The following is a 72,089-nucleotide window of genomic DNA, read 5'->3' on the forward strand; positions in this document are numbered from 1 at the left end:
TTTTTTCTTTATATACTTTTTTTTTATTAAATCACTTTTGTGACAAAATAAGGCCAATTGAGGTGTCCACGTGACACCCATTTAACTTTTTTTTTTAATCATTTCTTTTATTTTTTACTAGATCAATTTTGCAATAAAGTTATTGATTAATAGAGATGTTAAAATAATTCGTATTTGATGAATTTCGATTCATCCACATCCAATAGGGGTCAATTTTTTAAAAATCGGGATCCAATGGGATGGGTTGAGTTTTTACAAGAAACGAGATTGGGACGAAATTGTGTTTATATAAAAGTATATATTTGTCTTGACTCATTTTAGAAAAAATATAAAAGTATATATTTTTTATTAATTTAATTTTATATTTATATATGTATTATATTAATATAGTTATTATTTGATACATCAATTTAAGAAATTAATATTTTAAACTCAATGGGATGTTCATACACCCTCTAAGAGCTTCTTTTTTTATTTTTTATTTTTATTTTTATTTTATTTTTTTCACTTTTAGGTTTTTATTTTTTATTAAATAAATTTTGTAAGAATATGAGCCCAATTGAAGTATCCACGTGTCATTTCATTTTTTTTTTTTAACTTTTTGTCTTTTATTTCTTTAATAATTAGTTAAATTTTACAAAAAAAAGTCAGTAAATAGAATTAACAAAATTTTTCTTTAATCTACATTAACAAGTGGGTGTCCATTTAGTTTAAGATAAATTTTAATTATGTCCTTGTGAATTTGACTTTTTTTACATTACACTGTCATCAAAATTTTTTTTTCCACTTGATGAGTTGAGTAATGAAAAATGATCAAACTTATACCAAAAATAATAAAAAAAAACGTTTCTCACTCAATATCTAGTTAATTATAAAACAAATTAATGAACTCATTTTTTTATGGCTTTAAACTTAAGATAATAATAATTACTAACATTGTAACAAAAAAAAAGTACAAACACAATGTTATTTATATTAGAGGCAAATGGCCAAAAAAACTAGTTAAATTTTTATGATAATGTTTTTCTGAACACAAAATAGAGCAAAAAATAAGATTTGATTGAATGTCAAAAAAATCCTTAAAATAAATTGTTTTTATATCTTGTTTCAAAGAGGAGTCATTACAGGGGTATAGGTTTTTAGTGGCCTTTTTTTCAACATTTAGCGGTGTTTATAAATGCTATTAAAAGATTTGTTGCGTTTGTAAAAAACACCAGTTAGAATGTCGGCTATACACGCGTCATGAAAAATAATTTAGTAGCATTTTTTTGAGAAGAACGTCGCTACTTTTAATGGCATTTTATGGTATAAATGTCACTAAATTTAAAATTTAGTGACATTTTTGAACACAAAGACTGTGAAATTAAGAAATTTACTTTTTTTTTAATAAAAAATTTATGTTAATATTTATTATTTTCATTAACAAAAATGTTAAAAGAAATAAAAATGAACTTAAATTCAGAAAATAAATTTAATAAATACTTAATTCACATTTAAATATGCATATAATTAACACAAAGTTTAATAATTAGTATAATAACATTCGAATTTTTTTAATACATTAACAAAAAAAATTAAAATGTATGAAATTGATGACTGTATAAATTTAAAAGACTGTCATTTGATGAAGGAAGTTTTTCACCTTGGTCACTAGCTTGCTCAAGAACCTACTGAATAATACCATACAAGTTTTAACACTTAATAGTAAGCTGTTTTTATATTAAAAAATATAAATATTTACTAAATATAATACCGAGTTGGTGGACCACCGAGATTAGTTCTTAAAAATTATTGTTGCACAAAATTCATAAGATGATCGAATCGATCGTGCAATTGTTAAAATTTTGCATGCTCTTACTGTATTCTAGCATGTTCTTCCTCAATTTTGGTATGCTCCTATTCTCTTTCTGCTTTCATTTACTAGAAGCGTTGTTGCATAGTTTGCAACTCCTCTTTTAATATAAAAATGTCTGGTGAAGACTAACTTGCTGAGAATATAAATTGTTGAAAGTTACGTCCATAGTAGGTAGATGGTGTTGGACCCAATCCAAGGCCTTGGCCCGTCCATGCCTTTCTTTTCAAGCAACTTCTATGAAAATTTAATTTTCTAGTTCTTGCATGTTGACAGAACCATTAGATGTTATTTTAATCTCATCAATAATTTTTTCTTTCGCTTTCTCCTGTAAATTAATTATGTAAAACTATCAAGTTTAATGATTAATTGATAATATGTTAAAAAGAGTAAACATTTACTTTCTATTAAAATAGATGTTACAAATTACCATAATTTCTTGTGTTTCAATATTCAGGTAAGATCCGTCTTTTTTGTGTGTGTTAAGCAAAAAAGTTTCACACATCCAATTTTACCACCCATCTCAATCTCCTATACAAAAAATATATGTTATTGTTAAATACATATCAACCGTAACTTATTCATGCATATCAAGCCTGTCAATCAAGTTCAAAAATTTTGAATAATTTTAATATCATGTATTTAATCTATTTAAATTGTTAAAATATAAATATAACCATAAAATTATATTTTGGCCCATTAACAACACAATAGTCTTAAACATATGTAAACAATAAAAACATTTTGGCATTTCACACATATCGATCATGAAAACTAATTCAATTATTTGGACAAGTTTAATATCATGGATTGAAGCCATCCAAATTTTTAAAAGCCATAAAAAAGTTTAATTTGTATTTTTCCTTTTTAAAGGCAAAAATAGTCCCAAATAGACATAAACAATAATTTTTTCACACTTATCAACTGTAAAAACCAAGTTCAATTAATCGAACAAGTTTAATATCAAGTATTGAACCTATCCAAACTGTTAAAATAGAATAATAACAACAAATTTGTGTTTTTACCTAAATAGACGTAAATAATAACTTTTTCAAATATATCAATCGTGGCAACTAAGTTCAATACTTTTGATAAGTTTAATATCATGTATTGAAACTATCAAAATTATTAAAAAAGAATAATAATTGTTAACTTGTATTTTTACTTTTTAATGGCACAAAAAGTTTATTCATTAGAATAAATTTAAAATCATAAACTTACTATTTCTTTTTGCTTTCTTGCAAAACTTTTTGATCCACTTATATGGTGATATTTCTGTTGCTTTCTACTATCAATCCCAATATGTTCTCTTTCTTGTCATAAAAAATAATTATGTATATAGTAGAAATACAAATATTACCAACTTAAAGCATAAAACACTTTTATTATTTCATTCTACTATACAAAGTTATAAATTAGTACATCTCATTTTCTTGAGAACCAAAATCTAACTAATTGTTCATATTGTCACCTAATCACATTACGATGTAGATTTTCCATTATGGCCTTTATAGTAGTATTTCGATCGAAATACTTATTCTTTAAATTATGCTTATAGTCTTTTCATTTCTTTCCTAATGACTTAAGTGCAAATGAAGTTGGTATTTTAAGTACAAATCTTAATTGTAATAATACAATAAGAAAAGTTTGAATAAGTAAACCAAATGTAAAATAATCATATTTTTATATGTAATTAATTATACTAATACCTCAATAAAGTTTAAAGCATCGGCCTTAACTTTTGCTAAAACTTTATGCCATGTTTCATAATGAATAGGCAATTTCATTCTACTATGGGCAAGCATGTCTAGAAATCCAACTAACAGTTGAGCCTTTTCACCAATTGGTTGCCTATCAGAGTTTACAGACACTATAACTTCTCGTTCAGAGATAGTGCAAACAATTCCTTTAAAGTTGTCCAGCCTCTGATCCTTTGTTGACTATTGTTATCAACTACAAAAAATAAAAAATTAATTTTAAAATGTCAATACTTTAATCATTATAATTGAATTCTAAATATGGGGTATATGATACATGCATTCAAATTTAAAACAGAATTAATTGACGGGATACTATCTAAACTTTGTCCTCCCGTATTACCAGATTCAATAATAATTGAAAGGTTAGAAGTGACTAAGTTAGAACTGATAGTGTGTTCATTCTCCTCAAAAAGATTCAATCCATAGCCAATATCAATAGGTGTCGCAGATGGTTCTGAACTAATATATCTGATATATATTCCTTTCAATCCACTTCTCCGTATTGTAGCTTACTTGCATCATAAAAATGAATATATAAAAGATATTAGTTTAAACAAAAAATAATAACAAGACCAGTACTTATAAAAGACTAGAACTTCTTGTTGTGAAGTATTTTCTCAGCTACTTGATATAAAGCATTTAAAACTCTATTGCTAACCCAGACATTACTCTAGAGTATTTGTAGTTAGGGTTGAAATAAGGTAAAATAGGTTCAGAGGAAACCCAAAAAAAAAAAAAGAAAATGAAAGGAAAAGGGAAGTGGATGATGGATTCCAAATGGGTATTTGAAGAAGATGGGTTTTGGAAAAAAATTTTAAACAAAAAAAAATATCGTGAATTGCAAAAGCTGAAGGAATAGTAAAATGAAGTAAAAGCTAAAGTAAATAACTAATGAATAGTCAAAATAGGGTTTTAAAAGACAAAGCTTGAATACTAAAAGCTGAAAGAAAGGGAAAGTAAATTGTAGTTGATCTGGAAGGAGAAATAGTAGAATAATAAAAATCAAGCTTGAAGTTGGTGATTGAATGCACCAAGTTTGGGGATAATTTTATTGGACTGGATTATTGAAGGCGTTTACTAAAAAAAATATCTTCAATAATTTTCTCTTAAATATTTTTAGGGTATATGATATGTGCCTTCAATAATCTCATAGTAAAATTTTAAGGGGATTATTGAAGACGTTTATGTCAAAAAAATACCTTCACCAATTCTTTTTAATTTTTTGAAGGTATTTATTGAAGATATTTATTGAAGGTATTTTTTGTATAATACGTCTTCAATAATTTTTTCCACTTTTTATCAGTGAATATCAATGAAGCGGATTTTTTACTAAAAACACATTCAATAATTTACTCCAATTTTAAAAAAAAATTTATTGAAGGCATTTTTTGTATTATACGCCTTCAATAATTTTCTTTTAAAAATTATTTGGGATTATTAAAAGCATCTTTTAGTAGAAAACACATTCAATATTCTACTACTAAAATTTTAAGAGGTTTATTAAAGGCATTTATTCTAAAAAATGTCTTCATTAATTCGTTCTAATTTTTTAAAAAAATTTATTGAAGGCATTTTTTGCATAATACACCTTTAATAATTCTCTCCATTTTTATAAGTGAATACAAGTGAAGGTAGTTTTCTATTAAAAATACCTTCAATAATTCACTCAAATTTTTAAGAGAGAATTATTGAAGGCATTTTTTTGTATCATACACCTTAAATAATTTTTGTACACAATTATTGAAGGTATTTTTTGAGAAAAAATGCTTTTAATAATTTTTTTTAAAAAATTATTTGGATTATTGAAGGCATCTTTTAGTAGAAAATGCCTTTAGTATTCTAATACTAAAATTTTAGGGGTGTTATTGAATGCGTTTATTTCAGAAAAATGCATTCACTAATTTGCTCTTATTTTTTGAAAGAATTTGTTAAAGGTGTTTTTTGCATAATACACCTTCAATAATTCCTTCCATTCTTATCAGGGGAATATCAATGAAGGCAATTTTCTACTAAAAATGTCTTTAATAATTTACACCAATTTTTAAGAAAAATTTGTTGAAGGTATTTTTTGTATCGTATGCCTTCAATAATTTTTGTACAGAATTATCGAAGGTGTTTTTTTGAGAAAAAACGCTTTTAATAATTTCTTTTAAATTTTTTTTTGAGATTATTAAAGGCTTTTAGTAAAAAATACCTTTAATAATCTCTTAGTAAAATTTTAAGAGGATTATTAAATGTGTTTTTGCTAGAAAAATACCTTCACTTATAATTTTTATATTCATTCCCCTGTCTTGAATATCGGAATCACAAACTGCTAGTATAAAGAATAATTAAAAGCTGCATTAATTAACAAAATCAAATCCATAAACACTTTTAGATTGACTTTTGGTTTCTTTATCTCTATCATCGCCACCGACCTTTAACAACTCAACAGTGCGCACCTCTCTGTTTACTGGTATATCCTTATTTTTTTATTTACTGTATTATTTATATTATTCGATAAAGGTATTTTTTTCAGTTCCTTACTATTTACATATGCATATATATTTTTATTCAATAATGCATACAAAAAAAGTTGGAATAGATTCTTTAAGGCGTTTTTGGCCCAAAATGCCTTTAATAATTTACACAATAAATTTTTAGTTGGGATTATTGAAGGGGTTTTGGTCAAAATGCCTTTAATAACATTTTGTTAGGGATTATTCAAAGCATTTTCTTGCTAAAAATGCCTTCACACGAAAAATTATTGATTGGATTATTAAAAGCACTTTTGGCCAAAAATGCCTTCAACAATCCATTCCATATTTTTTCTATGGATTATTAAAGTCGTTTTTCTGTCGAAAACGCCTTCAATATTCCATCTCCAAAATTTTTTAAATCGATTGGTGAATGCATTTTTGTCTAGAAAACACCTAAAATAATTCATTACAAATAATCCCTTCAAAAATTCAAAAAAAGCTAAAGAGAAGGATCTAACTTACCATCTTATGGTTAATAACCGTATGATCTTTAAATTTCGATAGAATATTTATTGAAGGTGTTTTCGTGAAATTATTAAAGATATTTTTTTACAAAAAATGCCTTCAATAATCGCATACATTTTTTTATGAGGGGATTATTCAAGACATTGTCTACCAAAAAAGCTTTTAGTAATCCCCTATCCATTTTTTTAATTGGATTATTCAAATCATTTTTGCCCAAAAACGCCTTCAGTATTCACTCAAACTTTTAAGACAAGATTATTCAAGGCGTTTTAGTTAATAAACGCCACTAATATCAAGTCTTGAGTGACATTTATAAGTAAAAACACTGCTTTTTAAATATTTAGTGGCATTTTAATAATAAATACATTAAGTTTTATAAAAACACGAAAGCTAATGGCGTTTGTAAGTAAAACACTACTACAAAACTGTCACTAATCTTTCATTTTCTTGTAGTGAGTCAAAGACCCATAATAAGAATGAACTCAAACTCTATCTCAATTGATTTATATAATTAATTATAAGAGTTAAACATTTGGCATGTTTGAAAATTTAAATTTCAATACCTACAAATTTTTTTTTTATTTTCAAATTGTGATCTTCTTTATAATATATATATATAAAAACCATAATGAGAAAATCATTTTAAAGGTGTTTTATTTTTCACTATTATTATTCATCAAATCAAATAATGCAAATTTCAGACAAGTAGAAACTTAATATAAAGCCAATATTCAACTAGGAAAAAGCACAAAACCATCATAATTTATTTTAATAACCCAATAATTAGTTTTGCTTTTTAAAGAAACAAACATTCATTAATAATGTAATTTTTACCATGAAACTAGTTCTTAATTTTTTCTCTTCTAAGTTTCTAAGAACAATGCTGATTTACATGATTTTATTTTATAAAGAAACATAACCTTAAGCAAGAATCATATGGTTGGCCAAAAAGGAGATAACTAAAGTTACTTTAAATAATTTAACATTTAATATGTATAATTTTTATATTTGAGAATTTCAAGAATGAACCCTAATCACAAAAATTACAAAACCTCAAACCATAAACTTTAATTACTATAATTAAAAATATTTAACACTTCATAAAAAATTCACTCTTGCCTTTAGCAATTTAACATTTAATATCGTTTGCACTATGTGCAATTAAAATTGAGTTAGTTCTTTAATATTGTTTGCACTATATGGATTATATACAATATTAGTGAAATTAATTAATAACACTTTATTTATCAAAATAATAATAATAATAATAATAATAATAATAATAATAATAATAACATTTTATTAATGCAATTATACTGTTTGCACTATATTATAAAAAATTTTGTTTACACTATATGCAGTACTACATAGAATATTAAACGTTAAATTGCAATTAAAATGGAGAATAGCACCTTATAATTTTTGTTCGGTATGTAATATTTTGGTTTATAAAGCTAACACTTTATTTACAATTAAGAATTGAGTTGACTGTGACTAGAAGTGACAAACGGGTAAGTCCAATCACTTAATTTGGATTAAAAAAAGTTTAGGTTTATTTTTTTTGTTAGATCATATTCGGGTTATTTGAATTTTGATTATTTTATATTTAAATTATTTTAGATTTGAATTATTTTGAATTCGAGTCATTCGAAATTATGGTAATTTGAGTTTGACACTCAATGGGTTTATTTAATATTTCAAGTTATTGATTTTTAAAATTGAATCAAATTGGATCCAAAAAAGAATATTGTTAAATTTAGGGTTTTTTCCAATATAATTAAATTATATAAAGTTACATTTCATCAACTTATAACATATCTTCAACTCTGATTTTTGATATCATAAATTTTTTTTTTGATGTATAATTATAAGAAAAGAAAAGAAAAACTATTTATGGTGTATAGTTGTAGAAAACCAAAATAAAAAAAAACCATAAACCCAAATTCTTAGTTTTTAAATATAAAATAATTTTCAGAGCTCACTATATTTGCAATCACACAAACAATTAAAATTACAAGTTTAAATTGTCTCTTTTTTTTTTTTTTTTTTTTGCCTATGGTTCGCATTGTTTAAACTTTAAAATATATAGTTAACATTAAAATGTCAATCCAATACCAAAATTCATCTATCCACACGATTTCTAATCTGCACTCAATAATCAATTAATAATGTTAAAAAGGAAAGAAATTGGGTTGAAAGAAAACATGCAACAAGAAATAATATATTTAATTACACATAATATTGAAATAAAAAATATTAATTCAATTTAATTCTTAAATTTATTATGTTTAAAAAGAAGAGAGATTAACTTACAATACCAGTGTAAAATTAATTTAATTTTACTATTTTTTATAATTTTATATGGTTTATATTTATTTAATTTGATAATTATATTTCATACATTATTCATATAGATCATGCACATTAAATGTGGAGTTAATTTAAAAAATTCTAACCATTTGATTGCTATATGGAAAAAGATAATATTATCAATCGATATGATACAAATATCAAATTTATTTGAAACTCTACATGTATGATAGTTATGATTATATTATTGAATCTAATGATCGGTTTATTAAAATAATAATAATATATGAAGTTATAAAAGAATATAAAACTAATTATAAACGGTATGATTTGATCTTCTCATCCATTGAAAAACCATAACTAGTTGTTGGTATGATTTAATTGAATGAAAAAGCTACATTACTAAAGTGATAGAACTTGCTGATAATTAAGTCAAAATATCAAAAGAAAAAGAAAAAGAAAAGAAAAGAAAGCTCTTGGCTTTAATTGTTAGTAGTTAGCACCACATTGCAGTGTGGCAAAACCCTTTTTTTTTTTATTATTATTATTATACATTTATAAGTTTATAAATAAGTTGGAAGTTGGTTGATAAAAGTTCTAGATTTAAATCGTAAACTCATAATCTGTCAATGAATAAAAAAGAGATATGCTATCACCTATGATGGTGCTCAATATATTTGAATATTAAAGGTGATGAAATGAATCCGAACATGAAAATTCATTTAAAAAAACTTTGAATCCAAACTTGTTCAAACTCAATTGATAAAGGAGTCAACATTCGAATTTAAAATTACTTAAATCCAAACAAGATAAACTGTATTTGAAGAGTACAATTTTTACCTTAAAGTGTTTAAGCCTATAACGGTTTGAATAGAAAATAATTGAAAACTTGAATAGTTTAAACCCAAAACTATATAGATTGAAAATAATTCAAACTTGAAATGATTAAAACTTAAGATTAACCTGATCAAAACCCCTAATAATCTGTATCTAGTAATAAAATGTAACTTTTAATTATCAATTTTTTTCTAATTCGAACTTGATTTAAACTAGAGGTAATTTGATCAGAAAATAAATCAAACTCAAAACAATTTGAACTCAAAATAATTCTACTATAAAATAACTCCATCAGACTTAATATGATGAACCCATTCGTTTGACAACTGTATTGAATATGAAATCAGTTTAATGAATAAATAGTTTTTTCATTTCTATTTCGACAGGTATTTCACTAAATGAACCAATAAAATAAATTGTTCAAGATGAATGTAAAAACACATGGGGAGAATTGAAGATGGTGCTTTGATGATTGGATTCCAACGAGAAAAAAAGAAGTTGGTGGATTCTCGCCGTGGATTCCTACCTTACTAATGGCTATACTCATTGTTTGTTTTTCATGTCGACGCATCATAGAAAATGACACCCCAATGCTCAATGATGAATGATGCATGTCGTGGATGTAACCTTCTCCAAGAAAAAAATCATTCTTAATTTGCTTTCCTCTCCTGTTTGCATTTTTTTTTTTTTGGCCAATGATAGAAACTTTAACCTAATCAACCAGAAATCCTGAGATACGGTCTTTCGTTATCACGTCCTATCTGATAAAAGACTATCCATGTGAGATGCCCCCCCCCCCGAATGAATTAAACAAATATTCCGTGTCACAATGATAATTTTTTCACAATAATAATAATAATGAGGATTATACATATAGTTAAGTATAATAACAATCTTGTGATCTATTAATATAATATTAAACATTTTATTTTAATAATTAAGATTCAATATTTAATTAACAATAACGTGATTAGTTGGTAATATTTGACAATCTCTATTAACGTTTTACTTGATGGGTTGGACATATATACAATTGATTTATTCTCTCCGAAAGGAAATGATTTCAATTAACGTGTTAAACTCTTAATATTGTTAAAGATTCGCGCTGTTTTAACACACATATGATATTGATATGGATATAATGTATAATTTTTCACGTCATATTGATGTTAATTTGATTTATGATAGGGCGGCCTTTGCATTATCCAGCTTTGTAGTTTTGGTCTTCAATAAGACATTAATTAACGTATCTAAATAAGTATATTACACGTACTGATACAACCAAGATATTGACTAATTAATTAAAGTAAGGCAATTGACGACAAAAATTCTTGGAGGGATTCTTTTTATAGGAGGAGAAGTAGTGGAGAACTTGGCATGCTTTATCAAAGGAAGTTCTAACTCTCTCTATATATGCAACATGAAAAGAGAGTAGGATGGAATTTTAGTCCAATACAAACTGATCAGCCACCATTGTTAAACAGCTGCCAAATAAAGGAACTACATGCATATGTTTTATGCCTTATAAAGAATGATTGCCCCTCTAAATCCTACTAATTATAGGTTTTAGGTTTCTAGCATTAGGTAATATTGAAGTTGATTTTGACTTTGTTAATATTGCCAGCTGAGTCTTATTTACTTGGTCACTTAGTTCCAAACTCTCAAGTCAAACAATATGGAAAAAGACCGATGTTTTTGTTCTTGATTTATTGTGGTTTGTTGGTAAAATATTAGAATTTTTAAAATTTTTTTATCTGAACTTCTTATCCTTATATTTATCTGGATGAAGATGATATTGTACATAAACTTCTTTCAACATATAACTTTTAAGCGTCAGCTATTAGAGTTGGTAGAATATTAAACTCTTAATTAAAAGTAAAATATACTATACATAATTATAAAATGCCCTTGACCAGTTAAATCATAAAACTATATTTATATCCAATTTTTTCCCTATATATGGACTCAAAACATTTTGAAAACGGTAAGTTAACGTATATAGCGAAGGTCCAAGGCTGAAATAATGAAGTTTGGTGCGACTAGTTAAAGGAAAGCAGGACTATGAATTTAAATGCCCTGGAAACTGGAAATCATCTGATCTTCACCTCGAAACTTCGACTAATGAAATGGGGATTGAAAGGAACGTTATTGTTATCAATGTCTTCCAGGAAGCTGTGACATCATCCATGAGTTTTCCTTAAGCAAACACGGTCATGACATTCCACAAAAACCTGTCCCCTTACTAGAAAACCAGATTCTAACGAGGAATACATTTGCGTGTTTTCCCATTTAAACAGTATATCGTTTCCTGGAAAGCTTTAATGGATGATCTCAGAACCTTTTTTTTTTGTTAGGACTTGTAATTAATTTTTAGATAACAAGTAATTGTGAAAAATACATTCTCTAGATCATTATGTCAACTGTTTTTTCTTTCTAACAAAATGGGTAGACGTCATCAGTTTATTCTTTTGGAATCTGTAAGTTGGTTCCACATTCACCTTTGGTATATGATATTGGTGCTTTAGTAGGCAAAGTTGGTAAGTGATTTTAATATATTCACACCATTGCACAGAATTGCGCACATATATATATGTGTGTGTGTCAAGGTACACTAACAAGATTCTTAATTTACAGGAAATTATTTGTTAATTCATTCTTTGAATTGACATGTTCTTATCCTACTAAAATTTTAAATTGTAGAATTAGAAATTATTAGCCCATGGAAGGATCGGGAAAGAAAAAGGAACAAGTTAAAAGAACTTGATGCAATATTCTATTGCTTTCCCAAAAGCCTATAATATACAAGGCTACAAGCAGGATGATGGTGAAATGTAAAAGATCTGATGATGATCGAAGACAACGATAATGACAGTGATGATGATGGTGGTGGCGGCGACGGTAGTGACGCTGGTGGTGATGAGGAGATTGATCATTGGTGATCTCCAGAAATTAGTCTCCTCTTCTGCTAAGTTATTGGTTCTCTTGTTGATTAAGGCATTAATCATGAGTATAAGGATCCGGGACAAGAGCTTTAAAATATTACATCATCCATGTTTAATTTAGTTTTGTTAATTACCATAATAACATCTATGTTAACTGTTTGATGACAAAGCATTTATTGATTGGAAAAGACTTGGAAGCTATTGTTGCAGTCCATAAACTGAAAACTGAGGTACCAAGTCCATAAACTGATCACCACATGGGGATCCATCAAACACTGAATTTAACTATTTATTTTGTTATTGGTAGGAACTAGAATATTAGCAAACATCATTTACTTTCCGGAAGAGTTATATAACTTGATATTATGGCTTACAGGTTATAATCTGCTACTTTACTCTTAATATGCTCTTTCTGATCTGTGCCGAATATGCGCTGAGGAAGAGGACAGTACGTAACAACTATATGTTTCCAGGATTAGCCAAACTCGCCATGTGATCGATAAAGTGGCTGTTCGATTCTTTTCAGTCTGGTATGGGAATGGATTTACCTTTGCGGTAAAGAGTTTCATATCATGATGCAATAGGAGAAAGCACGTGCCTCCATGTTATATATTTTTACATCTACCAACAAGCTAGGAATTCCTGAAGAATCCTGAAGGGAAAGCAGACAATTTTTTTTTCATCTCTTTCTTCTGTCTTCTGCTCTGTTACTTTAAAACATTTAGCTTGAGATGGTTTGTGGCGTCTCAAACGGAAATTGAGATGGTCTAGAGACAAGTTTTGCCAGATTTGTAACGTATACTTATTTCTTCACACACGAAATCTCAGTAGAATTTTTTATAAAAATATTCCAATTATTAAAATTTAAACTTCAAACTTATTAAACAATTTGAACTATACATTAGCAAGTAGTTCTTTTAATTTGTACCCCGTACACCCCAATCAAAAGTTCAGAGTTTCATTGATAATCTCATATTACCTTGATTTTGTTATTGATAAGATGAAAGGCTTGCTGCTTGGACTGTTTAAGAAGAGAAAAAATAATTTTTTATGCAAAAAATCTAGATCGCTGATAGCGCCCGACGGCATACCTTCGAAATATAATAATAATAAAATTAGCCCTGGACAAGGATTGGTTTGTTTTCTATGTTGACTAAGGAATAGGGTAGTGATCCAAAAATTCGTGCCATTAGCTGCACAAGGAGAATACAGAAAGACAAAAGGGCGAAAAGGGTGTCAGCTAAAACAGTTTGATGCATTGCCGAAATTCATTCCCCATATATATTTTCCCGTACGTGAGCAGATATTTCTCTATTTCAATATCAGGACAGGTCCTAAGTTTCATAAAGAATTTGTATTGAATTTATAGATTATTCATTAAGAAAAATTATAGATAATGGGATTTGAATTATGATCGTACAAATGATCTATTGAAATTTTACAAATTCAATCAATTTCTTTTGACTGCATATATTTCTTTAAATTTACTGATTGTTTCAATCTTTCACAGGAGTAATTCAGTTTTCTTTTTTTAATATAAAAATAAAAATTCATCAACAAGTGAAAAAATTTATTAACCCCATGGGAAAAGGAATTGCAACCCAAAACAGAAAAAAAAAAAAAAACAATGCCCGAAGCGTAGACCAAGAATGTGAAGAGGACACCTTTCCGAAAGCAGGATCACACAACTGCCATACATCTTGATGAGGTCATATACGATTTGCTATTTCCAACTTAATCTTAATAATGGGTTTTCTTTCCCTGTAATGAAAAAGATTATTCAATGTTGGATGCTCCATTTATTTTTGGCCTGTCATTTGCAACTAAACAAAAGAAGTATAGACAAGTTGCTTTAAAGTGGTGGAGAATTTCAACAAGTTAGAACACGATGATAGTAGTAATGATAGAACATTCCAACAAGAGATCATCATAATTAAATTAGCGTATCAATGGAGTGAGTTTGGAGATCTATATCTAAGTTTTGGATTTAAAAGTCTTACGATTTTATCTTATAAAAAATATTATACAAATTTAGATATATATATATATATCATATTATATTTATATATTTTTTCAATGTGAGATTCGAAACGTCATAATTTCTTCACTTTTAAAGTTTTAACATCTTGATCAAGTCAAATTTAATCGTAAGACCAAAATCACATATGACATTAGGATATTAAAAGTGATTTCCTACATTGTAACACTTAATTACTCCGATAATATAACACAATTCTCATCGACTGATGATCGCGTTAATATTATTTGCAAAAATTAACACTCATGTGAGTTATTGTTCACTTTAATCCGAAAATTTTATAATTTTATTTTATAAAAAATATCTCATAAATTTAAATTTTTACATATATCTTATATCATATCTATATACTTTTTCAACGTGGGAAAAATGTTAAAGTGAGAAGTTTCAAAATGCTGATGTTAGTTTGCTGTTCAACACTGTTACAAGCACATGAAATTGTTGTTGTTTTTTTCTTTCTTCTTTTAAAGTAAAGACAAGTTCCCGCTATTGGGGATGACTCATCACTAACGATTCGCATAAGCGAGAAGCCGCTGATCATAGTGGGATGCAGCAGGATTTGCTTATATATAACTTTATAAGCTTCACAAACAAATCTCGCAATTATAATTAGTGGGACACCAACGAAGTGATAAGATAGCTTTAAATAATGAAAAGCATTTGATTTTGTCATCAAGAACAATCAGGCTTAATATCCAAATGAAAGAAAGGAAAAGCATACGGAAACATCCTTTTCTGGACACTGTTTGTCTGTGGAGAGGAATTTATTGTTGTAGAATTGGGATGACTGTATCCCTCACTATGAGAAATCTACGTTTCTGCATCCCAATCCCGAACAAACAAGTAGGAACAGGCGACTCTATGTAGCGGTGATGATGTCCATATCTATAATGCTGCCTCATTTAAAATTTATTTTCCCTTTACCCCATTTTTGCATCATGACACTGTTTGCTCAGCTTCTGAAAGAATGCGCCCCTCACTTCATTTGCGAGATTCCTCACATGTTTATCTTTACATCCTAAACCAAGATTAAAAAAAGGGTAAGTGTAGCAATTCGAAATTTTTATGGGCTAAGAATTGAAACAAATAATTGGAGTAACTGGTAGAGAACAATTTAGGGGCTACTGGAAAGGAAAGAACCTCACCAATTTGGAGGAGAGCCCTTTTTACTTGGAAAGAGTACTCTCTGTTTGGTCCTGAGGGGCCTTCAGCATGAATAATTCGTTTGCACAGGACGGGGAAAAAGGAGGAAATAACGAATCAGAACTGGATATTATTGCCAGAATTGACACCAATATATCTAGAGATTCGCAGTAAGAGGTGGAGCAACAAACGTGATTGAGCAGATTATCAATAATAAACCACAGCACAAAACTGGTTTTTGGGCTTTTTTCTTTTTTTTTGTTCTGTAGTTGATCTGAGGGGGAGATTTTTCTCTTCAGAAGAAGATTTAGCCACAAATTTCAGCAATGATTCTAGGATTTGATAATATAAAAAAAAAAAAATGCCATTTCTAGTTTTTTCTTGGCCAGTTCCATTTCTGGTTAATAGAGAAAAAAATAAATAGTTTTAAATTTATTTGACACTTCATAAACAACCTAACTATGAGCCTATAGCGTATTGTACCTCAGTTTTTAGTATGTGTTCACATGCTCTAAAACAGCTTTCAGAGTTCAGCTATGTCCTTTCCGTTGAAAAAAGGCAAGGATTGGGAGACGGTTCAACAGTTGAAGTACTGAAATCAGCACATCAACAAACAGCAAATAAGGACTCGACAGCATTATGTGAAACCATTACATAGTCAAATCAGTGATTTTTAGTGTGCAGAACTTCCGGCTAGGAATTTTATCCATCCTCAGAAAGGTCATCACGAAAGTGGTCCAGCTCTGTACTGTTTTCTTTTGGAAAGACAAGGTGGCAAAGGCTCAAGGCACCCAAGTAAATTGGCGGTTCGTTTGCCGCCCAAAGTCAGAGGGCGAACTTGGGTTAAGGATTTAAAATCCTGGAATCAGCCCCGCATTTTAAGGAATTTATGGGCTCTACTCTCTCAATCTGGATCCTTATGGGTAGCCTGTGTGAGAACATATGTGTTAAAGGGCAGCAGCATCTGGCACGTTTCTCCTTCACAACATAGCAGTTGGAGTTGGAACAAGCTACCGAGGCTACAAAGTGTTGCTCTAACTTTCATTCAGCATTGAAATAGGAGGATGGTATGATTGAATTTTTCTAATAAATAATACACTTCTAGTGCCTGGAATGCGAGGAGAAAGTTGATTGGCATAGGATCATTTGGTTTAATTATCATATCCCTAGACACTCTTGTTTCATGGATGGCCATTCTTGACAAACTGCCTACTAAACAAAGACTTTGTAGTTGGTGCATCAATTCTAACTTCTTGTTTTCTAATCAGGTAGTTGAATCCGGGTTCATTAAAAAAAAAAAGTCGGTTGAATCCAAGGATCACTTTTTCTTCAATTATTTGTTGATCAAACAAGTTTGCTTACAAGTGTTGAAACTCTATGGGATTAAATGGCAAGTGGACACTTGGCATCCTGAATATTTTTGGACCAAAACTAGCTTGCAAGGTAAACCTCTTTTGGCTATTATCCTTAAACTTGCTTGGAATGCTTTCACCTTGACGTCTGGATGGAAAGAAACAAAAGGGTACTTGGAAACTAGAGTAGCAGTAGTGCTAATATTTGGCAGTTTGTCAAGGATGCTGTTGGTGCAGGCTCTAAGATATTCAACATTTTATTGATAATTCTATTAATAGGTTTCTTTGTCAAAATTGGGATCTTGATGATAAAAAAAGTTTGATTAATTTGTTTGTTTTTACCCTGTCCCTTTGTTGGTTTGCTGGTTTAAACTTTGATTCTTTGCAGCAGAACTTCTTGCTCATTAATAAAATCTCATTCATTCATCCAGAAAAAAGAAACCATAAAGAGATTGAAGAAATACACTAAAAATTAAATGCATAGATAGAAATAACATACTTGGCAATCTCTTCAAGAGGAGCAGGCCTCAAATAGTTCTTATTAATTTTCTTGTCCGAAGATCCTATGTAGCTGAAAATTTTGGTGTAAATCTAGATCTAGTTATCTTCAATAATAATTTAAGAAAAAAAAAAGATCAATGACAAAAAAGCACTTGCACCACTACTCCGGAAACAGCTGGAGTTGTAGCTGTGGTATCCTGAAACAAATTTCAGTAGAAATACATGAATAACGAAGCCACATTTTACTAGCTTTTCTTAACACATGCATCAGCATTCAAAACTAACAGTGAAGAAATCAAGATAAGCTTTCTTGTTATACTGCTTCTCCTTCACTTCTAAACACTGCACCCAGTTAAGAAATAGAAGGAAGAAAAAGATGACGATCACAAACTGATGAAATATTTTAGGCCAGTAAGTAAACCACAGGCAAGCAAACAGAAACAAGAGGCAGAATTATACAGAAGGATTGATGGGCCACTGATGGATAAAATTTTGGAGAAAACAATCTATTATATCTAACACAGGATTCAGAACCATACTGTTAGTGCAGTTTCTTTATCTTCTTTCTTGGATATCTTGTAAGCAGCTCCCCACTAAGGCCTCACAAGATTGAAGAACTATTTAGTTCACATATCAGCACAGTAGAATTTTTCACATGGATAACAAAACAAAATATTGAAGTCTGCATATCCCTTCAAAATTTTCTCAAATAATTGTTAATTTGCTGCATTTGAATTAACAAAGGTCAACAAAGCCATATATTTTTTTATCAATAAATACCAATAACTTATTATTCTCATTATTGAGTGACCACTGATACAAATTGTAGTCCTCAAGTAACGGTAGCAAAAAAATCAATCAAAGCAGATGATAACTAATTGGCAAAAATAACTTACACAGAGTTGCCCATAAGCAGGCTCCAGGTGACAGTTCTCCCTGGATACTTCGGCGTCCCTCCGTGGTCAGTACTTCCTGTTTTAACCAAAACCCATTAACCATTCCTTAAGCTACTCACCAAAACATAATCTTTTTTTAAAAAGTACATACTGAAAGACGGGCTCCAAGGGAAAAGGAAGGACCTTGGTGAAGGACACGGCGAATAGTTTTTGATGTAGCCAACAAGACGATCATCATAGTTGAACCCAGCTTTCCAAATATGAGAGCCGTATCCAAATGCCCACATCTCCTTTGTTAGTGTCTCTTCCGAGAGAGCCGACAAAAAGGACTTTGCCGCGGCTAGATTACGGGAAAGAAAAAAGAAACAGTGCCGAACTGCCAACTGTTTGTTGATGTCGTTTGCACTTCGGCATGGACAGTCAATATCCATTTGGACTTGGGAGTTTGAGGCTTTTGGTTGGCTTTGGACATTTTGTTGATCAATGAAGGAAACGAGCCCAAAATTGATGTTGGGTTTTTTTAATTTTTTTGTTAATTCAAGTAGACTTGTAAGTGAAGACAAACAAATAATTTGTGTGTACGAGTGTTTTTTTTTTTTTAATCTTAAAATGATTTTCTTTTTGTTTTTGAAAGTTGTAACTTCGTTCGACTCTTCTATATAAAGGACTTTTTTTTTAAAGGTTCTATATATAGTTTCTCACATCAAATTGATTACATTTTGCCTTGAAGTTGAATATTAGAGAGTATATTTATATTTGAGTGGAACATCATTTTCATGACAAATATTAATAAATACGGCATTTATTACAGTAAAAGGATTACTGATTTCTATTGATTAGACAAGGCATAAGATTCAAGGAAATTGTGTTAAAATCCTAGAAGAACTGCTACACTTCCTTTTTTTTTTTAATTATTATTATTATTATTTTTTGTTTGGAGCGTACTGAACTTGGGAGTTAAAAATGGGAAAAAAAAAACCAATTTCTTAGATCCCACTCACTTAGGCCTCGACAGCCATTTGGGTCACAAAAAAATTTCCATGAAACCCCTTTGGCCCATTCCCAGCAAGGAGTTGGGCTACATTCTCACTATCACTATGAAAAAATGAAAACAAAATAGGGAGCGTGAGGAGCAGTTATGGACCTACCAGGGCAGAGCCCACATGATTCTAATCATGCCCTGTAACCAGTCCGGCATGCCCACTGAACGATGAGGTTACGCCAACAAAATTTTATCACAAGAAAAAGTTTATGCAAGTATCTACACGGTTGAAAACTCACCATTTGTCTTTGCGTTCCATTTTTATTTGGACATCTGCAGTAAGAAGTATTAATATAGCATCTAATTATGACTATGAACGTTGAAGACTAATCAGACATTTTAGTGATGTCTATTCTTTTGTAATTACTAAGATTCTGGCTATTTGATGTTGACAACTGATTTAGAACACATCCTATACATAAAAAGACATGCAGTAATGTAAATGTAAGTTATAGTTGTTTCAGAGACAAGCTAAATTGGAAAAATAAGATCAGCCACCGTACCATTGAGGTCAAGTTCTTGCTACATGGGGGAAACAGAGCAATAAAATCTTAAGTGGGCTTGTTCTAGGTCCCAAAAAATTTTGGATACCGATCTTTATGAATGGTTTGTAAATATTGGATATAGAAGAGAAAATATTGCATCAACTATCATTGTGTGTCAAGACTAAATATTGAGAATATGTCACACAATAGATTCAGTTTTTGTAATAATAGAAATTATGATGCTATGATTAGAATAATATTTAGGATATCTCTTCTTAGGATGAAACATTCCATAATCACTAGTATTCGATAGTTCTAGCGATTTAATTGAGAGAAGAGAAGAAGATCAAATCTATTCTTACACGAGTGGATTTGATGAGGACAGTCTTGTTAGGCAAGCAAGTCGGTCGAGTTTGGTGCCAATCCGAAATGTGGGCTCGTCCATTAATCGATGGATCTTAATGGAGGAGGTTTAATTAGAAAGAAATAAAGAATAAAGGTTGGTAGTGGCCCATAGCATGTATTCTGTATAATGACGAGCGCATTTTAACATTTGATTTTGAGGGAATAATTAAAATTATATATATTTTCATTCCTTTTATTATTTAAATTTAAGAGTTAATATAATATACAGTATGTATTTAATAAGAATATATTAATTTTTTCAATATTTTTTTAATTTTTACATTTCCTAATCTTTATATTCACATTTATTATATATGTATAAAATATAAATACTTAAAAATTTTTTTTGATCAATTAACGTAATTTATTCAAAGTTTTATCAAACCAAAAAAATAAAAAAGATCACAAATATATAAGAAGATAAGTGCTAGCTAAAAAAATACAATTTGGTATTTGGTTGAAAAATTGTAATCTTGTTGGGAAAACTAGAAAAGTTAATTTATTATTATTAATTTTATAGTTTACATGAATGTAACTTAATATTTATTACAGATCTATTATTTATTTTTAAGAGTTTATAAATAATAATTGCGGATATAATAAATAAACAAATAATAATGTGATTTTAATTCCTTATAAATTACAATTATTAAACTTAAATTAAAAATAAAAAAATAAAATTAACAATAATAATTTTAATATGAAAGCTAATTGGATTAAATTTAAATATATAAAATAATTATAGTATATATATAATATAATATATATTAAAGAATTAACGAGTGCTAAAACCAATTGTTTATGCAATTATCTTTCCATACCTGCTTATATAAAGAAGTATATCATGCTGTTATATGAAAGAGTGAGAAATGTTAGGGCCAATTTCTTTTTTTTTTTTCTATAAATAATAAATTATGAAGTTTTAAAAAGTTAAAGTTAAAAATTTACTATCAACAGTTGCCGATTTCAATTTTATAATCTATCAGTTTTTAAGCTATTATGACTAGGCTCGTTAATAGAATAAATATTTAAATAGCTCTTCATTTAACAATCCTTAATATAAGCATTAAAAGGTTTGCAAAATTTTGGGGGGCTCAGGCTCGAATGAGGCTCCCTCTGTGCACAATGATTTCTCGAATTGATGAATATAGAGTTTGTTCTTTTCTAACATGCCCCATGGCAATTCTTTTTTCTTTGTCACTCGTGATTGATCTTTTGTTATTTAATTTGTTTACATGTTGTTAACAACTTTTCTTAAACCATTTCCATTGCAATTATAAAATTCACTAGCGTTGTGCACAGCAACCTTTTTTTTAAGCAGTCAAAGCAAATATAACATAACATTCAAAAAGATTAAATATAAAATTAGTGATACAAAATTTAAAGCGGTTGAATATAAATGTTGATAATTGTTTTGAGAATAAAAATTGAAGTGACCATGAATGTTATTAAAAAAAAGAAAAGATTTTAAAAAATGAAAAAAATTAAAGAAGAAAAAAGTTAAATTCATGTGGATAACAAAATGAATGTAGTGTTTGAAAGTTTTTAAACAAAAACTCTAATTCTACATACTCAAATGTAGTTTTAGCTTTTTTTTTTCAATGAAAAATTGTGTATAATCTTTTTCAAATGTAGTTAGTGTAAAAATTTTTTGGAAAAAAGTTCACTTACAAAAGTTATAGGAATTGGTCTTTGCTAAAGAAAATAAATTCAATAGAATGATAGCATGGTAAATATGTAGGATATAAAACAATGAATAAGTTTAGATAATAAACTATAGTTGCTTAAACATGTTATTACAAAAAGCTCTATTTTTGGTTGAATACTTGAATCGAACAGGCCAGCGTATGCGTTTCTCTAGGACCATGAGGATGACATCGATGTTATGTGTTGGAAGGTATTGTTTGTAAAATGCGACATGGATTTGTTGAATTTTAAAAACAATTTAACAAATAATGATTAACAATATTTAATTTATGTGTTATTTCAAAAATTTAAATTATTTAATTATGATAGAACTTATATGAAAGTAGTTTATAAATGTTGTATTTTGTCATGGTAAGTTCAAATGATGGATAGTCAAAACTATCGTTGTCAAATTCAGTTATTTCATCTTTATTAGCCTTAATTTTGCCATGCTCGTTTGACTTATAAATTGTATCATTAAGATAAATAATTTTGCTAGCCATCTCTTTTTGCATCGATTGACTTATTATGATTTTGCTTTCTGATTTTTGAAGAAGTCACCTGCATTGTTTATTTTTCCTCGGTTATGAAGATAAAAAAAAATAGAATTTTAAGAAAACATTGTAAGATAATTACATTGTTTATAAATGAAAAATATTTGAAATTAAAGTTTTTCCTATTCTTGCTTAAAAAATCTTTCCTGTGATAACAATGCCACTTTTAGCATATAGAATGGCATGAAAAAAATGAATCATTGTTGTATTTCAAGTTGAGTACATCACTAGATTGCAAACAGTGTGCATCATCAAAAGCTTCCCTACCATTTTGAAAGCATAGTTGGCTGTTGATCTTAACCAAACACATTTTGAATCAAGTAAGATATAAACCTTCAAGAATTATAGTTATTAGAGTTTTAACATATTGCAAATGTATCTTTATAGAATCCATCGAAAGTCTCTACAATCATAATATTTATTTCAAAGAATTTGTTAACATAAATTTGAACATAGATATGTATGCATAGTTAATTAGAATTAACTTTTTTTTCACATTGATCATCACAGAAAAACAAATAAGTAATATAAACCATACATATAAAATATGCAAAGAAATTTGTTACTTTATTTATTAAGTATTGACAAATTTAGAATATATGGAGTTAAATTGTAGAACATTAAGATAACAAACCAAAGAATAGAAATTAACGAATAGTTTATTAAAAATTTATATTGATAGGAAAGAATATATATATATATATATTATTTCCTATATATGCTAACATAATAAAGTAAGAATTTGACTTATTTTTTTTTGATGAGATTCTATGTGAATAAGGAAAAAAATTTTGATTATATTTTTAATAAGTCCTGAATTAGGCAAAAAAACATGTGTCTTATGAAGGTAACGAGGATAAGAAAAAAGAAACTATGCTATTTACAAAACCTAAAATAGTTTTCTACATTTCAATCAAAAGAAACATAGCAAAATCATAACAAATAATAGCAAAAAAAGTATACAGTGGAGCATTTAGTTGAAATGTTGAGTGAGTAAAAATTGAAAAGATTGATAAAATGTCTGTTTTTCATTGATATCTATGATTAAAAATGGCAACAAAAAATAGAAAAAGAAGGAGATTGTTATAAAACAATTTGGTTACCGTTAAATCTTTAGAGATATCTTCATGTAAAATCTTGAAAATTTATGGAACATGGTCAAGAATCGCAATGTATTCCAGTTGTTTATCTTTTAGTTTCACCATTTTTTGTAGAATTCATGGTTTTTTCAAAAGCTTCAAAGATTTGTTGTTAGGGTTTATACAGTTTTAAAGAAGCAGTTTAACTAAACTTGTATGAGTGTTAGAATTCTAACCAGTTAAAAAGTTAAAGTCAAATAGTTTTAAAGAAAGAAGAAAAAAGTCAACCATTGTGTTTAATTAAAAGTGCAAATAATACGATTTTAAGTTGAAACATAGTTTTCAATGGGGGAAAAATTTTCCAAATTTTACGTTTTTTAAGGTATAAACATATTTGACTTAAATAAAACAATTTAAGCACTACGTTTCCATATCAGAAATGGAGTATTTAAACACTATATTTTCTATATTAGAAATAGATTATTTAAGTGATATTTTTAAATTTATTTTTGAGAATACAGCATCAATGAACCACTTTAGAAATAAATATAAAAAACTTAAGAGCAAAAACTTTATTTTTATGAATGGAGATAATAAGTTTATAAGGTTTGTTTTTGTGGAGAAAAATAAATAAAAAATAGTACTCACCACGTTTATGATACTAAAACTGTATTATTTAATTAAAAATGACAAACTTTACATTTTTGAAAGTGAAAATGTGGTATTTAATAAAAAAATGCAACTAATATGATTTTTAAGCATAAATGCAATTTAAACTTAGATTTTTCTTCAAATTTTACGTTTTTTAAATTATAAACATATTTTATTTAAATATTTATTTTTTGACATTACCTTTTTATATAGAAGTATAAATGGCTTGAATTGCAAATATTAATTGAAATGTTAAAATTGATATAATCTATAATTCATGTTTTTAATTATAACACTACTAAAAAAACTATTATTATCGATGGATTTTTACCAACAAAATTTTCTGTTGCCAATTACCAACGAAAATTTTAAAACACTTTTACCAACAGAATATTGATGGAATAAAATCCATAAGTAATCTATCGTTAGAAGTCTGGTGCAAATTGCAGCCAATTTTATTGATGAAAAAATCCGTCACTAATAATTACCAATGGATTTACCGACAAAAAAATGTTATTAAAAAAATCAAAATTTTTTTTCGACATTACCAATAGTTTTACTAACAGAAAAATACCTCTTTAAAAAATTCAAAAAAAAGTTTGGACATTATAGACGAAAATTGTCTGTAAAATTGTCAATAAAAATCAAAATTTTTTTATTATCAACAAAAAATTTTATCAATAAAATCATCACTAAAATTAAAAATTTCAAAACCCCCTTACCGTTGGTCCCTTTGCCCTAAAATTCACAAATCCCTAATTATCCACTTACACTTCCCCCTCCTTTCCTTTCTCCCATTCTCCCCCTTCTTCTTTCCTTGCTGCCACTCCCTCTCCTTCTATCCCTGTTGTCACTTTATTGCTGGCACCGCCACCTTGTCCCCTAGGTAGCTTTGGTGAGTTTTTTTTTTTTAATGAGTTTATTTTATATTTATTTTTTGTTAAGCTTATTTGTTGAGTTTAGGGTTTAATTTTTTGTTATAAAATTGTTAAAATTTGTTTCTATTTTGGTTACCAATGTGTTGAGTTTTTGTTAGTTAATTATTTAATGAAATTTATTTGGGTTTTGGTTTTATGTTTGTTAAAATTTTTGTTGGTTCTATGTTTGTTGAAATTTGTTTAGGTTTTGGTTATATATTTTTTTAAATTTGTTGGTGATATATTTATTGGATTTTTAATTTGCTAAGTATTAATGTTGAGTATTGTTAATTTTTGTTTGGATTTATTTTTTGTATTAGTTTTAGGGTTTTTTTTTTTATTTGTTGAGTTATTTACTTTTTATTTGTGAAAGTTTTGTTGATATTTATTAGGTTTTGTTATATATTTATTAACTTTTAGATATGTAAGATTTAGGATTCGTTAATTTGGGTTTATTGTGTATTAATATTTATATATATATTGTATGGATGTTTTATATTTGATATTTTCTAGATTTTAATAATAATTATAGAAATTAAAATTATTTATATTGATATGAGATTATAATTTATATATTACTAATAGCTATCTCATTTTGAAGTAATTTATATATTATTAAGATTTATATTTGTTTTGAAATAGTTTATATATTTGATAGTTTAGTGAAATTTATATATTATTAATTATTAAAATATTGTGGTTCAATTGTATTGATCAAACTTAATATAAATAAATTATATATTTATTAACTTTTAGTTATGTAAGATTTAGGATTGGTTAATTTGGGTTTGATGTGTATTAATATTTGTATATATTTGTATGGATATTTTATATTTTATATTTTCTAGATTTTAATAATAATTATAAAAATAAAAATTACTTATATTTATTTGAAGTTATAATTTATATATTACTAATAGCCAATGATCATTTTAAAGTTATATAATATTAATATTTATATTTGTTTTGAAATAATTCATATATTTGATAGTTTAGTGAAAATTATATATTACTAATTATTGAAATATTATGGTTTGATTGTATTGATCAAACTTAATATAAATAAATTAAACTGTTCTATTTTATTTTTCTTTTCCATAGTCTTTTGTGAATATGTGTTATGAAAGTGGGTTTAGGTGGATGTATAATCTGTAATGAATATGATTGTTTATTCATTTTCATCATATTAAGTTGTTTAATTTTTCCATTTCAATTATTTTGAAAGTAGAACAAGTTTCATATGTAGAAGTATCTCGATCAGAGAAATTCTTCGCAAAACTGATGGAATTGCACTAAGAAGCCAATATCAAAGGTAAAATCCTTTTATTAAAACCAATAATATTTTTTCATTAATGTGTTGTTTTGTAGTATGTATGATGAATTTTTGCAAGATCATTTATGCCATTGATGGATTATTTGTTAAAATAGATAAATAATTACCTTATATTATCATTTATTCATTTTTTGTTTGGTATAGCAATAATAGCTTATATGGTCAATCAATAAAATGTTTAATAATACAAAGGTTTAACACTTTATATGACTTTAATTAATCATATTTTAATTCAATTAGGGTTCAATAGTGGTCAAAGTTTGCTCTTGGATGTACTCTTATTTAGATTTAATGGATACATGACTTAAAAGTTCTACAATGGTAGGGAAGAATTTATTGGATATGCTTATTCTTAACCAGCCTTTATTAGTAATGGGAATATTAGGTGTCATTGTACCGAATATGAAAATAAAAGGTTTTTAAAAATGATATTATGCGTTAGCATCTTTATTATAAGCGATTTACAATAAGTTATACGAGTTGGATCTCATATGTAGAGTTAAAAGTAGGATAAGCTTCTTTAATAAATAGAGATACCTTTAAACCAACAGAGGAAATGAGAATAGAAAATTCCTATGGTAGAATGGTTATGGATGTTGTATATCCTAATTTTTGGGTGGATGCGACAAAAGAATTGGGTATGGATGCCAATGAAGCAAGAAAAGCATTAGAGGAAGAGCCAAGTGTAGAAGCGACAAGCTTTCATTCTTTATTGAATGATGTTGATGAACCATTATGGTGAGGCTGTACAAAACACACAATCCTCTTTGCAATGTCTCAACTTTTAAATTGTAAATTAGAGTTTAATATTAGTGAGTCATGTTTTGATTGTTTGCTGAGATGGTGAAGAATATGGTGCCAGTGGATGATAAGTTACTAGAAAACTTCTACAAAATGAAAAAAAAAGATGACTAAATCGAGATTTGGTTATAAGAAATTTTGTCTTTGTGAAAATAATTGCATGTTATTTTATAAGGAAGCAGTAAAATTGACATATTGTTTTGTTTGTAGTTATTCTTGATATATAAGGAATAAGTCTGATGGTGAGATAAAAAAAATTTTCTTATAAAATCTTATGTTATATACTATTGATATCAAGGCTTTAAAGACTTTATATGTTAACTAAAACTATTGAATATATGACATGGCATACCTATAACCAAAGTCATGATATTGTTCTTCAATATCTTGTTAATGGTGAAGCTTGGAAACATTTCAATCGTAGTTATAAATTATTTGCATTTGAAGTAAGAAATATACGATTAAGATTATATGTTGACAATTTTTGTTTGTTTGGCTTAAATATAAAACTATACTCTTGTTGGTCAATAATGATAGTGATATATAATTTGCTACGATGGTTGTGTATAAAGTAAGAATATATTTTATTGACTATGATAATTCCAATAAAGAGTAGTTTGGGTCAAAATATAGATGTTTTCTTGAAAACTTTAATATATGAGTTAAAATTATTATAGTTGAATGGTGTTGTGACATATGATGCTTATAAAAAATAAAATTTTCATTTGAGGGTGCTCTTTTACGGACAATTAATGATTTTCTTGTATATGCTATATTATCTGGTTGGAGCACTTATAGAAATTTATCATGGTTTTATTGTATAGGACAAGAAAAGTCATTTTGATTGGCTCATGGTAAGAAGCCTTGCTTATTCAATTGTTATTGTCAATTTTTGCCTCTTGATCATCCTTTTCGAAGACAAAGAGATAAATTTCAAAAAGAGTTGGGCATTACTCCTTTATTGTTCCATTATCAAGTGAAGAAATTTTGACTTGGTTTGATAGCTTTCCTGATATCATATTTGACACGAAATGTAATGATAAGAAGTTAAATAGTTTTGAAAAAAGTCATAATTGAGTGAAAAAAAATATATTTTGAGAGTTACCCTATTGGTCAACCAATTTAATTCAGTATAATTTTGATGTTATGCATATTAGGGGTAATGTCATTGATAATGTATTTAACATGTTTTTCTTTATAAATAGCTGACAAAAATTAACATCATAGAAAAAGAAGCATAAGGTGACATTTGATTTTGTTATCACGTTTGATATTAGCTTATAATCATTTGTGATGATAATTTTGTCACTAATATTGTGACGATTTACCTTTTGTCACTAATATATAAGATTTTATCATTTATTTTGTGACGATTATAGCCTTTAATGATGTTTTTGTTTATAAATAGCTGACGAAAACTAACATCACAAAAATTAACGCATAAGGTGATGTTTGATTTTTTTGCCACAGTAGATATTATCTTACAATCATTGGTGACGATCATTTTTTCACTAATACTACAACGATTTATCTTTCATCACTAATATATTAGATTTTCTTATTTTATTATGATGAATATAGCCTTTAATGACTTTTTTTTTCATAAATAGTTGATGAAAACTAACGTCATAAAAAAAAAAAAACATAAGGTGACGTTTTATTTTATTATCGTAGTAGATTCACAATAGGTGATGATATTTTGCTATCATCATATTAGACCTTTAATGACAGTGCAAATATGATGAATGTCATAACGTTTAATTTTTTATCACGGAATATACAAGGTGACAAAAAACAAATATTTAGTGACATTATTGTAAATGCTATGAATGACCAAATTTGTTGTAGTGTGAGGTCACTTGATATTGAGATTTGTGACAGAAAGTGAATAATCCTATAGTTCACTTTGTCTATTTTAAATGTTAGGTAGAAGTTCAGTTGATTATGTGAAATCAAGTAAAGTTATGGACTCAAGTTAAATACTAGAAGCATCTAAACCATCACATGTATGGTATTGATATCTAATGGTAAAGACGTGCTCCATAAAAAAAAGAGAGTAATATCGTAACATGTGTTTCATATCACATGTACATTATTTGACCAATAAGGGTAATAGAAGAATAGATCCTTGCTTTTTATCATGTGAGACCCTTGAGATCAAATGATATTATATTTAGTACCTTTAAGAACTTTTAACTGTTTCTTAAAGTTTTAATTCAATGTTGCTATCTTAGATTATTGTCAATGGTCATGGATGATTTGATCTAATAAGATATATCTGGATAGTAATTGAATTGAAATGGAGAGATTCTAAAAGAAAAAAGATCATTCTAATGTCACATTTGGTTATGTTTATAGGCCGGCCAATTATGTTTGGGACGTCGAATATAATTATGAATACACAAGTATATCATGCAATATGATAAAATAAAGATCATGAGGAACTTGAAATGTGATTGAATTGATCTAGGGTACTGCATACTTGCTCTACTTGTATTTGAGAGTTACTATACATACCTAATAGTTATACAAGTGACTAGATGTAATTTTGAGTTGCTATACGTACCTAATAGTCGTATAGCAACAAAGCTCTCAAAGTAATGTTGGTCGCACGACTTATTTCCTTATGTGAACCCATTGCAAAGAGTTCAAAGTATGTTGGTCACACAACTTATTTTCTTATATGATCCCATTGCAAAGAGTTGAGAAAACGTTCTCTTGATCATGAAAGTTTACCACCCATTATGCGCGAGTGGAAGTTGTAGAAAATATCCTCCTAAATGAGTGGAAAACATCCTATCAAATAACTGCTATAGGTAGTTAATTACAATTGGTTTGAATTCCAAACCAAGTGAAAACCACATGCTTACCCACTTCTTTTAATATGGATTTCGACCATAACAAAATGAGAGAAAATAAAATGGCATTTAGCCATTACATGAAGATGACGAAAAGTTTCTTGTAAAAGTCTTTTCCTCTTTCAAACAAAGCATGGCATTCAACCATCGTGAAATATGAGGAAAATGTATTCAACCAATGTATGATATAAGTCTCATTCATATGTGAGACTTTGTGATAATTCATATAGAAAATAATAGTGGAAAGAAAGATTGGCAAAGTAAAAGAATAAGATATTCCTTGCGAACTCTCTAAGGAATCTCATATTTCGATATTTAAGGACTTATGTTGGGGATAACGGATAATTTTTGAATCCATGATCTTATTTCCAACCAGTAAATCAAGCCGGCATCACTTTTGCAACATTTTGCAAAAACGCTTCTGCTATACTTCCACAAATTAAGTCTTTCTCATCATTTTTAATATATGATCTTGTTTTTTATACGATTATATTATCTTTTAACAACAAAAAAAATGAAAACATTCAATAGAAAGAAGCACAAATAAAAATTAAAAGAAACAGGTAATAAAGTATATAGTACCTTATGGTATACGACATCAGGTATAGTATGAATTATGGTAAAAAAAAATTGTTAGGAAAAAATGATTTCAAAACAATCACAAAAAAAAAAAAAAAGAAAGCATGGAAATCATACCAACCCTGACATCCTTTTAAATCACAAAATACATAAAGGACAACAAAATCCAATGACCACAAATAAAAAATCCATTAAATCACCCAATATCCCACAAAAGACAAAAGAGTGACAAACAATAGAATCGTGGGAAACAAAAGCCACAAATATCAATGACAACAAAGTCATGAAAAAATGAAGAAATAAGTAATAACCCAACAAACCAAAGAGAAAATAAAAATCACAAATAACAAACAACCCAAAAATTTTGAGAAAAATGGAATGAATCAAGGGAGACATTCGAGAAAAAAACCTAATAAAAATATAAAATCTTCATTCAAAATAACAAAACGAGAAACAAATTCTTAAAGCATCAAAATCAAACAATAATCACATCAGGAAATGATAAATTCAAAAGAGAATGAAAAATAAAACATAGGAAAACCAAGGAAAGAGAAAGTAAAGGAAAAAACCAAAAATAGAAAAATATAGCAAAAGTTTTAACACGCGATGATCAAAAGAAATGTGACATAATTCTAGCCACTATGTTTATGATTCAAAAAACATTGTATTTATTCTTTGAACACCACATTTCTAACATAGGAAATAGAGACAAAACAATTCCTATTTCTAACATTTTTATTCATTATCAATCACATTTCGAAACAAAAAAACGTGGTCTTGAATAATCATCAAAGATGTATTTGAATTAATAAACGCAATGTTTGTAACCAAACGTTACAATTTTAAGTATCATAAATAATTTTGTTCAATTAAATCAATTACTATGTTACCCATATTATAAACGTGTTTGATGTGAAAAAAAATCTATAATGGGAGAATACAACATAACAAATCAAGCTCAGCAAAGTATGATTCAAATGATCCACTATGTTAACAAAGCAAAAATGTTGTTTTTCTTAATAAAAAAATTAAATAAACATAGAATTACAATCATCCACCACATTTGTCCCTAAATCACTATTCAAAAGACTATGGAGACAACTTTATCAATATAGATTTACCACTTAAACTTTCCACCAACCCCTATCTTATTTTCATTTTAGTTAAATCAAGGAATAACTATCTTTTTATTTTTCACAAATATTTTTAAAAAAAATCAAAAAGAAAAAAAGAAAAGAGATCCATGAAATAAGCACATGGCACTTAACAAAATTAAAAAGTAATAATAATAAAAAGCAAAAAAGAAAGGAGAACTGTGAAACAATCACATGGCACTCCCTATGTATAGTCTTATGTTTCAGATAATAGCAAAATTTATTTTATTTCAACTACCATGTTTATTATTAAAAAAACATGGTATTTATTTCTCCAAACACCACGTTTATAACATAGGAACAGAGTAAAAGTAATTCTTTTATCTAACTTTTTATTCATTGTCAACCACATTTGAAAACAAAAAGAAGTGGTCTTAAACAAATCATCAAAGACGTTTTTAAATTAATAAATATGAAGTTTGTACCCTAAACTCTACACTTTTAAATATCATAAATATTTTTTTAAATTACACCAATCAGTACATTACCCATATTATAACGTGGTTGATAAAAACTACAACGTGACAAAATCAAACTCAACATAGTATGGATCAAATGATCCACTACATTTCAAAGTAAAAAACATAGTGTGTTTCCTTAAAAGAATTTAAAAAATACTAAATTACAATCACCCACCATGTTTGTTCCCAAATCAATGTTCAAAAGGCTACAGGTACAACTTTATCAATACAAAATTTATCTTATAAATAGATTTATCACCTAAACCTTCCACCAATCCCTTTATTATTTTTACTTTAATTAAATCAAGGAACAACTACCTATCTTTTTCTCATATATTTTTATAAAATAAAAAAAAACTCAAAAAGCAAAAATTTAAGTAGAATTAAGAAACAACCACATGAAACCCCCCAATGAAGAGTAGAAAATAAAAAAATTACCTAAAAAGCAAAAAAATTAAAAAAACCAAGATATAGCTACATATTACCCCAATGAAAAGTCCTACGCTCTATATAGTAGCAAATTTTATCTTATGGATTGCAAGATTTCGAGGCCTAAAAGTTATCATAATATATAGATCCATAAATTTATAACTAGAAACAACAAGAGGAGTCTCCACAAATCTTTTATTAAGGTGCGATTGGTCACCTAATGAATCTATCATTTTAAGGAGCTCCTAAGCTTGACTAAGGTTCCTTAAAAAATAAGTTCTGATCTACTAATTAGAACATGGTACGAGAGTTCGATTACATATAAAGAAGGTTATAGCACCCCCACATACTCATTCAAAGGATGGTACCATTTATTTTAAATTATCATAAGCTTTTGATTCTAATGGACTTAAATTTTAATATTGAAAATACTCCTTAAGATTTCATCAATCTGGTAGAATTCTTAAAAATAATTCCTCACCTCAAGAGTACTCAAGAATCCCATTTGTTTTCTTGGAGAGGCTCTGTTGTCGAAAAAAAGTTTAATCATTTTTATTTTTTATTAAAAATATATTTAATTATTTCACTATTTGGACCAAATTAGAAATATCTTCTCACTTAGAAATTTATTAAATAATCATCCATTTGTGTTTACTAAGAATTTCATCTTCAGAGTTTATTTTTATTTTTTAAAAGTTTTATTTCTAAATTTCCCAGGGTCAATTTATAATTTTTCTTTTTGATTTCTAAATTTTTCATCATTTGGTTCTATTTAATTTTTTTTTTTTTTATCTTTGGAAAAAAATAATATGACAATTATTTTTGAAGTTTAATTTAAATTCTTTAATCATTTGGGACAAATTTAAAGAAATTTCTCACTTAAAGATTTTTTAGAAAATTTACCATTTGAAATTTCTAAGAATCTCATCATTAGTTAATTAGTATTTAGTTTCAAAATTTTTATTAAAATTTCTTTTTTTATTATTTTTAAAAATTGAAAATAACTATTAATTATTATTATTAAAACTTTATCTAAATTATTTCACAATTTGGGACACATTTAAAAAAAAATTTCACCTAAAATTTTTTTAAAAATTTACTATTTAAAATCTCTAAAAATTTTATCATAGGATAATTAGTATTTATTCTCAAAATTTTTATTTTGTAAAAAAAAAATACTTTCTAATTCTTCTTAAAATTTAATAATGTAAAAATACTTTAAAAATAAATAAACAAATAAAATAAATAAATAAAATACCAAAAAACAAAAATAGCTTGGCTTGGTGGCTAAAAGGCTCGGCTAAAAACACAGATGACGGCTTCAAAGATGTGACTTAGTGGCTCAACTTGATTGCAAAGATCAATTAGCATATGGGTCAAAGAAACGGATCAACCGCTCGAATCAAGTCACCTGTTAGAAAACATGCGAATTCTAAGGTTTTTTAAGGCAAAAATGATGTCATTTTTAAAGGTATAAAAGCTTAAATTTCTTTTTTTCTTCAAATCTCTTCTACCCGTTCTCTTTCTTCTCGACTTTTCTCTCCCTTTCTGTCTATAAAGTCAATGAATGCCAATGCTGTATTCTAGGATTCCTTGTCGAAATTTGGGAATCTCATCTAAAACTTAATCAGAAACTGGAAATCTCGCTAAAAACTTCAAATGTCACCGAAATCTTTATTGGAATATGGAAAAAGTCACTGGAATTTGAGAATTTTCAGATTTTTTCCAAAAAAAAAATCTTCAAAATTTTTCTTTCTGATTTTTGCGTGAATCTCTCTTTTGCTTGTTGATCTTTCTACTTGCGGCTGTATTATTTGTTTCTCTATCTCTCTGTGTGCTTTATTGTTTGGTGTAGGACTGTATTTATAGGCTTAAATCCAAAGAACCTTATATCCAAAAGAAATTCCAATTCCTTTTAAATTTTCCCTTCAAATTTTAATTCAACTCAAACTTTTCCAATCCACCTCAAACTCTTCAATCCAAGTTTTACACAAACTCAACCACTGATTTTTTTTCTTTTTCAATTTTTTATATTTTCATTAACAAAAACAATTAAAACCCCTTGAGGTGTCTACAAAAGTTTATGTTTAATAATTAATTAGAACATTTCTTTAAGCAATTCAGATGAGAGATTGGAGAATACAGAATCTATAAATAAAATAAAGTAAAAAAAAGTTAAGGAATGAGTTTAAAAAAAAAATGTTATTCAATGATTCTTTGCAAGTAACTGATAAAATAGTTTAATTATCAAGAAAGTGGAATGTTCCATGTTAAAACAAATAAAAACCAAGAATAAGTGATTTTTTTAGCATTTTGTATTCTTCACATGGCCGAGTTACAAGAAGAATTTGATTCTTCCCTTGGCCGCTTTAATCAACCCATAGACATGTAGCTGTCGGGATGTGAAATAAAAGTATTCCAATGAACTTAAACAAAAATTTGAGATACCAGTACAATTCTCTGGAACAGGGTTAGCTGTTTTGGTTCCTATATTCTGATTTTTGCACTAGATTTTTTTGTTATAGCATCTTACGAATTTAAATATTTGGATAAGAACATAGGCAAACCGCATTGATTCATGGTTTTTACTTCACCAAATTAAAGCCTCAGAGTACAATCAGAAGATGATAGCTAAGCTACAAATTACTTAGATGCAGAGCAGTTTTGAGATGGAGGGAGAGAGAGAGGGGGGGAGGGGGTGGTCACATAGTACTTTTTTATCGCTTTGGGAAGAACAACTCTGCCAGAAATTTATAAGCATTTGAAAGAAAATATATATTTTTTATATTCCTTGAGTGCTGAAAGGGTTCTTTGAAGCTGGAATATTAACAATTTTGGCAGGTTCATCAATGCCATCATCAACACTGATTGATCTAGCATTATTTGTGATTGGCAATTCCTGCAGGGCATTGCTTTTCTCATCAGTTTCTGAGTTTTTCCCTTCTTTGCTTTTGCCCCATACCACAGTGTAAAGGCCTGAGACTATGATAATGGCTCCAAGTATGCTGAAATCAACCAAAGAAAAGAAATTAAAAAAAAAAAAGGAGAAACAAATGAGAAGTCAGAACAAGGAATGCCAATGCAGAATCCACTAATTGAATAAGACTTCTCAGTTGTTTAATGGTTAATAAAGCAAAGAAAACTACTTGACAGTGTACATATTCTGTCTCTATCTGCAAAAGTAATTATCTCTAATAATATTTGATAGTGCACCATATATTCATGTCTCAGTAAACATTGTTATCATCCCAGGATTAATAGGATATGCTTTTGGTGTCGATATTAGTTGAAGATCAAAGCGCAAATACCTTCCAAGGTGGACTTTTTCTGCTAAAACAATGGCCCCTAGTGCAGCAGTGATGATCATGCATAGAGGGCTGAAAGATGTTACAAAGACTGGCCCTCGTTCCCTGATCACGACTCCTTGCACATAATATGCGATTCCGGAGCACACTATTCCCTAATCAATCACAAATTATATTAAAGGGTTAAGCACTTGTGATTCATGTGTCTGCTTATTTTGTTTTACTAAGACTTTTCAAGTGCATCATGGCTGGCAATTACAATAAATAAATAGTTGGTATCTCTTTTTGTTTCTGTATTCATTGTATTTGGTTTTATTGGGGCACTTACTGAGTAAGTTGCAGCAAGAAGCCTTGAGTCCCAGCCAACTTTCCAGGCACTTAGGCCACGGACCATGACAAGGGACACTCCTGCATCTTCCACCATTCCCATGAAGCATATCCAAGCTGTAAGAGAGAGCTCTGCCGGGTACTTCTTCAATGTGAAGGACTGAACCAGAAACCATAACCCAATATTAGCTCATATATAATTATGTAGTTTAATCAACTTTGTTTATTCAACAGACTAGAAATATTTCGACTCACTTGCAAAATAAAGAAGCTTGACCAGCCAAAGATACTTCCAAGAAGCATTATGGTGCCTGTAACCCAGTGTTTGTCTGCAGATTCACTGGTAGTCCCATGGTGTGTAGCTCCTCCTGACTTGATGAAGTCAATAATGGGACCTTTGTACAAAGTCATGACCATTGCTCCCACGACCGTGATTGCAGTTCCAATGGTCTTTGCTAGACTGTGTATCTTCTTTACATTGATCTTCTCTAACCTGATTGACATAAGTAATTATCGTATTAAACAATGACAAATTCCTCCAATCCTATTGATGATATTAAAAAAAAAAAAATTTAAATCCCAAGATCCTTGATCTGTAATTAGAGCAGTACCAAGTTTATTAGTAATTCAATTCTCACCTAAAGTTCTTGTGGATATAAATATATTTATATATATATATATATCTATTTGAAGCCAGTCTTTTTTAATTAATAAAAAAATAAATGGAAAAAGAATGAATATGATGGAACTTTTAAGCAGTTTGATGTGGTGGGCACTGACATATTTTCAATCAGGGGTCCCAGAGGCTTGAGCCTCCCACTGGTTGTAGAATCTTAATGACACATCTTTTTCACTAGTGTGATTTTGCGCGACAATATTAATAAATGATGAATTGGTTTGAATCTTTTCACCTGAAAATCATTGCCAATATGAAGGTAACAGCAGGAAGCATGTTGACGAAAGCAGATCCATATGTTGCTGTTGTGTACTTCATTCCCAGATAGTATAAGTTCTGGTCAAGCACTGGCCTGTAGATCCAAAAAACAACATCAATTAGGCCTTTACGCTCTTGGTTAGTAGTTGACATTGTATTTATAAATATATCAAGAACAAGAAACACACATGGACTTGGGGATATATTATATATGCTGCTAAAAAGAAGAAAACTTGATTTGTCATTTAAATTGCTACCATAATCTGTGGATGGATATGTAAACTATTTTTTTGAATTGAAGATTCACTAAGTTTCATGAGCAAGAACTGAAAATGGTTAATGTGAAAAAAAAAAAAAAGAAACAGAGAATCCAATTCTTGCATTGCAGCCACAAGTTGGAGACCATTTTAACTGCATTTATAATATATATATATATATATGCATGTATTTAAATATGTAGAAGCACGTTGGAAACATATGAAGATGCATTTATCTGCAAAAAGATGCAAAAAAGAAGGGAGTTTAGAGCATTACTCCAGGAAACTAAGAATCACAATCCTGAGGAAGATAGGGAGGGTCATCTTAGGCCTTATTTTCCTGCATGTAAAAGAATGGAAAGCAGAAATAAGGTTGGGGGGGTTCAAGAAATATGAATGTTTTTGTGAGAGAGGGAGAGGGAGAGGGAGAGGGAGAAGAAGAGAAACCTTTCAAGAACAAAAGCAAAGGGTGCAATGACAATGGTTGCGACAACATGACGGTATGTAGCAAGGATGAAATTACTCATGCCATGCTTCATAGAAACCATGGAGATTATGTACATCCCTGCATATCCAAACTGTAGGGAGACCATTGCCAGGTATGGTTTCGCTTTCTTCAACACATTAGACAAAGCTGCACATGGCGTTTGGTCTCCCATATTTCTGTCTCTCTTTTCTCTCTAGTACTTGCTCTTTGGCTGCCAACTTCTGAATGAGAAATGGCCTTCTTATAGACAAGAAAGTGCATTATTTTCCAATAAATTTAAGAGTTGCACGAGTCTAAGGCACTAACTCTCACTCTAATTTAGATTCCCTTATCCATTAAACCAAAAAAAAAAAAAAAGGGCCCCCTGGTAGAATCCTCTCACTTGATAGAATCAGAGGAAAACCAAAAAATAAAAGAAATAAAGAAGTGTGTTTCTGTAGATCTCTGTGCATGTGGTGCTTTGCCTTTATTTGTTTCTGTCATTTTTTTAATTGTTTTTGTGGGAAGTGGGGATTTGATTCATTGACACCAAATGATGGTTAGGTAAGTGCGGATGATGCATGCAAAACTTATAGTGTTGGGTGCTATGAGTCGTGGCCACCATTTCTAAAATCATTGTTTACTTAAAAACTTTCTGATGTATTCACGGAATTCACTATGATTTACTCTCCATATTTTGACTTTGGAAATTGTTTTTTGATAGAGTTTTTAAACTTCACAATCCAGGTTAAAAAAAAAAAAAACACTAAAACAAAACATGTTACAATCATTTAACTCACCAATGAAGTTTAAAAATCTATACCGGCTGATGAGTATGAAATAATTTTGCTTTAACCTTCAATCGCAACCCAAAGTAAAAGCAATCTAATTAGTGTAAATGACGTTGACAGAAACGAAATTTTCTGATGATAAAGAATTTATATTGTTTTAGTGCTATATTTCGGGAGAAATTTCACTTGGGCATTTCTGAAACGTGCTTGTTGAAGCTTGAAACCTGAAATTCTTTCTAACATTAGAATAATAGAGTTTAAGATGCTAATTGGATTTAATTGCTTGCAGATTAATAATCATTTTAGATTAGGCATCTCTGACTTTAATTAAATGGGTGAAGCGGAAACCACTTTGCTTATATACCTTCCCAAAGATAATTCCGAATGTTTGCATTGAAAAAGATTTATTCTTATTCCCCCTGCTGCCTGCCTCTTCATTTCATTTCACTGTCAATAAATTCATTGCTTTTTATGTAGCTGAAATTTGGAGCAAACACTTATTGCATCATTCACAAATTGCCCAAAATTTTATTATGTCTTATGTCAATTCCAATGATAGAAAAGAAGAAGAAATTCTCCTCTACTCAAAATTCCTTCTGGTTTTTTCAACCAAATGAGAAAGCCAAAAGAATTTGATACTAACTAGATCAAGATAATTAACCAGTAATATTAGTTCAATGATTAATATACAATAAAGTCGAAGTGCATAGATAGTTTGAAACCCTGTGAGATCTAGTCCTCATATCACTAACTATATCTTATGGACAAAAAAATTGCTAAATATGAGTGGCGTCACTGAATTAGACATATTAACTGCTACAAATAAATAGATGCAATAATGAAGTTATATATCAAAATTGCTCAAATTTTGCTGTATTATTAAGGGTAGTGCATATAAATTTCCCAAGGAGAAAAGTGTGATATCCTAGCCTACTACTTCTACATATTTGGCTGAAACTCTATGGTTTACAAAAAAAAAATTTGGTTTTGAGGTTATAATTTCAACCAACCGTCTTTGAATTGTTAATTAAAATTTTATGGATGACTTGAAAATGTGTAGACTGTCCTTGAAAGTCCTTCGCAGACTTTGAACATTAACGGCTGTCTTGAAAACATGATGGCTGCCTTAGAAATTCTTTTAGCTGGCCTTGAAATCACCTTCCAAAACTTCAACACAGGGAGACTGGCATTTAAAAATATAGGTAGATTTTGAACATGTAAAGGCTGCCATTAGACAAAATTAAACACATGGTGGCTACAACCCTTGTAGTATTCTGGCAGATTTTGGAAAAAAAACAATTGGCTGGCCTTGAACCTTCGACCTTTAGGAGGGTTATAAATAGCCAAGTTAATAGTCCATTTTATATGTTAAGAAAAAAAAAAACAAAAAGAGAAAATTCATTAACAATTCTAATGAGAGGTTGAAAATCTTACAGTTCAGGGTTAGAAAATAGTTGGAATATCTTTTCAAGGTAAGTGAAATTTTTTCTCCATTAAAAAGAGCATGATTGAAGGGTTTAGACTGGTGGTTAGACCTGGGATCTATAGCATTAACTGATTGTTATTGTGGATTGTGAACATCGTGTTAATCACGTTATTATTGTAGAGTTTGAACATTTGTGATTTTTCACGATTGTTATTGTGAATTATGATATAGAACGAAAAATTAATGTTTATTGTAAAATATTTATTGTGTACGGAAATTTTGATTTATTGATAAAATATCCTGAATTGAAAATTATGATTTGAAAGTATTGTTTTTGTACTACTTAATCCAGCCAGTTAAATCTTGTTACTTAATGATTTGTTAAGTTCATCACTGTTTTAAAATATTTTTATAGATACCAAGAAATGAGTGTTGGAGATTGGATTTGGAAAGAATACATTACATTTTGATGTTTAAAATTATTATTATGGTTATTATGAAAGATAATATGGAAATTTTGTAATAAAATTCTCACAAATTTCAGTTTTGATTTTAATGGAATATTGAGGTATTATTTTGAAATAAAATATTTATTGAAAATTGATTTAACCTTGCATGTTAACGAGGTTTACCTAATGGTAGCTGACGTTGCCATGACCAAGTGCCATGGGTTTGAAGCGAAAGAGTTACAATATTAATCCAAATATCCAAAAATAATTTTTAATGATGAGTATAAAAACCATGGGGAGACAATGCAAAGTTGGTGCTTTCACGTTTGGATTCCAACATGAAAAAATGAGGTTGCTTGGTGGAATCACACGTGACAAATGGGAACATTCGGAAGAAATGTCAAACATGTCTAGGAGGATTGGAAAGAGATTGGTTGTATACCGTATTTTCATGGAGAGTTGTGGTCAATAATCACCTCTACAAAAGGGAAAAAAATGGGAAATAAAAATGAAATTAAACTTTCCTTTGCTTGCTTACGCATCATAAAAATGACTAGCCATGCAATGAACAATTCCCAAGTTTTATTTTTTCCCCTTTGTATTGTCCCCTTTCTACACATTTTTTTTTTTTATAGAAATCAATCCTGATGCCACTTCAAATACGGGGCCAGCCTTTCAACATTAAACCCTTTTCCTCAAATGTGTCAATTCTTTTTTATCAAGCAAAAGCCAATGGAGTTCCTTTTGCTAATCCTGGATTATCATGATCAATCACAGAATTGACTAGCCATGCAATTAATTAGCTGATCTTTCCAGGTTTTGTTTTCTTTTCCTGATAATGTTCCAATAAGTTCAATTTCGTTGTAATTGTTAAGAGATATATGTTATTTTGGTTTTGTCAGTAGACTTTCAGGTTCCAATCCGAGGCCACTAGACCATAGTGAGGACTCTAGCCTTTTTATTTGGCAGGGCAGAAGTTCATTGCCATGTGCCTTACGTCTTTGATATTCTCATGCATAAAAATTTTTCAAGATTTGATTCTTTTTGGGTTTTCTCTTCAAGGCTTTAATTATTCGTATTGATCCTATACCATGTTCAAGAACAGAAAACGGTCTGAAATGCATAGCATATTTATTCACCTACATCAAATCAGGGTAGACTCGACTTATCACCATGTCAAAATTTGTTCCAAAAGATTATTCCCTGGCCTTGCCGAACCAGAATGGCAGAACCGAATTTCGACCCATATCCTATACCTATTTTAAACTGGCCAACCAATATATTTCACGTAGAAGATCGTGCTACTCAATCCATTATGACTCAATAAGAAGATCAAAAACTTGTAGATTTATTCGACCTTTCGTCATAGCTAGGTGCTCTTAGATATGAATTTGAACAGCGCTTTTGATTTTCTTTTCGAAATATATTTTACGGCTAAACCTTGTCCATTAAGTGCAATTCATGATGAAAAAGGGGCCCTAGTGACAATGAAAGCAGTTTCTTTGAGATTCAGATGTAAAACGCATATATTCATATAGTAGGTAGGCAAGCAGATAAAAAGTTCCATTTGCATTTAAACTAAATGAAGTTAAAGTTAATGCAAATGCATCTCGTAGGTGTCTGGATCATCAATAGAATAATTTGTCTGGTTTAGATTCACAGTACATGCAGGAAGACGGTTCATAAAAATTTACAGAATGGAGCTCAATTCCACATACAAAAGTTTTGACATGAACCAACCACGAGTATTTCTCAAAACATTGACATGACAAAAAGAAAAATATGTTGACAAATTTGGAAAGCAATTCCAATTTTATTACAAGTCATTTGAAATTCACAGGCAATGCAGTGCATCAGAAGTTTGAAGAAATGGAAGCTAATAATCTACCTTTACAAACACAATATAAATACTTCTTGACTAAAAGTAATATTAATATATTATAAACCAGAAAGCCCCATATCCTCAATTATTTATAGTGCACAATCTCACTGCCACATTCTGATTGTGGTAAACAAAAGGAAAATTTGTCTTGGATAGCCATAAGTATCGCGGCAAAAGTTATTTGTCTGCAATTCCACCTCTCTTTATATATATAGTACTTTCTTTATTAGTCTATAAACAATAATGACATTAATCAAGCCAATATATTTTGTGCTCACATGTACCATGCCTTGATGTAATTTCCATAGTATTTTCACTAATAAGTTGCAGAGAAGAGACTAATGGAAAGGCTTTTATGTACAGAGATTTATTACTCTTTGAAACAGGTGAGGTTTTCCTGATACTTTTCTAAGGTCATGCTTTTAGGAATATCTTTTACTTTCCACCCTGCTGAGCAATGTTAATTGTGGCAATGCCAAGCTTAGTGCCATCAGAACAATTCTTTTCTGAAATTGGTAGCTCTTGGATATAATCAACCTTTGCGGGGGTAGATGCTGATGGACAATCCTTGCTTTTCCCCCACACCACAGAATAGAGGCCGATTGCGATAATAACTCCTCCTATGATACTACATGCAACATGAAAGAAGAAAACATAAGCTAATAAAAGGATAGGAATTGAGAAGAACAAATACCTAAAGTTGTACCTTTTTCTCCTTTTCTTTCTTTATTATGGCACTTGCTCAAAGTTTTATTTACAGTGCGTAATTGATGGCTTTGCCATGGTTGTCTTTATAAATTTATTCATAAAAAAGGAAAAAACCCAAAGCAATGTGTAAGATGAGAACTCCTAGAAATGTTTGTTTTTCTTATGCTCCATTCGCTAATCTATAGGACAAAGAAGAAAGAAGCTCACCAAATTTTCCTTCTTAATTTAGATAGTGCATGATTATTTGAAAGCACCTTTAGTAATTGGGGATTGGGTATGCTAATGGACCAGGCTTGCCTTATAATATACTTCATCTTATTTCTTTTAATTGGAGCATTTTTGATTCAAGGTTGATCACAAGTCATAAAGGAAACTATGCCACCATAAATAGTCTTACCAGTAAAAAGTGATTGCTGAAGTTGCTTTTGGACTAATGATTTTCATTATTTTTTTAAACTTTGATTTTTTAGTGTCCTGAAAGGAGTTGTACATAAAAATGAAATGATTTTGTATATGATGCTGGAAAGATGGGTCAATATACCTTCCAAGGTGAATTTGCTCGCCTAGGATGGCAGAACCAAGAGCAGCAACGATTATCATGCAGAGAGGATTGAAGGCAGTGACAAATACAGGGCCTCTTGTTTTCATGACCAGACCTTGCACATAGTATGTAATTCCAGAGCTAACTACACCCTTCATTAAAACCAGGTTGGTTTAGGTAAGCCGGTCATTTGATTAAGCAGATCTTATTATATAATACTGGCCAAACCAATGAAACACTTGAAACTAAAGGTATTTATAGTTTTAGGAACATACCAAACAATTCAAACTTCAAAGTAATATTTATAGTCTGATCACATCCTGATAGCACAGAATTATAGACCTGAAAACATGGCCTAATCTGCTTTTCTGTTTTGATGATAATTTTCCTAGATATAGGACTTTACCAAGGGAATATTAGGTACTTACTGAGTACAATGGAGCCAAAAGCCTAGAGTTCCAGCCAACTGCCCATCCACTAGGGCGATGCTCTACAGCTAGGGCAATTCCCAAACTCTGGATTGCACCGGCCAAGCATATCAAGGAGGAAAGAGAGATTTCTGCCGGGTATTTTTTTATGGTAATTGACTGTGCCATTTGAAAAAGAAAGGTTGATTAATTACCTGAAGTTTAAGATGTTTTTAGATTGTGCATTTCCAAGCATGATGTTTTTATAATGGATCTGTTATTTGACTATAAAAAACTACAGTTCCACCCATTAGTGGATGGTTGATGGCATGTAAGACCGAACTTACTTGCAGTACATAGAAACAGGACCAGGCAACACAACCTACAAGGATTAATAGTGTCCCAGATATCCAGTGCTTATCAGATGAGACGCCACTGCTTCCATGGTGGCTTGTTTTACTTGACCATATTAGATCAATGACAGGGCCTTTGTAAAGTGTCATAAGTAAAGCTCCTGAAAGGGTTACCAGGGTCCCAATGACCTTCGCTTGACTGCGTCCTTCCTTAATCCTTACATGCTCTAATCTGATCAGACAATTTTACTGTTTAGCAGTAATACTTAGAGCACAAGTATCTAAAAGAACTATGGAAAGAAAAGAAAAACTTAGCCGTTTATTAAGCAAATGAGCAGCTAAGAAAGGTTGTTGATAGTAGTTTAGAATGTAAGGCATCTTATATTGGATAAAAAGATTTAATTATTGATTTTTTATTAATTTTATTCATATTTTAATTAATTATATTCGAACACAAATAATTATCATATGATAAATTATCATAACTATTTAAATATAAATGGATTATTATTCATAAAAGTCATGATTACACAAAAGGTCATAACTATCATAATAGAAGTTTATATTTGTTCATTTATTATAAATAAATCTTTCAGTATAATCATTTTCACTGCTTCTGATTGGAGGGTTTGGGGTTTTATTATATCCTAAAAGCATAATTACCTTTAAAAAAATATTTTTCACGTCTCAAAACCAAAATTTTTTTCTATTGTGCTTCTTCTCTTGTTTATTTTTTTTAACAATTTTAAAAGCAATTATGAGAAAGTTATATTTTGCATAAAGAAGATACAAAGAAAAGAAATTGGTATGTTGGAGATCAATATTAGAGAAAGCTCAAGGTGTCAAAGAATTAATATTTCTATAGATCAAAATATTAATTTTTATAAAGATCTTCATTAGAGGTATGTATTTTATTATTTATATAATCACTTGTAAAAATATTAATTGAATGAGATAAACACATTAACAATTTATTTCATTAGTATGTAAATTCAAAACACAATATGCAAAATATTGATTACATTGTATAAGTTTATGCATAAACTAAAATTGACTCTACAATTGGTTTAATGAATTGTATTATATCTGTTTGAAAAATCAATACTTATAAAGACTAGGATGGGAAATAGCTTAAAAACATAAAAGAGAAAGACATGAATTAATTTGTGATCAAAAGAATTATCATTTGCTATAAAGTAACAAATTAAATTAGGTTCTAATAGAATGACCGATTATTTAATTGTCATGTTTTGGTTATATATAGAACAGGCAAATTGTCACATGGTTTCTATGAAAACAATAAAAAATAGATAAAGGTATTTACCATGAAAAATTAGATATAAGTGAATAATATATGTAGAAAATAAGATTTGACTGCAAGATTAGTTTTATCTTTAAATCATAACACCAAAATTGAGATAATAAGTTAAGTCAAGCTATTTTTATGGTTTTATTTTTGTTGGTCATTTATAAATCAAATGTTGATATTTTTTAAAAATTTATTATTGGTTTAAATTTTGACTTGTATTTAATTTTCATGAAAATTAATTAAAATTAAATTAATATATGTGAATAATTATTATTAAAATATGGTGTTTCATGAATTAATTGATGGATAATAAACCAAATAATTGTTATTATTAAAAACATAGGCAATGTGACATATATTTTTACCTACTAGGTGTATTACATTGAAGTGATTTTACAAAATAAAATTTTATCCTAAATAATCACAAAGTTAAAATCATAAATAGTCATCAAAGAGTTAATCAATGATTACAAATAAGTATTATTGTTTTTCGTATATGGAATATTGATTAAAATGAAAAGGTATGTCATTAAAAAATATTGAAGCATTCGTCGGTCACTAAAATTTTAAAAGATTCTCATCAATGTCTAATTAGGTATGTTTATAAATTAGAAAAGAACATGCAAATTCAATGGCACCAATACATGCATGCATTTAATTCCATTTTTGTGATGGCATGGAGAACATTGGTGTAGTTTGTCATATATTACGAAAATGAACTGAATGAGATGAAATTTTTTTTCTTATACATATAACAAAGATATGGACTATGGAGATAGAATGTCATCATCTAATTAATACATTATTGGTTAAAGATAATGAAGATATTTTTGCTTCTTGTACCCGAAAAAATGACCTTTTGTTGACTGTTAAAATGAAAAGTGAACAAGTTCCCAAGGTTTTCAATAGTTTATGGCAATGGTAAGGATGTGGCTAGTTATATATCATATTAACATACGAGCTTAGATAATATTGGTTTATGAATGCCATAACCCTTATAGTTAGCCAATTGGTGATTTAACTAATGCAAATTCATCACGAATTTTTTCATGAAATATGAGTAAAACTGATATTATAATTATTGTTTATTCTATTTTATGAAAATGATTCTTTGGATTCATGTTTCATGACTTGCATTGATATGGTGATCTAGATATGAACATATTGATCACAAAATAATTGTGAAAGTATTTAAAATTGGAGTTAAATATAATATGAACTCTTATTTTACATAGGCATATTGGTCCTATGAGTAAAGTTTAAATTTATTATATATCTGAAAATGTTATGACCAATTAAAAGTGATAAAAAACATAGATATATAAATTGCACAATGGTAGAGAAATAAAATTCTCATAAAAAATTTTTGAAATCAAATTTAGAGGTTTCAATAGTCATGAACTTGGAATTGGCTACTAAGCAATTAATATATACATTGAAAACTCATGATAACATTTGAGATAATTGACTTTCACAAAAAGCCATCATTATAAATGAGATAACTTCAATAGCCAAATTTACATGATTTGTAGATATGATGTGAATTATTATGGTTGGCTTAAAATAGCCATAAGCCAAAATTGATGCTACAATCTTGATCACATTATGATAATTTTTTGCTATATATATATGGTCTAATTCATGGATTGTACAAATGATTTATCATTTATGGTTTTATATAGTGAAAATTTCAAAGTATATTTACTTTGGAAGCCATGAGTGATTCAAAAATCTTAGAAATATGAAAACTTTTACAATAGCAAAAGAAATGCTATTTGATCCCTTTGGGTGATGAAAATGGTTTTGTTCATGGTAATAAAAAATTATTAATAGTGTCTATGATGAAATAGATTCTTATAAGTATTTATGAATTGATATAAAAGTCTTAAAAGTAGGCTATAGAAACATGATTATATTTGAAATCTACTTATTGATATAAACTCTTATATTGAATTAAAATATAAAAGTTTTGAAACTTTTATAGAAATATTAAGATATTTGCTAGTTATCTTTCATAAACGGTGGATTTGGAAGCCTCCTACTTAAAAAAAAAAAACATAAAATAGTGAAAAGATAACTAAAATGGCAACTTGGTTAAGTATATATAATATCTAGAATAATTTAATGAGACATTATTTAATAAAAGATGCATAGTTGCACATGGTGGGGGTGATAAGAATCAAAATAAATAAAAATTATCACCATAATGTTGTAAGATTTTAGTATAATTTTATGAACAAATTATACAGACTAATAAGTTTAGACACTTATTAAACTAAAATCATAAAAAAGGTCTTTAAAAATCTTAAAAAGACTAAAATTGTTTGGTTTATTCATTGAGTTTATCCAATTATACGAGAAGTATAATTGTATTAAAAATATATAAAAATATGAAAATAGAATGGTTGAAATTAATGAATATATAGTTGTGGCCACAACCAAAACCAACTATTTCTTAAAATGATAAGAATGAGGCAATAATGTCTAGAACATTTAAATGATATGTAAAATAAAAAGTTTGAACATATTAGCATGAAGTTATTATATTAGAGATTCAATTTCAAATATGAGTAATTATCATAAAAAAAAAATTGAATTTCAAGATATTTGATTAGTAGTTAGGGCTGTAAACGAGCCGAGCCGAGCCGAATAGTGAGAAGCTCGAGCTCGAACTCGACTCACAATTCGGGGCTTGATACTCGGCTCGAGCTCGATCGAGTTTTATTTTTCAAGCTTAAGCTCGATTCGTGATCGAATTCGAGCTACTCGAACTCGCTCGATTAAGCTCGATTAATATGTAAAAATAAGCTCGATTCGTATACTCGACAAGAGTTCGATTATTCATGCTCGAATTCGAACTCGGACTCGAAATATTTTATTAATTAAAATAATAAAAATATATTTAAATATAAAAGCTCGATTAGGCTCGCGAGCTACTCGAGTCAGATATAAGAATACTCGAATTCGGCTCGATCGATAAGTCGAGCTACTCGAGCTCGAGCTCGACTCGACAATAATCAAACCGAATTCGAGTTTTTTTCGAATCGAACCCGAATAACTTGCGAGTACTAATGTATCATTTACGCCCATATTAGTATTACTACAAGTAGAATGGATTTAAGCCTTTCTTATTAGGCACCAATAATGGAAACCCAATTTTAAATTAGTAACATCTAATTATAAAGTTTAATGAGTAAAAATAAATTATTGTTATGTGTTTATTAAACACTAGTAAAATCCATTCAAATTTTAGAAATTAATGTGATCCATTACGTGGGGAGGATGAGTTTTATACTCTTAATGGAGTTTTAAATGTCTAAAGCAACAGAAATATAATGAAAACTCTACCTATATAGACATAGAAGTAGTGCCACTTCAATAAGAAGAATTAGGGTCTCTCTTATAAATATTTATGAATAAGATAAGCATATTGTCATAATAGTGCTAAAAGCGATTATAAACATCTGATAGAAGAATAAATAAGTATTATGTGTGTTATATATTCAATTCTAACATTAGGAGTTGAGGTTTAATCTATAGACACCATCAATTTCGTTAGAATTTTAAGATATATACGCTAATTGAAAGTTTAAATCGAGATATATATTTTTATATTCATAATATTTATTTGTGTGAAATGTAAAAATTAAACACTAGGATTCTAAACTAGTGGGGGATTGTTGGTAGTTTAGAAAGTGGTACATCCTAGATTGGATAAAAAGATTTAATTATTGATGAATAAAACTAATTTTTGTATTAATTTTATTCATATTTTAAATAATTATGTTTGAATACAAATAATTATCATATGACAAATAATCATAACTATTTAAATATAAATAAATTATTATTTATAAAGGTTATGATTATATAAAAGATCATAACTATCTAAATAGAAATTTATGTCTGTTCATTTATTATAAATAAATCTTTTAGTATAACTATTTTTACTACTTTCGATTGAAGAGATTGATGTTTTATTTTATCCTAAAGATATAATTATCTTTAAAAAAATGTTCTTCATATCCGAAAGTCCAAATTCTTTTTTATTATTTTTTCTCTTATTTATTTTTTCTATCAGTTATTGCGAAGGGCAAGTAAAATTTTAGATTCAAAGGATCCTTTTGCTTCACAACTTCAATCAGGTAATTAAGAATGCATGGGAACTTCCGAGTTAAGGGAAGTTTATATCAGATGTTAGAATCAAAATTCTGTCAAATACTCTGAATCCATTTCAACTGTTAGAAAGTAGCAATTCTTGAACAGACAATTTTGGAGTGTACATAGCTGAATAATTAAAATGATGTTACCATGATTTAAACCAGGACAAGTAGACTTTCGAAATTATTGCAGGCTCAAAGTCTTCTTCGGATATTGATTGATGGGACTTCAAAAATTTTCATACATATATATATATATATATATATGTACATAATGAAGTATCACGGTGACAGAACATAATCATCTTGAGTTGATCAAATCATCAGCCAAATGTTAGTAAAACAAGCACAATGGAATTAATTATTAAACTCAATTTATTTTGCAGTTAGGACTTAGGACCACTTAAATAATGAGTTTACTTTTCTATTCATGTAAAATATCATTCCAAACCAACCACCCAATCGGAGCCAAGATTAGTAGTAATTGCATTCAGGAATGAATAATTAAGTATAATCTTACCGAAAAATGGCTGCAATCACAAAAGTGACCGAGGGAACGGCGTTCATAACTGCAGATGTAAATGATGCTGATGTAAATTTCATTCCCAAGTAAGTGAAGCCTTGATCAAGGATTGGCCTGCCAACAAAATTTTTGTAGCTAGGATGACATACCATAGTGATTTATGACGTTAACTTTGAAACTAGATGCTTTTTTTTTATTAATATGTTAAGCAAAAACAGAAGTAAACCCAGTTTTTGATTAGGTTTGACTGAAGCAGGGAAATTGTTTTATGATTGGAATTTTCCATGAAGTTAAAATGTGGTTACTATTAGATCAACTAATGGAATAATTTCTTTGACAAAAGAAAAGGTACAATTTTTTTCTTACTTATTTTGCTTAAAAACAAATGCATGTATGTATGTTTGTAAATTGATGAAGTATTTGGTGAGAAACATTACTCTAGAAATCCCAATGTCATTATTTGTAAGAAGATTGGCAAAGTCATCTTTGGCCTTGTTTTCCTGTAGTAAGGATGAAGAAAAAAAAAAAAAGATGGAAAAAAAAAAAAGAATTAGGCATATAGAGATTAGTGATATATTCCGTCAACAAGTAGTTGACAACTGCTAATATTATGGTGCATGCATCACAACTATACATGAATGTGTGTAACATGTGAGACTTTCTCTTGAGATTTAAGACAGACCTCTCAAGCAGCAGTGCAAAAGGTGCAAGTACAAGTGCAGCAATAGCATTACGGTACACAATGAGCACGTAACGATTCATGCCTTGGTTGAGAGTTACCATGCTGATTATATACATCCCTGCTGCACCAAATTGCAAGCATACCATGAAGAAATAAGGCCTTGCCTTATTGAAATTTGCGCTTAGGGTTCCAGTTAAAGTTTGGTCTCTCATCTTGCTCTAACTTAGAAAAAGAAGCTTTACCTGAATTGTTGAGTAAGAATTGATCAAACTGCGCTCATATATATAACCCATGTAAAGTACTTAATCATCTTAGAATCTCCAGGGACCCTGATCCACTTATCTTCAGACGCTGATGCTTGCTTTTACCATCAACATCCATTTCATATCATTCAAAGAGGAAGACAAAGTGCTGGTATAGTTTATTCTTTTTCATTTTTAAAGATGGGAGTGGAAGACACAAAATACTGGTATGGCTAAGTCTATTGTCCTATGGTGATCGCTGAAATATAAAATAAGTCTCTAAGGGAATAGCAGGCATATTGCGTGTGGGACATGAAAACTGTTAAGCTGAGAGACAAAAGGTTACAAAAAAGAATTACTAACTCTATAGTGTCATTAAGATATACTGATGGTCTTTCAACATGTGCTATATGCAAAATGCATTGTGTGCTCTGCCTATCCCATGTTTATAACAATCACTACTATTGAAGAAAAATACAAGAGAAATAGTAGCAATAATCCGCCATATGCAACAACTTGAATGTCTGGTAATGGAAATGCTTTGATTTGAGTCAAAGTTATAACAAGATTCCAAATGCTAATTAAGGTGGACTTTGACTAAGTTTTTGGTATGTTCTATGCTGTTTTATCAGCTACACTGTAATTTGTTTCTTACTCTGACAATTACATATGATTCAAGATTATCTGATATAGTGGCCTGGTATCCACAATAGCCAAACAAATCTATTTGGCATTTAATATAAAGAGAGACATCAGATACATATGAAACAATGCAATCTGAATCTGATTATAATAATAAGCACTCACTCCATCTCTCATAACAGGAAAACTTCCATGATTACAATGCGTAAGCAAAAGAACAGAAACGATCATAGAAATACATTCTCTCTCCCTTCCTTTTGAATGTTACAATAAACTATACATGGAGAATATAATTGATAAAAGTGCATGATGAGATCAGGCCATAGAAACTAAGTGCTTCTAGGTTTGTTGTCCATAGTGGAATTCAGGGCTGTTCTAATCCTATTAGACAATTTTCACGCCAGTCCATGAAAGCTCATCTAAAGCAAAACATTTTCATTTCACAAATTTTATTAAGTAGGTTGCTGACTTGACATCATTATCATTTCAAAAAGCTTCATTCATTCTTTTTTTTTTTTTCCACAAACAAAAAGAGAGGGAAAAAAAAAAAGGTTGGTGCAATTCTGTGGATTTATATTTATAAGGCCTGCCCTGACATCTGGAAGTGCCACATAAAAAAAAATAGAAACAATGGCTAGCTCTGAATAATTCCATTTATTGTTGCTTCTCATTCAGCATGCATGATGTGGACATGAAAGCAAATCCTTTGCCTCAAAACCACAATCACATCAATATCTCAATAATAAACTCTGAGACTTGATGGGCATGACCAGGAGGAAGTATTTGCTCCTACAAGCAAAATGAATAAGACTTGTATGTTTACTGATCAACTGTGTCAAATGTTTTTGGTCAATTTGTTATTGTATCACAAATATTCAGTCAGGATTGAAACAAAAACCAAAGGACAGGATTTTGGAAGTGCAAATAAGATGGCAGAGGCAATCAATCAAATGGTTGTACAAAGTTCCTCTTAGTTGTAGGATTTTAGTCCTTTTCCTTTTTTTTTTTTTCCTTGTTTTGAAGTTGATACAATCCACCATTTCGAGTAAAGACTACGAGTCATAAAAGAAAAGAGATTGAAAAGAAAGAAACAAAGATGATGCAGGTTTTGACAACCCTTTATGGCTTTTATTCCATATACTTATCCTAAGTATAAAGCTTGTCTTGCGGAGCCCTTTGTCATGTCTAGTATTGTCTTAAGTTTGAAAGTACGAACCAATCTTGCGTTCATTCCGCAGATTGTCTGTACGAAAAAAAAATAACTATTCAGAATTTTTTTCCAAGGTTTGTACCAATCTCAAACTATCAATTTCATTTGCTAGAGCTACAGGAAAGCAAGCCGTGCTCCATCCGTATAAGTTCACTTCTGTTAAGAACAATTCAGTGATGACAATTTTGTGTAGTCATGACAGAAGAACACTGCAGTTAAAGCATTAAAGGGGTCTGATTCAACATAGGGCAGCCACTTATTGTCCAAATCAGCTCAATTTCTCTGCTTTAAGATGCCAAAGCTGCAAGGCACTTGAGAAAAATCAGCCTAAGTCCATGTTCAACTAATTGAGTATTGGAGACCGAACTTGCAGACTTGAAAAATAAGACGTTAAATCAGGGAAAAAGGGTCAAAAAGACAGAAAGGCTACATTCCTTTGCTTTAATGCTCTTTCAGTCTTTGCATGAGATTTTCTTGCTTCCTTTCACTACTTTTATCTCATCATTTCTTGAAACATTGTCTCCTTTCAGTAATTGACTTCACATTTTGATAACTAGTACCTTTTTCCTTGCTCAAAGCCTGTGATCTAGGGTAGAAAGTTTAAGACAGTGTACAAGTTGAGATACCCAATGAATCAAATTTTGGAGGCTTTCGGCTTCCAGGATCCTCAAGGATCTTTTGAGATAACTAGTGGGATTCTCCTGACAAACCAATGCAATCCTTTAATTGTTCCTGCAACTTCTTGTTGATAAGAAACAACATATAAACATGCATATCCACTCCCCAGGCAATATGTTTGGTAATACAGATCATTCATAAGAAAAGCACTCTCAAAGGAGTTGGAAAAATGTCATTTCAAGTTTGTGGAGTCATGGTTAAACAAGCCACAAGCAATTCTATCAACTTTCTAGGCTGTTACCCATCAGAATAAAATTTCAAAATCAATTGGTGAACCACAGAACCTGGACATTCTCAGTGGAAAACTACACCAGCAAATCCCAAATCATCAATTCCTTTGCAATTGCAGTAAGATATAACAAAATGAAATTATTCCTCAGTTTCAAAAAGATGGCAAATTGCTTTTTGGCAAGAAAAGATGCCAAATCAGATTTCCCAAAATGGTAGAATCGGATAAGGCCAGATATGGAATCACCAATATTCATGAGACTTTAAAGTTGCATACCAAAGGAAAAAAGTACACGAAAAAGTTGGTTGCACTAGAAAGTTTGTAGTGCATGATTAAAGGGATGAACTTAACACCTTGGAAAATGATTGGTCTTTGATATATATATATATATATATATATATATATATATATATATGAATATGATAGCTAAATAATTGTTTTCACGAAAGTTTAAATCCCCATATGATTTTCTTATAATTAAATCAAATAAATCATTTTAAAAAATAAAATAAATCTTAAATAATAGAGGATATAAATGACCTTGATGATATACTAATCAGAGAATGCATAGTGCAAAAGGAATGATATTAATTATATTTACAATTTTTCCACTTAAAATTTGTGCAAATTATTGAATGCAAAATTGAAATCCACCCACAATTTAGTAGTTAATAAAACATAATGGTGGGATGGGATGACCCACGGACTTCTACAATTACTTAAAGAATATAGAAACTGATATAAAGCAGAGGAGAGTTCTGTCCTGTCAGTAGAAAGCACAAGGAAATTCATAGTGGGGAAAACTTTATCTGTTGGTTTCTTTAGAATGATTGAAGTAAGAGATCATGGGTGGGTGTCCAAGAACGAGTTGCTTTCCCTCGGCAATGGGAGAGAAGATACCGAGAGGACGCATTCACGACACGTTACTAAACCTTACAGTTGATCATATTCTGTTGCAAGTTATGATGAGAATATGAAGATGAAAATGAAGAGCATTCAACTTGGCAAAGATGATGAAAATGAAGATCATTCAACTTGGCAAAGAAGATCAACTCTCAATTAGGAGCTACTTAACAACATAAGTTGTAAAATGATGATGATAGGTCATGACCATCCAATTTATTGAACCCAATGCTACCTGCGAAGAAGCTTTGAGCCCCAATCAAAATATATGGTCAAGTTACATATGATAGAACCTTTCAACTTGGAAGGTCCGATTGATGCAAAGGATGCATAGTGCGGCACTGGAATCAGCCAAAGTTCTCAATCCAGTCACTTGCAAGAATGGTAACCTACTTTGGAGTAATATTAAATTTCTTTTAGCCAAATGATAAAAAGAAATAATGGCAAAAGAAAAGGAAAAGAAGAGAAATCAACCAATTGGTTCAATAACTCTGTATCATTTTACGTTAAAGTCATACATAATGACAGTAAAAGTCATACATAATGACAGTAAAAGTCCTTTAACCACCTGCGACAGATGCAGGTGGCTAGAACTCTTCATCTATTGTACAATCTTTTTCATTTTCTTTTCCCTTTGGTGCTTGAAATTGGCACCTACAGGTACCCACTAGACCAGGGTATTGTTAACATGATATATGAAAAAGATGAAATGAGGATAAAGTCAATCGTGCACCATATAAAGGCAGAAGTTTAATAGCAATCAAAGCACGGACAGCTTGGGGCCATTGAAACAATGGATTAGTCAAAAGTTGTAAAAAATGGAATGAATATGACATTAAAGAACCATGATTGATGCAAGTTTTCATTCTATATCAAAATCCTTTTCCCTACTTGTTCTACATGAGCTTCAATATCCATCATATAACCAAAAATTACAGACTATTACTGTCTAAAAGCAGCTGCTATCTTCTTTTGGACAAGCTCCGGCCCAAGTCGAGGAGATAATCTAGGCAGTATTTCCTGAAAGAAAGGTTGATATTGGTGTGAGATATCTTCTTCAGCATTGATCCATATAAATTGCACATTTTAATCCCAAAATTGTAAAGACTACTGCAAGGGTAGCTAGAAAAGGATAATCTTAGTTTAAATATCCTATATATATATATATATATATATAATCCGTAGTAATGTTTTTATATTATATCACTTAAAGTATCTTCAAATATTGTTGATATAACTCAATTATCTGTCTATATAACAAATATCTTGGGAATCTCAATATGTTATGCTGATATATAAAACCTTGTTTTTAGTACGGCCTCAACACACTTCTGCATTACCAGCCACTTCATTTATACATCCTAATTAATTTTGCATAAAGTAGCATCATCATTGAATGGTCAATAAGATTCCACCAGCTACTAAAAGGCAACAATATAATCAGAAACTTTGGACTGAACTATAGCCATGAAAAGGGCAGGATATCTGATGAAAAAGATGATAAGCATTGAAAAGTCATGATGCAAAAGGGAATCTGCATCACCATGAACCTGTGCACAGGATGAACATGATTGGAAGTTGTGATGCTTTGTTAATGCAGAAGGGAATCTGCATCACTCGGAATCTGCACCATCCATGTGTGAAGAGGAGTTATTCCACTATTATACTAAATTTATATAGATTATATTTGGCAAAAAGACACCAGAATGCAAAACGAAGGGTCTTGCCCACCATGAAAACAGTAGCAGTGGAAAGAAATCCACCAAATAGAAGAGGGAAAGAACAAAATGTATTTAAACTTTTTCACTACAGATAACCTCATTCAGATTCTATATCATACTCCCTTTGTCCCATAAATGATGTCCTAATTTGACTTTTAAGTGTCAAACTTTTTCAACTTCAACTTCATTTTATTTTATATATATTGTTAATTAAAATATGAGAAAATAATTTTTAAAAACCTTGAATGAGGAAGTTTTCAAATATAAGTTTATAAAAAAAATTAATTTAATAAAATATTTAAAATATCAATGATCAAAGAAGTTTTCAAATAGTATGTTTCATGTAATTCCTTTGTACTAATGATAGAGTTTACTCTCCACCTAAGATAAACTATAGTAAGTCTGCCTAAACCTTATTTACTAGTTTTACAGACCTCACCCTAGCAATCATACAATGTCACCTCTTAAAAACACTGTTTCAAGAACAAGTGGTTGCTCTTTTCAACCTGACAATGGGCAACTAATGCCTTCTACATACCGAACGAAGCTAAAATGGTGTTCATCTCTTATTCATAAATGAACTGCTTACCTTGAAATGACCTGGCCCAACAGAAATTCCAAATTCGTTGGGCCCTTTATTAAAATCAACCAGAAAAGCCAATATTCTAGAAGCTTAAACCGTGTGAGGAAATCCTCTTCAATTTCCTCAAACTTCAATTCATATATATAACAGAGAAATCCTTTACATATGATAGAACAAGATCCATTTTACAAAATACAAAGGATTCCTTGGTTTAGCTCTAAGAGCAATATCACTCAACTATAGTGTAACTTTGCCACCAAACTCGTATCGAATATTCAATTTTAGCCACTTTACTCCAATTAGGTTCAATCAACTAACTTAAACTTTATTTACTGGAATACATAGCAAATGAATTATTTATATAAGAAAAAGGAGATTGTATTTTAAGAAACATTTTTATATAGTTATATAAATACATTTTCCATCCTGTAACTTTATTGCACTATACTTCTATACTGCTATTGGGCCAGTACAAGTGTTTTATGCAACAAAAAATTGAAAGATGGGAATTACTGGCTAATTGCATACAAACAATGTATCCAAATAAAATGCACAATCAGAAAACCATAGCTGCATAACAATTTATGTTATAGTTACATATAATTGTTGCTAAGATTTAAATTCAGAAAGGTTTTTCAATTAAGAAGATAAATACATATATCCAATTATAGCCCTTCTGTATATAAAATACATATCCTTTTTCATAATTTCCATAGTTTAAGGGGTAAAGGTATGTATTTTAATTAGGGTCATATTCAATGTTTTGATCCTACCATATACACCTGCTCATCATTTTAAAAATCCATTTTATCTACAGAAACTTATGGCATCTTTCTATTATGTCATAAACAACAAGCTTCTCAAAATGACTTCTAACAACTTGGACATAATCCAGATCATAAGCAAGAATCATTTTGAATTTTCAATTTAAATGTGTAAACAATCACAAGGATCTAGATTCTGGATGCATGCAATACCCAAGACATCTCTTGAAGCAACTAGGCCATGTTGCTGAATTTAGGTAATTCAGGGATCTAATGAATGAACCTTACACTCTTGCTTTAGCCACTTGCACTAATATTTTCTTTGTAGCTTTTTGGTTCACAGTTTCAAAAGCTGCACGTAGGAAAAAGATCTCAAAATAACAGACAGCAGACTTCTACAAGATGAGATCACCTCCTTTGCCAAAGGAGTCTCCATAGGGATATGTCACCACGCAAACCACGATAGGAAACTAAGCCACTGGGGTTGCAAATAAGTCCCAAAAATGTTCAGCACTTCTTATATTTTTTGGATAATTGAGCTCAAAGCACTTCAGTTTCATGTAATACAGGATAATACTAAGAAATATAACCAGACATAGACAAATAAAATAGGGCTGAGCTTATGCATGGTTATGGTGATCTTGCAATAATAAAGGATTCTACTCACTACCAGTGGTGCTAAACACTTCCTTTGGCTGCTGTTTACCTGAATCCACTTTAAATTTTGATGGCATGTAGGTCAATGAAGACTTAAGTCAGTGTTGCAAGGATATCCAACACTCAAGCAAGAACTGGAAACTTTGTGAGTGAGTTATTTTTACACACAATCACCTCATCAGGCTTAATTAGCTAATTATCAACTGCAAGACAGCCTTAGCTGTTGAACCAGTATTCCAGATTATATATAAATAACCCTTGCAACAGTTTTAGAACCTTATAATTCCCTGTGGTGCAACAACGGTTGTTCAATAGAACTCTTACCAACAGAGGATATTCTTTCCAGTACATCATGTATGACGTAAATGAGACTTTGTGGTGCTAAGATAATGGTGGAGTCCTACAGTTATTAATGCATTAAGTTTGATAATCAATTGAATGTCTTGAAATATAGAACCAGCATATTCTTTTACCATAACTTTTACCAAACATATTGTAGATTATTCACAAAGTTAAAGAGCTGATTATGCAAGAACCTACGTATACCTTAGTAGTATTGCAGGCAGTAGTTTTCCCAACATGGATCCTAGGTGTACTATGTGTTGTAAAATCCCATGGAAAATGTTGAAAATTGTAATAATTAAGCTGCTAGTCCTACAATAAAGAATATGTGGCTTTGCAGTTCAACAATTAAGAATGGAACGGAATGACTATCACTTCTCCATATTAATACAACTGCGGAGCACATCTTGAACAACAAGATGCCAACTTAAGAGGTAAAATTCTATTGCAAGTTCATAATCAAAATCAAGCTACTGTTAAAGCAACAATAATGAGAAAAGGTAACCAAAAAATAAAGACAAGAATAAAATTTTCACAAAGTTGTTTTATATTGGTCTAAGATTTGACAGTCTCATCCACAATATTCATCAAGGACAAAGCTTCCATAGCTAGACTAGCGAAATAGTCTACACTAAATCAGCATTTTTGTAATGTACTTTCCTTTTAAGAACCTATGCTTGTAATAGTTTAGTTCTAAATAAAGCATTTGGGAATATGCATCTAACTTCTATAAGGCCTAGTCATTAAAGTATTCCCCAGTTGTTTAAACCACCTTATTTAAAAGAGACCCAGACCAGGTCTCCCATTGTCACAGAAGCTTGCTTCTGCAAGTACTCAGCAAGTTTCAACATCTCGTTTATCCAAAATTTCTTGCTCATTTTCAGTGACCTCCATTCCAAATGAGTTTGCTTTGACACACTTCAGCAGAAAAGAATCAACTTTGCAAGGTTATAGTGTGAAACAATCCATTTTAAATTCTTTATCTAGGATTCTCACATTCATAAATAAAAACATCAATAATACAAGTTTCCAGGCACCATAGTAGCGTTTTTATTAAAAAAATTGACAAAACCAAGAAAAACCCAAATAGAGAAAAAGCTAACCTCAGTGCCATCAGAGAGTACTTTGGCTAAAACGGGTATCTCATATTGGTATGCCTTCTCCCACTCAGGATTGCTGGTAATATCCCTCACCTAGCAAAAGAACCCAACAACCAAAATTTTCCAAGCTTCAATCTTGACTTGTGTAAAGATTGAGAATGGGAGGTGGGGGTTTTACCTGTAAAACGATGTCATGTAGGGAATCTGGGCCAGACAGTGAGAAGGCGGCGTGGAGTTTTTCTTTGAGGCCATCGCATAGACAGCAACCAGGCTTTGAGTAGAGAACCAGCTTTCTTGCTTCGGATGCTGAAGAAGAAAATGACAAAGGAGTGAAAACCCGTCTGAGTTTATGCCTGGGGATGCGAGCTATGGATAAGGATCTTGCTGCCATAGTTGTAGTTGTTGCCAATGTTCCAATTCCTTTAGATAGCATTTTGCAAAGCTCACCAGCCACAACCAGTCCAGCAGTCACCAGGGTTTTATAGCTTTTGTTTGTCCGTTTGGATTGGGGCTAAAAGTTTTAATACTGTTACAAATTTTCTTTTGTTTTGTTTTCCTTAATTTCGAGCGGTAGTTTTTTTTTTTTTTTAGAATTTAAAAAAAAATGTGGTTTAACAAAAATATTTAGTAATTTATGTCTTGATCAGAAATAATTAATAAAAATAACAATATATATCATTATTAAAGCAGAAATAAAAAATATTTTTATATTTTTAATATTTAATGAATATTAACTCAAAATTATAGGCAATTATCATATATATACAAACAAAATATGCATGCATTTAATCGAACAATTTATAAGATAAATTTTGTAAATATATGGAGCATAAGATTTTTCATTGGAAATGTCACATGGTAGCTTCATAATTTACCCTTTTTTTGTTTTATAAATTTTTTTTTAATTTAAACAAAAAAAAATGAGAGAGAAGTAAGCAAAATGTTTATGATATAAGCAATTAATAAATATCACGTTTTAACATAAATATATATATAGTTGAAAAGCTAATATAAGTCATAATTTTTGTTTTTAATACGTAATTTTTTAATATAATTCAAAAATTACATTTTTCATATAAAAGTGTAATCTTTATAAAATCAAAATTAACTTTCACCAATATGTATTTGTCAAAGCCTCATTTTTAACGTGATATTGCTTTCATGAATTTTGAGAGTAAAAAGATAAGATGTATTGCTTCCATGAGTTTTCATGACCTCTCATCCATAAATATTTTTTTTTTAAAAAAATTTTTAAGAAAGTAAAAAGAAAAAATTTGGTGAGATTTTGATACACAAATATTATGTTTCTTACAAAAAATATATATAATTTTTATAGTTTTTATTGTAAAAAAAAGCTCTTAATAAAATAAGATGAGAAGATTTTGTGAGATTTTGGAGTACAAAGACTACTTTTCTTACATAAGAAATGTAGTCTTTTGTAGTTTTTTATTATAAAAATTTTTTTAAAAAAGTAAAAAGAGAAGAATTTGTTACATTTTGGTACAAAAACACTACATTTCTTATATAAGAAATGAAGTTTTTGTAGTTTTTTGTTGTAAAAAAAATTCTTAAAAAAGTAAAGAGAAGATTTGGTTAGATTCATTGATTTATCTTTTCGATTATAACTTTTGCTTTAATGCACAAATATTACATCTTTTACATAAGAAAAGTAATATTTGTCGTTTTTTTGTTGTGAAAAGAAAAGAGTCTTTAGAAAAGTAAAATGAAAAGATTTTGTGAGATTTTGGCACATAAAAACTGTCTTTTTTATGTAAGATAGATAATTTTTGTAGTTTTTATTGTAAAAAAAAGTTTTGGAAGAGTAAATGAGAAAATTTGATGAGATTAAATGAATAAACGTAATAAATGATCACAAAATTATGTTTTTGAATTTAAAAAAAAAATTTAGAAAGTACTATGTTTTTATATTTAAAACACAGTAAATCAATTAAAATAAAGTAAAATAAATTAGATATTTTTATTCCAACAACGTTTCTTATGTATATCATAACGTATAGATCCATTAACCTGTCGTTAGATTTAATTTAAAGAGTTACCATCAATTTTTATTTAGGTATAATTGATCACTTAATTGAATCTGTCTATTTTTAAAAAGAAATCTCAAACTTGATTTAGTTATTTTTAAAAAGTAGATTTTAGTCTATGAAACTAAATTTATGTTCAGGAGTACAATTACATATGAAAAAGATTAAACATTCTCACAGCGCTCACAAAAAAGATGATATCAGTTTGATTTCAAGTTATTTAAGTCTTAATATATTTTTATAATTTTTATCAAATAATTTAATTATTAAAAATTAATCTTAAAATTACTCTAATAGTTTAGTAATAATTTAAAATAATTTTTTCACTTTAAGAGTATTCACAAAGACTAGTGTTTCACTTTGAAGAGGTTTCATCGTCGGATTAATTAACATGTTTTATTTAAAAAGTAAACAGTAAAATCATCTAATAGTTTTGGTGAAATTTTATTTGAAAAGTCACTCATATAATTTATTTTAAGAAAATTGATTAAAATTTTTAGTAGTTTTATAAGATCTAATTCAAGATTTATATTCTCTAATGTTTGACAGAATTAAAAATTTTTATTTAAAAAAATTCATTAAATCCTTTAATAATTTAGTAAGAGTGAATTTAAATATTTGAATCCTCTAATAACTTAGTACATTATTGTTTTTTTAAAAGGAATTTAATTAGGAACTATCAAGAAAATCATGTTCATATCATCTTTTAATTCCATCATAGTAAAGTTTTATTTACTATTAAAGTTTAAATAAATTACATGACTTTAATAATATTTTAATTAAAGAAAATCCCATTGACAAATCTATTTTATTGAGTCATATTTTGATTTTTTTTTAATTGCTAGACAAGTAGCCTAAGATGCATAAATAATGAAAGTGAGTAACTAAGTAAATAAACGATGAAAGATAAACAATGAAAAACTAAATAAGAAAAAGAAAGGAAAACCTGAGTTACGATCCCTAATAAGAAACGGATCAAGTCTAGAAGAGTAGGCTTGGCTTTTTTACCTCAGGTTTGTGGGGCTTAAATCTTCTTAATTCAGACCAAAATTATTTTTTTACTTGGACCAAGTCTTTCAATCTGAAATATCTCATTTTATAAAATCCCACCTTTCTGTAACCAGCCACTCCTTCCCTCTAGAAGCTAGCCGCTCTTTCCCTCTGGAAACCAACCCCCAATTTCCTCACCAACAACACCCTTTCGTCAACAACAAATTCCAAGCTTCAACGACGGATTGTCGCGACCAGAGCCACTAAGAAGCTCCACCTATTCTTACTTGTTTAGCTATTGTCTAACTCAAAGCCACCTAAAATTGTTTCTTCCCTTACAAATTGAGAAACTTAAATAAAACTCTAAAAGGAACTCCCAAAACTCCTAACTAGCGATACCCAAAATCACTTCATTTCTCTATATTTTGTTGCTCTCACCGATTATTTTTGGGTATTCCCTTTCTGTATGATTTATGTATTCCTCCCTTTTTATGTGTGCTTGCTGTTCGTTTTATAGGGATTTAATCCCTTTAATTTGAAAAAAATCAACTGAATGAATATAAATATGATTTGATTCGATTTGATTTTGCTTTGAATTAATTTTGTGATTTATTTTGCATGAATTAAGCCCAAACTTTCCATAATCTGTTTGATCATGAGCTCCAAGAATAGAATCCAAATCTCGGTGGAAAATCCCACCTTTTTGTTTTTGGGTTTTTTATTTTTTATTTTTGATATTTGTTTTAGCCTTTGAATTGGAAAAGTAAAATTAAAATTTTTGGACTTTTAATTGTTTGGGCTCAAAATGCATTTTTCGTATTACGGCTTACTTTGTGATCAAAGCTCATTTATTTCGAAAAAATTTTTAGACAAAAAAAATATTTATAGTCATCGCTCTTTACACAATTTTTATGAAACAAAAATTATAAAAGGTTATAAATACCTATTACATCCGACTTAAATTAGTTAACTTTTTTTTTTAAAAGGCTTTTCGAAAATGAAGATAATTTCTTAAAAAATTAAGGATGACACTCTATGGTTTTAATAATCATACTTAGAAATCTTATAATCGTATCCGAAGAATGTAAAGATTAAATTTAAAGATCTTACAAATCATTTAATGAAGAATGCTCTTTTAAACAAAGATTTTATAACTTATAAAAATATATATCTTAAGGTTTTAAAAGATCATGTTTAGAAATTTTATAGATTATGCTTAGAAAACTTGAAGATTATATTCGAAGGTTTTATAAATATCGACTCTAAAATAGATTTAGTTTAGAAGACTTACGAATTTTACTCAAATGATTTGGAGATCACGCATAGATGTCTTACAAATTTTGACTCTAAAATTGATTTAGCTAGGAAGACTTATAAATTTTACTTGGAGGACTTGAAGATTATGCTTGAAAGTCTTATAAATCTCAACTCTAATACATATTCAGCTCAAAACTTACGAATATTACCCAAAAGACTTGGAGATTATGCTCAAAGGTCTTACAAATTTCAACTCTAAAATAGATTTAGCTCAAAAGATTTACGAATCTTATCCAGAAGACTTGGTAATTATGCCTGAAGGTTTTATAAATCAAACTTCGAAAAAGCTTTTTTAAAACAAATGTTCAACCACTTTAAAAAAATAGATATTTGGAGATTTTAAAAATCATACTTGAAAGTCTTATAAATCTTATCGGAGAATTTAAAAAGAGCTCAATAGTTTTAAAAGTGCACTTAAAGGTTTTTTTAATTAATACTTAAAAATTTTAACAAATATACCTTGAGGTAAAATCTTGTTCGATCAAAATTTTTTTTTTATAAAAAATTTAAGTCAACATCTCTTTCCCTTAAAAAATATGAATGCAATATATGAAATGGATGTGATGCACACAATAAATGAAATGCAATAAATGCAATGCATGAATTCTATACCAAATGTCTTTAATTGTGGTAATGAGATTCTCGAAACTTTTCTTCCTTCCATCTTTCCATGACATAGCCTCTAATTTAGTTGACAAGTTCTTTCATGTACTAAAGCAAACATTATCAATATTTTCATTCTTGAAAACCATTTTTCTCGTCTAGTGAGTTTTTTCAATATTGGTCCCTTACATTTGGCATTTTCTTGCCCCAAAAAGGTCTCTTATAGCATTCACCTATCTCTTGCCACGAGTATTAAGATTCAATATATTTTGAATATTTCTCAAAACTTCCTAAAAAAATAGCAATGAAAATTGCCTCACATAATTCTCTTCCATATGTGATCAAATCTCTTAAAAAGTAGTGATTACTACCTAGAATAGGGATGATGAATAACAACTTTGGTCTTTCCAAAACGATGCAATAGTTTGGCACATCAAGAAGGATTTTAGTCCCCAAAGGAATTTGGCCATTAAATGAAAACAAGAACATCTTTTCATTTGAGCTCACAAATGAAAATCATCTTTTAAAGTGCAATATATTTTGGTACTTCTTTTAATTCTTAATATGTAGTATTTTAATAAATATCAAGACCAATTATGTCAAGCTCAAAATTTCATGTTTGAAAAATGAACAAAGCTCAAATTTTAAAGGAAATATTCATAGTGAGATTGATCTCCTTAGGCTTTTAAAGAAAAGTTTCCAACGTCCCCTCAAAATGCCTTATTGGTGCCACATGAAAAGTCATAAGTTACTTTCTTTAATCTTGCTCTAGATTGTCATTTTTGGGTTTTCACCCTAAAATTTCATTCTTTTCTCTTTTTAAAATCATGACCAGATCATATGCTAATTTAAGTTATTTGATATGGGGATATATAAAAATATTTTATTATTTATTTAATTATATATTTATATATTATATTAATTAAATTATGTAGACACCCAGTTTTTGATAAGGTTACAAATTAATTAAATAAAAATAAAACAGAGTTTTAATCCCATTAGAACTTTAAGATTGAGGTCTAAATTTTGAAGATGTGATAAAGGGATTTCTTTTTTTTAAACAGGGATAACGGATGAGGGGATAAGAGGACTCTGATTTTTGAATCCTCAAATAGCCCTATATAAAACTGCTAATGATCACACAAAAAATGGGGAAGGTAGTGAGAGTAAAAAATTTTTTTTTCGAAAGAGCTATAGAAGTTTTTGAGAAATTCATTGTTTATAGTAGAGGATTTTTTTTAGGAATTTTTTCACATTTTTTTGCAAATTTTTTGGAAATTCCAAATTCCGTCAAAGTTTTTGGTGAAAATTCAAGTTTTTCGACGACTTTTTTAGTAAAAAAACCTAGTTTTTGGTAATAAAACCCAGAAATTGATGAGTTTTCTAGCAATTATCGATGGAAAACGGTGACCAAAAATCACCTATAGTGAGAAGAAGCAGGAGTAGAGAAAGAGAGAGGCGAAAACATCTAAGGAAAAGAAAATTTTTTGCCTTAAATAGTGATCGAAAATGACGCCGTTTTGACAAAGCAGGATTCGCGTGTTTTCTTTGGTCCAACCCGATCTGTGCTGCTGATCTAGAAGCTCGACCCTGTTGTCTGAGCCATCCAGCCAAGTAGCGAACTAAGGCATTTCAACCGCATCTGTCTCTAGAGCTGAGTCTCCTTTCAGCTTAGCCGAGCCGTGCCAAGGTCTTTTAAATCTTATTTATCTATTATTTATTTATTTATTTATTATTATTATTATTATTATTTGCTTATTTATTTATTGATGCAATTGAAATCATTTATTTATTTAATTAAACATCCTTAAATTTTTAATGATTTTTTATAAAAAGCTAAAAATTATATATATTTTTAGGAAAAGTTGAAAAGCATCAATTTTTCTTAAAAATAAAATTTTCAAAAAAAATATTTTTGAGGAAGAGTTAAAAACATCAACTTTTCTTAAAATAAAAATTTCAAAAAAAATATTTTTGAGGAAAAGTTGATAGTATCAATTTTTCTTGAAAATAAAAATTTTCAAAAAAGCATTTTTGAGGAAGAATTGAAAGTATTAATTTTTCTCGAAAATAAAAATAAAAAAAATATTTTTGAGGAAAAGTTAAAAGTATCAATTTTTCTTGAAAATAAAAAAAAATTTTTAAAAAAAATATTTTTAAGGAAAATTTGAAAGTATCAATTTTTCTTGAAAATAAAGATTTCAAAAAAAGGGATTTTTTAGGAAAAGTTGATAATATCAAATTTTTTTAAAAATAAAAAAAATTTTGAAAAGGATATTTTTAAGGAAAAGTTGAAAGTCTAAATTTTTCTTAAAAATAAAATTTTTTTAAAAAATATTTTTAAGGAAAAGTTAAAGTATCAATTTTCTTTGAAAATAAAAATTTTGAAAAAAATATTTTTGAGAAAAAGTTAAAAGTATCAATTTTTCTCAAAAATAAAAATAAAAAATATTTTTGAGAAAAATTTGAAAGTATCAGTTTTCCTTGAAAATGAAAATTTCAAGAAAAATATTTTTGAAGAAAAGTTGAAAGTATCGATTTTTCTTGAAAATAAAGATTTCAAATAATAGATTTTTGAGAAAAAGTTGAAAATATCAAATTTTCTTGAAAATAAAGATTTCAAAAAAGAAATTTTTGAGGTAAAGTTGAAAGTATCAATTTTCTTTGAAAATAAAATTAAAAAAAAAATATTTTTAAGGAGAAGTTGAAAGTATCAATTTTCTTTATATAGAAGTATGAGTTTTTTTTTCTCATAAAACAACAAAAATCTATATAAAAAAATTGAAGCATGATTTTTTTTTGTTATTTTCTTTTCTTAAAAAATTTTTAATGTTAAATAATCCGATAATGGAGCCACTGCAAGAGAAACAATAGTTTTCTTATATACTCTTGAGGTAAGAAAATTTTTTTAATTTTTTGCCAAAAGTATTGGAGTCAATTAAGAATAATTTTCAATAATTAACTATTTGGTAAAATTTTGAAGGCTTCATGGATAATATGAAATCGAGTTGGTACCATCTTTTGATGGGCGTTATAGGGGTGTTATAACCTTTCTCACACATAATCGTACTCCTGAACCTAGTTTTGATTTCGCAGATAATGAATCTACCTTTTAAAGATACCTAAGTTAAATTTATAATTTTTCTAAAAAGGGACAGATTTAGTTAGGTGGCCACTCGCACATAAATAAAAAAATTGGTGACAATTCCTTAAGCCAATATCTAGCGATAGGTCTACGAATCTAAACGTTATAACAGTTTGACGACTTCACTAGGGACAAGCCGAGAGTCAGGCCAACAAATAAATTTGTGTTATCCAAAAGTCTGATAAAGTTGGTTTTTTATAAAAAAATTTTATTCATTGATTCTATTCATTTACTTTGCTAACTATGTCATTCATATGCACGAGTATAACATGAGCTCTATACCCGAGCTTCGTCCCTCTATGAGGGAGTAAAGTACCTATGCTTTCGCGAGGTTTTAATGCCTTTACAGTGGCTAACAAAATACTTCCACTCAAATTGAATCTTTTTCGCTTGTAGCCTGTAATGGGTGAAGATTATGATGCATTACTAGTTTGTGATGGACGATGATGTAAGGAGCAATTTGGGAACCTTTAGATTTTTAACCTTTAAACCACCTATAATGAACCTTAGGAATGCCTAACCTATAGATAGAGCCATTTCATTCCCTTTAGAATTGACTAAGAGCTTAGGATTCATTTTTTTATTTTGTGATGTTCTACTTTAGTTATTTATATGTTTTTTTTATTAGTGTACTAACTGTCTTTCTTATTCATCTTTGCATGATTCATACTCATATCATAAAGTTGTATAAATAATATTTGCCTAAAAAGATAGTATTCAACAAAGGGTTTTTCATGGACTTTACAGAACAACTGGTTTGCTCTTCATCTATATTAGCTCATTACGAGGTTCAATCAGAAAAGATCCAACAAAAAGAGGGGGATTGTTTACCCATTGGTCACGCTTCTACCTTGTCTCAAGAAACATCCATCCTCCTCAAACAAAATAATCTAGAAAATTTGGTCGATATATGGAAGAAGATGAGTCCATCAAGATAAAATGAGTTTTTCCAGAAACATGGACATATAGCATACCTTTTGGCAGTGAATGTTGAGAATAAACTAATTAGAGCTGTAGTGAAATTTTGGGATCTTTCATATAAGTGTTTCATTTTTAATAAAGTTGATATGACACCAACCATTGAAGAATATTTAACTCTATTGGGTTTGCACTATAAGGCCTCTAATAAGATATATGTCAAGAAACACAAATCAAGATTTCATAAGAATCTAGCCTATTTGATGTGGATAAACAAGAAGATTATGGATTCTCATACAAGGAAGAAACAAGAATAGGTTTACTTATCTTAGAAGTTTTTTCACGATTTTCTAGTACAACATACCGACAAGAAGCGGGGGTTAGATGTGTTTGCCTTGGCCATATATGGAATGGTGATTTTTTTGAAGGTTTTGGGTTATATTGAAATACCAGTAATTGATTCTTCAAAAGTGTGATCAATGGTTGCAACCCTTCAATGGTGATATTGGCAGAGAGTATCAGATCATTGAGTTATTATCACCAGAATGGAAGGCATTTTACAAGCTATATACAATTATTGTATTTATAGATGAAAAGCCATTTTGAGTGTAAAAAAAGTGCATTCTCGAAGTTGTATTTTTCCAATCGAGCTTCAATTAAAGAATTTTGTGAAAGCGAGTGGCCAAAACAAAAGTCTTAAAAAGAATGGGTAGCATTCTTACAAAAGCTGACTAGCACTAAAGTAAAACGGTTGGTCCCATAGATGAATAGGGAACTTATGCTATATCAGTGTGGAGACAACACTGTGGTTCCACTTTTGGGTTTATGAGGAGCAACAAGTTATGCATCACTTCTAATGAAAAGACAGTTTAGGGTAAAACAATTCATTCCCATAACACATAGCTTAATTAGATAGATTTTTCTTACTTGAGTCAAAAGCATTTCAGAGGATGAATGATGTGATTAAAGCATGGAAAAACCCCTACAAGGTGAGTCTTGAACCATTCATTGATAAAGTCACCCATGGGTACCTGGTTTGGAGAGTGAGATGAGGACAAAAGTGGTATTCACTCTTGAAAGTTTTCAACAACCAACATGAGAAAAGCTTGAAGAAATACCATCATAAATAGAGCTTGTGAAGAAAGAATTTGAGATCGAAAAGAATAGGATAAAGCAAGAGATTCAGAAGTTTCGAAAAGGAGAAAGATCAATGGAAAGATAGAGCTGAAAAACATGAAGCTAAAGTTTGTACGATTGCTAGAGAACACAATACGACTGTTAAAGACCTAGTAGAGCTACACCAAGAACATAAGAGGTTGTATGTGAAGGTGAAAGCTAAGGAGATAGCAATTACTGAGCTAACTAATGAGAATGAGTTACTAAAGCAAGAATATGCTAAATTGAAGGAAGAAAATACCCAAGTACAAATAAAAAATAACATGTTGAACAACTACCTAAGCAGGTTGAGACAAAGGTTGAATGAACAAGAAGACCATAGTGCTGCATTGGTTAAAGAGCATAGAGAATTATCATACCAAGTGTAATGTGGTAAAAGGAAAAACCTAGGAAGACAGAGTTATATTGAGCATTTAACAACCTAAATTTGCAAAATCATATGTAAGGCAGGAGAAATGGTCAAAGAGGCAGAATCATTGAAACAAGTGGTGGCCCTAGTAGAGAAACATGGATAGCGCCTATTGAATTTCATTGAGAAAGTAAGAGACCAATATGAACTGATCAAATGAATCTATAGTTATAACGCTAGGATGATAAATTCTATGTAAACAAAGTTATTTGGAATAAATGAAATCTTTTGGTTGAACACTGTCTTAAGGCAAATGTTCTTTGCATGTATGTATTTTCATTCATTGATTCTCATTCATTACATTTAACAAAATAATCATCTTAGGTTTTCATGAGATAGTCATATAAACTTGCCAATCTAAGATATGGTATTAAAAGTTTAAGGATAGCTCGACTATCAACAAATTCGAGCCAACCTGTACGTCACCCATATAATACTTGATCGCGAGCAAAAAAAATGGAACAAGAACAAATACCCGTATGGACAAGATCGAGAAAGGTCAAGAGGAGATAAATGAGGAGTTGACGAAGTTGGTGAAAATGTTGAAAAAATTGGATAAAGGTAAAACAGTAGAAGAAAACCCTAATCTGAATGAAAGACAAGATATTATGGATCTTTTATACCCTCATGGGTTCAGTCCAAACCAAGATCAATCTTTTCAAGAGACACAGGCCCCACACATACCATTTTCTGAAACATATGCTTACACCTTTCCTGAAATACCATATTGTAGTTACACTAACCCCACCTTTGGGGTAAAGATAGTAGACCCAATTGAAGTCCTGATTTTAATGACCTTAAGGAGAATGAAAGGTTGAAAGCAAAAACCTCTAAGGTAATAAAATA

General features: G+C 29.3%; 3 protein-coding genes, 1 long non-coding RNA gene and 1 pseudogene across 7 annotated transcripts; 1 reads left to right on the forward strand and 4 right to left on the reverse strand.

Moving 5' to 3' along the window:
- The first annotated feature begins 11,220 nt into the window (after positions 1–11,220).
- LOC111312312 (uncharacterized) lies at positions 11,221–13,291 on the forward strand. The gene is made up of 2 exons (XR_016344186.1): positions 11,221–12,280; positions 12,378–13,291. It is a non-coding gene; the product is annotated as an uncharacterized LOC111312312 (long non-coding RNA).
- Positions 13,292–17,679: 4,388 nt separating this feature from the next.
- On the reverse strand, positions 17,680–19,397 carry LOC111311240 (gamma-glutamylcyclotransferase 2-3-like; annotated as a pseudogene). The gene is made up of 4 exons (XR_016344187.1): positions 18,799–19,397; positions 18,616–18,691; positions 18,259–18,312; positions 17,680–17,916 (listed from the first exon to the last, which is right to left on the reverse strand). The product of XR_016344187.1 is annotated as a gamma-glutamylcyclotransferase 2-3-like (transcript).
- Positions 19,398–35,607: 16,210 nt separating this feature from the next.
- LOC111311241 (WAT1-related protein At4g08300-like) lies at positions 35,608–38,583 on the reverse strand. Its single transcript, XM_022910615.2, has 7 exons — positions 38,320–38,583; positions 38,150–38,212; positions 37,593–37,709; positions 36,937–37,174; positions 36,683–36,841; positions 36,358–36,509; positions 35,608–36,054 (listed from the first exon to the last, which is right to left on the reverse strand). Exons 1-7 carry the CDS (start codon positions 38,529–38,531, stop codon positions 35,832–35,834), a joined length of 1,164 nt encoding a protein of 387 aa, XP_022766350.2. The 5' UTR covers positions 38,532–38,583; the 3' UTR covers positions 35,608–35,831.
- Positions 38,584–42,929: 4,346 nt separating this feature from the next.
- On the reverse strand, positions 42,930–52,139 carry UMAMIT20 (nodulin MtN21 /EamA-like transporter family protein). 3 transcript variants are annotated; one of them, XM_089765044.1, is made up of 8 exons: positions 51,812–52,139; positions 51,570–51,687; positions 51,325–51,387; positions 50,885–51,001; positions 44,890–45,127; positions 44,564–44,722; positions 44,136–44,287; positions 42,955–43,514 (listed from the first exon to the last, which is right to left on the reverse strand). In XM_089765044.1, exons 2-8 carry the CDS (start codon positions 51,683–51,685, stop codon positions 43,322–43,324), a joined length of 1,038 nt encoding a protein of 345 aa, XP_089621170.1. In that variant the 5' UTR covers positions 51,686–51,687; positions 51,812–52,139; the 3' UTR covers positions 42,955–43,321. The 3 variants fall into 3 exon arrangements, with proteins under 3 accessions (XP_089621167.1, XP_089621170.1, XP_089621172.1); XM_089765046.1 differs by having other exon boundaries at positions 51,570–51,690; XM_089765041.1 differs by having other exon boundaries at positions 42,930–43,514; positions 51,570–52,139.
- Positions 52,140–56,303: 4,164 nt separating this feature from the next.
- LOC111286954 (Thioredoxin superfamily protein) lies at positions 56,304–61,143 on the reverse strand. The gene is made up of 3 exons (XM_022877088.2): positions 60,819–61,143; positions 60,644–60,733; positions 56,304–56,493 (listed from the first exon to the last, which is right to left on the reverse strand). Exons 1-3 carry the CDS (start codon positions 61,071–61,073, stop codon positions 56,416–56,418), a joined length of 423 nt encoding a protein of 140 aa, XP_022732823.2. The 5' UTR covers positions 61,074–61,143; the 3' UTR covers positions 56,304–56,415.
- Positions 61,144–72,089: the final 10,946 nt, after the last annotated feature.

Source organism: Durio zibethinus, chromosome 1 (assembly GCF_047325235.1).
Source record: "Durio zibethinus cultivar Kanyao isolate XHJ-2024 chromosome 1, ASM4732523v1, whole genome shotgun sequence".
NCBI classification, from domain to species: Eukaryota; Viridiplantae; Streptophyta; class Magnoliopsida; order Malvales; family Malvaceae; genus Durio; species Durio zibethinus.

Bases quoted from the DNA above. Each gene is read 5' to 3' on its own strand.
- LOC111311241 (XM_022910615.2), bottom strand. From the start codon at position 38,531: ATGGGAGACCAAACGCCATGTGCAGCTTTGTCTAATGTGTTGAAGAAA. The intron at 36,510-36,682 runs GTAAGTGCCCCA...GTGATTGATTAG, and splicing joins TTCTTGCTGCAACTTACTCA to GGAATAGTGTGCTCCGGAAT. The intron at 36,055-36,357 runs GTATTTGCGCTT...GGTTGATTTCAG, and splicing joins GAAAAAGTCCACCTTGGAAG to CATACTTGGAGCCATTATCA.
- UMAMIT20 (XM_089765041.1), bottom strand. From the start codon at position 51,781: ATGAGAGACCAAACTTTAACTGGAACCCTAAGCGCAAATTTCAATAAG. The intron at 45,128-50,884 runs GTAAGATTATAC...TTGTCTGATCAG, and splicing joins GTGATTGCAGCCATTTTTCG to ATTAGAGCATGTAAGGATTA. The intron at 44,723-44,889 runs GTAAGTTCGGTC...CAAATGGCACAG, and splicing joins CCTGTTTCTATGTACTGCAA to TCAATTACCATAAAAAAATA.
- LOC111286954 (XM_022877088.2), bottom strand. From the start codon at position 61,073: ATGCTATCTAAAGGAATTGGAACATTGGCAACAACTACAACTATGGCA. The intron at 60,734-60,818 runs GTAAAACCCCCA...TTCTTTTGCTAG, and splicing joins TACATGACATCGTTTTACAG to GTGAGGGATATTACCAGCAA. The intron at 56,494-60,643 runs GTTAGCTTTTTC...CCTTTCTTTCAG, and splicing joins TACTCTCTGATGGCACTGAG to GAAATACTGCCTAGATTATC.